This window comes from Talpa europaea (genome assembly GCF_964194135.1).
Source record: "Talpa europaea genome assembly, chromosome: 7".
Taxonomy (NCBI): domain Eukaryota; kingdom Metazoa; phylum Chordata; class Mammalia; order Eulipotyphla; family Talpidae; genus Talpa; species Talpa europaea.
The window spans coordinates 104,859,385-104,931,473 of record NC_140074.1 but is presented as its reverse complement, the minus strand read 5'-3'; the positions used below and the strand labels follow the sequence as shown (position 1 = coordinate 104,931,473).

At 46.4% G+C, this 72,089-nt stretch overlaps 1 protein-coding gene across 3 annotated transcripts; it reads right to left on the bottom strand.

Annotated features, from left to right (window-relative positions):
• Window positions 1-13,288: 13,288 nt before the first annotated feature.
• SYK (spleen associated tyrosine kinase) lies at window positions 13,289-52,160 on the bottom strand (the record flags this gene model as incomplete). Of its 3 annotated transcripts, XM_084239387.1 has the most annotated exons (14): window positions 13,289-13,361; window positions 15,829-15,941; window positions 16,578-16,718; window positions 18,890-19,079; window positions 19,971-20,180; window positions 22,234-22,411; window positions 23,769-23,847; window positions 25,604-25,618; window positions 31,392-31,460; window positions 33,062-33,111; window positions 33,471-33,552; window positions 37,025-37,163; window positions 49,209-49,369; window positions 51,759-52,160. In XM_084239387.1, the coding sequence occupies 14 exons, from the start codon at window positions 52,158-52,160 to the stop codon at window positions 13,289-13,291; spliced, it is 1,902 nt and encodes a 633-aa protein (XP_084095513.1). The 3 variants fall into 3 exon arrangements, with proteins under 3 accessions (XP_084095513.1, XP_084095514.1, XP_084095515.1); XM_084239388.1 differs by lacking the exon at window positions 25,604-25,618; XM_084239389.1 differs by lacking the exon at window positions 25,604-25,618 and having other exon boundaries at window positions 23,769-23,844.
• Between the last annotated feature and the right edge of the window lie 19,929 nt (window positions 52,161-72,089).

Below are 72,089 nucleotides of genomic sequence, written 5' to 3'. Positions count from 1 at the left end.
TATACATACAAGAGCTGGGGTACAGGTCAGAGTCGCGGAGGGAGGGGGCTCGAGAGGATTCACCAGAGACAGAGTGGGGAGCAGAACAGGCAGATCTACTGCAATACACTGCTGAGGGGAGCAGCAGGTGAGTCAGGAGAGGTCTGCTGTGCCATGAGGGTCTCCTCCCTGGCTGGGGATGGAACTCGTGCTGCAGAGGTTGCGGACAGCTTCATAGGTTGCGTCTTAACCCCTTGTGCCACCAGGGAGGCCCAAAAAGTATTTCTTTTGGAACTACAAAGGTAAAGAGGAATTTCTGAGGTTTCCAGAGAGATAAAGGATTAATGTACAAGAAATGACAGTGACCGAGCAAGTGACAGTCAAATGGGGCAAGGATTCTGTCTTGACCTGAGGTCAGGAGCCCACGCCACTGTGGGCTTGGTCATGAGGACAACCCCTCCAGATCCCCCTCAGGGAACAGCTGGCAGCTCTCAGACCCGCATCCTTGTCTGGTCTAGAAAGCAAAGGAAGGTGGAGATGCCAGCCGCCCGGGGCAGCAGGGGGCTGGTTGTGAAATACTCGGCGTCTCCTCAAGAACGGGCAGGGCGGGCTCTGGAGCCAGGCCAGGTTCTTGGGACGTGTAGGGACGCAGCTCGGCTGGGCTGTCGTAGGCAGTGGGCTGAGCACCAGGACATGTTGGAACACAGCGTCCCCTGCTCCAGAGCCTGGACACCAAGGCCCAGGGAAAGCCCAGCAGGCGCGAGAGGCAGGGAGACTGCCACAGACACAGCAGGATCGAGGGACGCTCAGCTCGCGTGTGTGTCAGGGAGGGTTGGGGCCCACTCTGTGCCATGGGCCCACGTGAAGTAGAAAGTTCACAGATACACAGATCTATAGACAGACACACGTCCACCTAGGGACATACACAACATACACAACATACACAGACATGCGTGGACATAGACACACATATGTAGACACACAGAGACACACAGGCAAGAACACACCTTTACAGACAGACATACGTGCACAGATATAGATAAACACAGATACCCAGGCACAATCCACACATGCATAAACACACACACGACATAAATACACACAGGCGCGTAAACAGACACATAAATGTAGACACGCAGCATCATAGACACATAGGCAACATCTGCATACACAGAGACACACAGACAAACATAGTCACACAGACCCACAAACACAGACACACATTGTCACGCGCACAGACCCACATGGCAATGGAAATTTCTCCTTTGACTCTTCAAATCTAAGAATAGTATGCAAACTTGCTGTTGGCCAGGCAACCCCTGTGCCTTGTTAGGAGCTGGTGCACAACACAAGGGGTCGGGTTCTGCCTTTCTCCCTTCTCCGCTCTCCCCTGGCCCAGGCACTACTTAACGACGTCAGCCAAAGCACGGCAGGAGGAAGGACGCTGGCAGCCAGGCGCGTGGAGAAGAGTCCAATGGTCTGGGAGACATCACACGGGGCCCTGCTCGCCTGTTCAGCACGGTGCTCACTCAGCGGCCAGGACAGGAGGGGTCAGAGGCCACTGGCTCTGGAAGGGCAATGGCCTCACCACTCATAAAGCAAGTCCCTTGAATTGGATGGTCTACCATGTCCCAGGGACATGGAGACATGACGGAGTGGACATCAGCACTGAAAGGAGGCGCTTTGTGGGGGAAGCAGGGCGGGTGGACCTCCCAGATGGGATGAGCAGGGCCAGGGATGAGGTCACCAGGGCAGATGGCTCTGGGGCCAGGCAGGTGCCTTCAGACCAAGGGCCCCCAAGATAGGGGTAAACTCCGTATGAAGAGATTTGTGCTGCAGGAATTCTGTGCATCTGGAATGTGCTTTCTGGGTCTCAGGCAGGGGACAGAGGTCTCCATAACCACAGACACCTTTTCTGATGAGCAGAACACAGGCTGTGAGTGCTGATGGGAGCAGATGGCGGGGGCAGCGAGGGACTGGGGTGGTGACAGATGACAGCCGGGAGAGAGGACTAGAGGGTCGGAAGTCCAATACCCCAGGCATTTGACCCATTCTGGATGCCAATGGTGGATGCAGCTAGGAGGCCACTATTGGCTTAAACAGATGGAACCAAGGGCCGGCACAAGCCCCTGACCGTTTGCTCAGAATTCTTGGGTCAACTTGCTGCCCATTTGTGGTGAAATGTGAAGCGTAGGGCATGTGCCCTCAGCCCTCCTTGGGGTGAAAGGCAAAATGACCTCAGAAAGGGGCCAAAACAGTTCACTGACACACTGCTCCCCCACATGAAAAGGGGGAACTCCATGGTGGGCAGTGGTGGCCGTGATTTTGACTTTTAAAATGCCTTTGAATCATCCTCCAAACTCTGTGTCGAAAATCACTTCCTCCAGTAGTGCTTTAGTTATTTGTCACCTATGGGGACTCTCCTTCACCAACAAAGGGCATGAAGCTGGGGCTGACAGGGTAGTGATGGATGCAGGAAAGTGTGCTTATTGATGTGACTGGAAAGAGAATGTGCACAATAAAAATCTCTACACACAGCACCTCACCTGGCTGGGCCCTGCTGTGGGAGCCATAGCAGTGGAGGTGAGTCATCCCAGGCATGTGCTCCTGGGGGAGGAAGCCGCATGGATGAAGACCCAGGAGAAAGAGGAGACTGTCACCCAGCAAGGAAGACAGCCATGTGACAGCTGGAAAGATGCCTCCACAGGAACCACGTGTGCCCACACCCTCGTGGGTCAGGTCTTGTGGAAGTCGTCTATAACCCTTCGGTCCTGAGACATCTGTGTGGTCCTGAAGATGACATAGAGCTTCCAACAGGGAGCACCCATGCCAGGCATTCCCATGGCCCTGACAAGTAGCAAGAGTTCTCCATGGTGCTCAGGCGACATGCTGGTACATAGGAAAATGGGATGGTGATGGCCTAGCGCAGAGGGGAACCTGACCCCCCGCCCTCTGCCGACGGATCCTCTTTCGTTTCACTGAACTTGTTAAATTAGGCAGCTGCTCTGGGGCCCTGACAGGCCAAGGTCTAGAAGGGTGAATGTCCTGCTATCTCAGCAGATATGAGAGCAACATTCTGAGGTTCAGAGAGGTCAGGCAACTTGTTCAAACCATACAGTAAAAAGAAAGCAAGAGTCCTCAAATTCCAATGTTCTGGGCTCCAAAGGCATGATCCACATTCCCTTGGAGACTGAAAAGCCACCGAGAGTAAAACAGAGACGTGAACAGCAATGACCTGCTCACAGTCTGCCCTGTTCTCCTGAAACTTGTGTTCTCGTGCCCCAGGTCTCCATGAGGGCCAGCTCATGGCGAAAGTGAAAGCCAGAGGAGCAGCATTAGTGACCTGACCCGCTCCCTCTGCAGACAGATCCTCTTTCGTTTCACTGAATTTGTTGAATTATCCAGTTACTCTGGGGCCCTGACAGTCCAGATCTAGCAGGGTGAATGTCCTGCTATCTCAGCAGATATGAGAGCAAGGCTGCTGGACAGCTGTGAGTCCACCGGCTTTTGATGGGTTCGGTGTCTGCTGGGGTGGGACGCATGGGGTCTGTTTGGGAGAGAAGTGGAATTTAGGTCACTTTAAATCATTTCAGGGTCAATCTCATGCTTGGCCTTCAAATTCTGCTCTTCCTTCTTCAACACATTCCCAGCCCTGTGCACATGCTGCAAGTCTACCTCTCCCCCTCATGCTGCAGAGGTACATGAGAGGCCCAGGCACAAGTCACGGCGTGCACACTCACATCCAGGTGTGCTGAGGGCGTGGGGACATGTGGGACTCAGTGCTGGAGACAATCACTTGACATGCCCTTGTTTTCCCACCTCCCCTTAATCAAAAGCGGGACTATTTACATCCCAGTCAGGGAACCCCAGTACCTGTGATATCTGGGAGTTCTCAGGTGTGTGTGAGAGCTGACCTGTCCCCAGGGACTCCAGGTTGGACAGTGCTAGGCCAAAATGAGGGGCCTTCCAGTTCAAACACCCCACATTCCACCTTGGGTGATTGGTGGCCTCAAGATGAGCGCACGTCCACATCAAGTTGCCAGGAAGGATCCCAGGCCAGGCAGATCTTTATTTCGCAAGAGGGCATAAAGAAACCTTTCAAACCCCTTTAATGGCCAATTCCTAATGGCAAAGATTGTAAATCGCTTCCCTGAATAGAGCAACCAGCTGCCAACCACTTACTTCAAAAATAAATCATTTACTACAGCCTTTTTACACCTGTCAAAATGTGATTTCCAATAGTGCACCGGCCTGGTGTTTCCCACTTGTGAAAACGGCTTGAATAAAACCTGGGCGCCCAGACCCTCTCTTGCCAGGTGTTGGGCTGCCACCTAGTGGCCACTCAGGCCCAGACTGCTTTCGACCTCCAAAGCCCTAAGGCCTTGGAAGGGAGCAGGGCTGGAGAGCAGGGGTCTCCACTCCAGGGGCCTGGGAGCTGTCCTGGGGGTCAGGGCCCAAATGTCCTGCCTGACATTAGTTGAAAGGCTTCAACCGAACTTGTGAGTAAAAGTCTTTTCTGTATGCAAATTTACTCATGTCTTAGGTTGGCTGAATCACAGATTCTGTGAACTCGAGTACTTTTCAAAGGTCAGTGCTTCTGAGCCCAAAGGCCACTGTGGAGGGTAAAGGATACAGGAGCAGGGTGCACGGCCCATGGTGGCCACCCCAGAAGGCTACAAGGACTGTTCGGTGGGGGCCTCCTGGCACATCCCAGCACATCCTGGCCAGAACCGGTGGTTCTGATGGAGTTCTCATCCTTAAAGGCAGCTCCAAAGCCTTGCGTGAGCACCAGCCTCCATAATCTGCATTTGCTCTGACCTTTGGGGGCATATCTGGCCTCTCTGGGTATAGTGGAGAAAGTTCCCCTGTCCTGAGGATGGAGTTACTCATTTAAGACTTCCAGTATGTCCAAAATAGGCCTCTGGATTAAAAACCAAATAGTTTGTAAGGGAACAGCTTTAGGCCAAAAATACCATGACTTCTGGTCATGGCTGGGTGTCCCCTAAGAGGTGATCTGGGGGTGGAGGTGCTGGGGGTGGCATTCCAGGTTGACATCTCCCAGATTTTCCTGAGCACAGGAACCCTGTAGATTCCTCCGAGTCATCCATGCAAGGCTCCTGACTTGTTTGTAGGCCCTCAACACCCTGCCCCCTGTATGTCAGATTCTGTAGACAGAGAGGAAAGAAGGAGGAGGCCCAGTCTGCTGATTCAACACAGATGGCAGGGGGTGATATCCACCTCTCTAAACTGTAGATTCTTGTTCTCCTAAGTCACAGAAAAGTGGTGCGGCTTAAGCGCAAAACTGCCAAGTCAACTTTCCTGTCAACTGAGAGAACCCCAGATCCTCATTCATCAGGGAGCCAGACTGGGATATCGAGGGCCCTTGAGGGATCTGTACCAGACAGGCAGTAGATGACCCATCAAAGAAACATCCAGTCAGCAGCACTTGGCCTCAGAACTCAGGTCTTCTCTGACCTTCAACTTCCTGTCCCAGGCCTCTAAATTGCTCCATGTCCCCCATGTCAGAGCACTAACAGGCAGGAAGCCAATGATGGCTACACAGAGTAGTGGGGTGTGAGCCTTGCCTCCTGGTGAATTATCATTGTGTATGCACCAGTAGGCCTGCCCCAGCCCCATGAAGCCACTGTGTGGGGCTGGGCCTGGGCACCAGCATTTTAAGGCTCCAGTTGCTCTACCCTGCAGTTCAGCCTAAGAACCAGGGGTCTTGTACAAAGAGGTCTCAGCCTCTTTTTTGGTGCATTTGTCTGAGTTGTGTCCTTTTCATTTGTGAAGTGAGGAGTTAATAACAGCTCTTGCAAAATTGCTTTTAGGCTTAAAATAAAAAATATAACTGAATGAAAAGACTTTGCAAACTGAATAGTATGCAAGGTAAGATCTTTTTTTTTTTAATTTTTTTTTTTTTATATAAGAATCGGGGTACTGGTGCTACAGAGGTTGCAGGCAGCTTCGCAAGCCAGCACTCAACCGCTGCGCCACTGGGGAGGCCCTGCAAGGTAAGATCTTTTATAGACAGAGTGGAATAGCATCACAGACATCTAGTCTACCAAAGCAAGCTAAGCCTTTGCGTGCCTGAGCCGTGCTCTGGGTGTTCACACATTGTTCTGTGTTTTTCTTTGCAAGCTGAGGTGCCCAGTGAGTTATAAGAGGTGCTGCCATGGGCAGTGGGAAGGTGTCACTTGAACATTCCTTTCTCTGACCAGTGATTGCTCACTGCATTCTTTTCAAAGGCCGAGAAGGGAAAGAGAGGGAGGTTCTGACACCCACAGATTCCAGTGTCACTGGCAGCTACGTGGATGAGGGCTCTAGCTTTGTTTCCTCTCCCAGTGAAGCCTCCACGAATCACAGTGGCCTGGGGCATCGGCTGAGGCCTGGGGAGCATTCCTGCCCTGTCAGTCCCTCTGGAGTGGTCTCTGTGATAACCTGGGTATCTGGCTGCTGGGTAGGGGGATACCCAGGCCATCAAGGGCTGCTCACTCAGGGGACTACGTGAGAGATGAGGTGTGTCGTCAAGACTTCTGTACCTGCAGACTGGTTTCAGGACTGGAGGACAGGTGATTGCAGCTAAAGTCCCAGTTCCACTGAGAAGCACCTGCAGGTGTGAAAAGGATGGCCCCTGCTCTCAGGACCCTGCGCACATCTCTGGTTTCTGCACTCAGCAGCACTCCACCATCTTGACCCCTAGGAGGCACCAGAGCCATGGTCAACCTGACCTTTTGCTGGGAGTTGAAATACTCAGCCTTTACAGAGACCTGAGTAAAAGTGCGCTGGTCTGTTCTGGGCTTTGGGGGTCTGTAAGCTCACCTCTGCAGTTTGTCTTGACTGTGGCAACACAGGCACCCGTAACAGTCAGTGGATGTGGCTCAAATCGGGGAGGGCAACATGCCCTATGTCCAGACCCAAGGACGGGGCAGGGTGGTCACTGCTGTGAATGCGGGTGGGCAAGGAGGGTGAGTGACAGTGTTTTCATGCTGAGAGGAGTGAGTGTTAGAACTACAAGCTCTGAAAGAAAAGACACAAGCACCTGTGTGACAGTCTCACACTCATTCATACTCACTTACGTGGGTTCATGTTCACACATGCTTGCACCCCCAGAAACCCATAGAACATGCACCCCGGCAGCAGACTTTGAACTGTATGTTTCTGAGTGTTGCTATCAGATGCGGGGGCTCTGAGGAGAGGACTCACTGATGCTTGGGAACCCCCAAGTGATCTACGAGGGAGCCACCTGTGGGGTGGACAAACTGGTGCAACCAGTGAAATCCTGGCACCTCCTGAGGAAAACCTCAGGGGAACATTGGACAATATCGATGTTGGACAATATCGATGTTAGGAGAGAGTGTCCTAGAATGCAAAAGTGACAATGTTTTGGTTGTAGACACAAGTCAGCTCCATGGCTGCAGCGGCAACACCATGACTGAGCTGTGTTTTTCTTTTTTTTTTTTAAGATTTATTTTATTTATACAAGAGCTGGGGTACTGGCCAGATGTGCGGGAGGGTGAGAGGATTCACCAGAGACAGAGTGGGGAGTAGAACAGGCAGACTGACTGAAATACACTGCTGAGGGGAGCAGTGGGCTAGTCAAGAGAGGTCTGCTCACCATGTGGGTTGCTCCGAGGTCGGCGGGGATCGAACCAGCACTGCAGGGGCTGCAGACAGCTTCACAGCGCTGTGCTCAACCGCCTGCGCCACCAGGGAGGCCCAAGCTGTGTTTTTCTTTGAAGGACTCTCCTTGACTCCATCCTCTAGCCTAGAAGGAACCTCTTCTCTGAGGAGGAACTCATGTGTGGACCTGGGTCTCTGGTCTCTCTGTTCTGAGCTCTCCTTTCTGTGGACCTTCATGTCTCCACACATTCACAGGCATACGGAGGTGAGGTCACCTTGTTTCCTTTTGCTTCAGGGTTGAATGTTAACAGAAGCAAGAAGAAGAGAGCCAGGGAGGAAGCAGAGCAGGGCTTCCCGGGCAGCTCGTGTCCATAAGTTCTGATGGAGGCAGGCAACAACACTCTACAAGGCTTCTTGTGAACGGGCCCAGTGTCCAGAGTCATCCCCTGCCAGGTGCCTTCTGAACCAACAGAGATACTTCTCGGCGCCATCTCAGAATCTCCAGGTCACCAAGAAATTGAAAACTCGCTTCCTGAGCAGTGGGTGTGGGTGAGCCCATGAAAATCATTTTCTTCTGAATTTCCTTGCCTGCTCAGTATCCCGTAAGGTGGGCATTTCCTCTCCCACGGCCGTGCTGAGTTCCTGCAGACCATGTCCCTCACGGCGCTCGGGAATCCATGATGTCACTCGACAGAGCTGTGGAGAATAAGGCACTGTCTCTTTATTTCATGAGTAAGAAAGAGTTGTTTGTGAGCAATGTACATTTTCCATTCATTGTTCTACGGTTTAATAACAGTTGTGGAAAACTGAGTCATCAAAAAGCCTCAAAGCGGGTTGAGCACAGCACTATGGGGCTGTCCACAGCCTCTACAGCGCGGGTTTGATTCCCGACTGGCTAGGGAGATTCCCACATGGCGCAGCAGACCTCTCCTGTCTCACCCGCTGATCCCCTCAGCAGTGTCTTTGGTCTGCCTGCCTATTCTGCTCCCCGCTCTGTCTCTGGTGAATCCTCTCACCCCCCACACCTCTGGCCTGTACCCCAGCTCTTGTACAAATAAAAATAAATCTTAAAAAAAGAAAAAAGCCTCAAAGATGGTGAAGGCTGTAAGTCTTATGACTCACGACTTTGGTAAAAGAAGCTGAACCCAAACAATATTCCTGGAAATGCCCCCAGCACAGTGGCACATGGCTGGGAGGATCATTTGGTCCGACAATGTCCCTTGAGGGGGCAGTGACCAGCCGCAGGGCCATGGGACTGTGTTCAGATGAGCCAGGAAGCTGGGTGTTCTGGGGGGTGCTGACTGAATTCCAGTGGCAGAGGCTCTGGAAAAGTGTTCTTTCTTCCTCCAGGTTGATTTTGTAAAACTACAAAAATTGCTAAAATAAATGACCTTAAGAAGAGCTCTCTGTAGTGAAACATGAAGTTATGGGACCTGGGTCTGGCTGTTGGCTCAAATGCCACTGCTTGGCGCCATTGAAAAAGGGATTGATTGTACGTATTCTGGTGGGAGAGAGAGACACAGACCCAAGACAGAGAGGCAGAGGCGGAGACACAGAGACAGACATATACAGAGACAGAGAGAGACATGCACAGAAAGAGACGTACAGGGAGAGGCAGAGAAAGGAACAGTGAAAGGGAGGGTGGGGGGCGACAGAGACAGACACCCAGAGAGAGGGGCTGAGCAGCCACCACCAGCAAGCAGGGCAGACTGGGCTGGTTTCGGTTAGTAAGACCCCCCCGTAATTCTCTCTGTACTGATTTCAGGTCCAGAATCACCCCCACAGCACCCAGTTCCCACAGTGGGGCACCTCCTTCTCTAACGTGTTCCAGGGGGCTTCCCAGTGGGTGAGCAGTCCTGTCCTGCGGCCAGGCACGAGCACAGAACAGTGGCTCTGGGGGAAGAAAAGGAAACACTGAGCTAGGAGAAGGTGACAGAAGTCTTTGCTGCCCTGCTCCTCGGAGTTTGGACAGGGCACAGGGCATGCACGGCCTTATTTTCCTTATTTTGGTTGGGGAAACTGCCAGTTGCATAGCACAGCTCTGTCCTTTTGGGGCTTCCCTCTGTGGGACGTCAGGGAGGAGATAGAGCAGGAGGGGGCTTGAGGCGCTGCTCCTCTGCTCGATCATGCTGAGAAAATACCAGGTTTCAACACCTTAATCATCCTTGCTTTCCCCAGAAAAGGACAGATTCCCACCCTGAGCCCACAACCAGGTTCCCGTGGAAGCTAGTATTCCCAAGGTGCAAGGCACTGGCACTGTCTATCTCTGGCAGAGAACTTGCATGTGTGCATGTGAGTGGTGTGCATGTATGTGGCCTGCACAACCTAGGTGGCCAGTCACCCTGGGGCAGAGACTTGGCTCCTACTGACCTTGCCACCATCTAGGCCAGGCCTCTGTGCCTGCCTCTTCTGGGTAAGTGCCAGCATAGGATGGTGGCAGCCCTCATCTGCAATTGCGGTCACGGGAAACTGCGTCTCTGTGACTTACTGGTGTCAGTGCCACAGACCTAGTGTCCCGTGCCTACCTTTCCAATGTCCTGCTTTCCTGTTCCGGAGCAGCCTGAGGTCCGCTGGGCTGTTCACAGTGTGCGAGTCCCAGCTGGTCCCATGGCTGCCACTGGGGTGTGAGGCCAGCCAGTGAGATCTCCCACCATTAGCTGGGGGCAGCGGCCTCTAGCAGACTGTGTACGTATGTGCGGGTTGTGCATGCATGAGGGTGCTTTCTTGTGCACATGCACATGTGTGTACAAACCCCTTTAAAACAGAAGACGAGGCTCTGGAATCTTTCCTGCCCCTCCCCACCAGTGCGCTGCAGCTCCCTTCACTGAGAAAGGGAGCACTCACAACCTTGCATTGGCTCCTTTTGGAATTTGAGGGCTCTCTGCTCACTTCCACAAGTGTGCAGCCAGGCCCTCGCTGGGCAGACACCCCCACGGGTGGAGGAGCAAGGCCTTCTCTGGGGGGACCAGGGCCCTCCCTTTGTGTGTGGCAGGAGCTCACAGATCTGCTGAGTGACCTGGGGTATCCACCTTTGTAGGCTGTGGCTGGGACAGTATTTTAAAAAAACCCACATTGCACATGTGACAGAGCCATTTAACACCATTTTTCTGACAGGATGGCCTACCGTGCTCTAATAATGTCCATGACAATCACCAGAGGACTAATTTCAAATTTTTATTAAAAATCACAGTTCAAAAATAAGTCTAGTGACCAAAGGGAGCTTGAAATGGATGGAGAGTACTGTGCCCCACTTAACCGATGAGGTGGGCTCCCTGGGGAACCTCCCAGCAATCACCTCCACCAGCGGGGTCCATGCGGTGCTGGTGAAACTGACCTCACTGTCCAGCAAGTAACAGCCAGGCTAGGTGACAGCAGGCGTTGGTCAAGCGGAAAACAGGCGTGCAATTATTTTAACTAGTGTGTGGATCACCTTTCTGTTACGAAACCATCAGTCTCCCTGGGGACAAGGTGTTTGCGGCATCAGTCTAACTGCTACAGGTGGGGCAGTCTGGCTGCCCGTGACGCCCCTATATTCCCTGCTCAACAAGGACCACAAACACTGCATGTGGACTGAGCCTGACCCAGGTGAAAACACAACAGAAGCACTGGACCACATGAGTGAAGATCCAATCCAAACTTTCAACCCCCACAAGAAGCACTGAGACTTTCCCAACCTTCTACATTTAGTGCTTTCACATTCTAAATACTTCTTAAATTCAGTTACCTTTTCCTACGGGCCTTCCTCTGACCCTGCAAAGTGGGAGTGACTCCTAGCTGCAGGTGTTGCTGGATGGATCAGACATGCACACACAGCCTCTGGCCACTGTGGGAATTCTATTCAGGGCAGAGGGACAGCAGGGGAGAGGGTGGCTGCCTCAGGGCTGGGCTTGGGGAAGTCAGCCTTCCTCCTTCCTATCCCCTCCCAGATGCTTTTCAGCCCCAGCTCCCAGGGAGGGGCAGGAGGCTGCTAGAGTCAGGAAAACCCCAGTAGAGAGGCCTCCACACTCACTCTGTGCTCGCTCCCTCGCTCTGTGAGCCCTTACTAGACACACTCTGGGCCAGAAGGAAGACCCAGGAGCTCAGCACATGGCTTGCTTCCCCGAGGTCATTGCCACTCTACAAAAGGCAGCCCCGCCAGCCCTTCCTTTTATGATTTTAAATCTGTATTTGGCCTGACCAATAGACAGGTTACCATTAATCCCTTTCATGGCAAGGACTCCCAACATTATCATCACTGTATTTTACATCAGACCAACACACAAGGGATCCTCTTTTGAACAAAATGATTGAACTACCAGACAGCACAATTTCAAAAAGTATCCATGGCTTCTAACAATTTTTAAACACAAGTTATCCCAGTGACTCCTATCTTCTGGCCAAGCAAAGGTGCCAATTTTCTTTCTTTCTGCCTGGCTGTCCTCTTTTGGGAGTGGAACCTTCCTACCTCTGTAAGCTGGACACTTACTTTCAAATGTATTCTGTGCAACTGAGGAAGAGATGGTGAGCTATGGATTTTGAATGACCTAAGAAAGAAGGCTAAATAACGCTTTAATTATCAAGGGTCACAACAAAATTGACATTAGTGGGCAGATGACTTTATAGTTAAACATCAGTCAAGGATTAACTAAAACTGGGGTACTAGAAAAGAATTCTCAGGTCTTGGTCTTCAACTCAATAAGGCCTACTCATGGCAAGGGCCAGAGTGTATGGCTTTATTACCAATCCACACTTTCTTTAGAAACTCATTTTAGATGCCCGGCCATCAGGTTGTCCTTACCAGGGCATTTTGGCAGCAGCCTCTGTGCAAGGGGAGGGAGTGCAGGGCACAGGCTGTGGATCACAGCCCAATGCTGTCTGTGCTTGGTCAGACTTGAGATAACAGCCTCCTGCTCCCCTGCGTGGTCCCCGTGAAAAGACTGATTTATTCATCTCCATTCAAGTACAGTCTCCTGAGAGTGTGCGGGAGAGGCCTCAGGGGAAATAAACCAAACCAATTCATTCTAACAGGTCCCATTTTTCACACAGACATGAATCTTTTGTCTCAGAACATTCAGAGCAACAGGAGTATCCATCCATCTTGACTTTACCCACTGAACTGGCAACTTACTTAGGAACTATGCTGGTCCAATTTGCTTTATTTTTTTAAGCCTCAAAGCACTTTTATCATCAGGAAAGCTTTTCGGTGGCATCACTCAGCGTCTTGGCCAGTCAGAGCCAGGTTCTGGAGGCAGCCAGGCCCCGTTTTCTCCCCTTTCCTTTCGTCCACAAGCCCCACTGCTAACTGCATCCTTTCAGCACTTAAAATGCAGGGTGGCACACAAGTCCTGGCAATGCCTCCATGCTTGCCCTGTGGTCCAATGCAGCCCAGAACAAGAGCTGATGAGACAAAAGAGGAATCTGGAAAGATTCTGAAAATAACCAGCTGTCACAACCACAAAGACAGAAAACAAGTGAATCTGTGGACCCTTGGATCCAGTTGTCTGTTTTTCCTCCCACAGCTCTTCTGGGACACATTTGCTATGTGGAGGGTGAGTTCCAGGGCAGGCTTTGGGGTTCAGTCATGGGCCTGTCCCATGAGGCTTGCTGTCTTGAAGCGAGGGAGATGGAGACACTCAAAATCCATGCACTGGAATACATTTTCCTGTGATTCTTTGCTGGAATGCAGCCACAGCCAGGCACGGAGTAGTTAGTTAACCACATCGTAGTAGTAATTTCGTAACCGAAGTTCCACTGCTACAAATCCAGGCCTGTTCTCCACACTGAAAAGAGAGGAGACGTGACTGTTAACAGGCTCCTGAAAACCCGTGATCGCTGCTGGGGCCTTTGAGGCCCCAGTTTGAATGCTGCGCCCTCTGGTGGCTTCTTCCAGGGCCTGCAATTCCCTGGCACCAGGTGAACCAGGTATCTGTGAAATACAGTATCAGGCCACTCCAGGTATCCAGAACCCTAATTTGCAACCAACAGGCCCCCAGGTAACCCATGTTCACCTTAAAAATAAATAATTTCTGCACTTGAAGTCAGGGTCTTTAAACCCCAGGTCATAGTCTCTCTCTTTGTAACCTAGCAAAACTGAATGTGTCTGAAAATATTTATTGTTAAAAAATTTCTCTTCCATACACCTTAAATTTCCCTCCCATACACCAATGAAATTGTGCTGGATTTTCTGAAAGTCTCTTATTAAAACTCAAAGCTTGTTCACGGTTGAAACAAAGACCCAGGTGTTGACAATTATAAATTTTAACATAGCAAGACCTTATTTTTTGTCACTGTTGGCAGGTGAGGTGCTAATGGTTAAAAATTTTTAACAATTTTCAAACTAACCTTTTCAGACATCTCTGCTTTCTCTCACATGGGAGTGAACAGGGTCAGTTTCAGTAGGAAGCAATTGCTTCTCGACTGAGAATCGATTCTGAGTTGGAAGCTATTTTTCTTATTTTGTAAGATTTTTGGCTATATTTCAAGGGAATAAAGGTGCATACCAATAGGAACTTGAGGTTAAGTCATGTGAACTGTCCACATGCATCCTTTTTGACGTACAGCTGAATTTCCTATGGCTCAGTCTAGGAACCAGGGAACAGCAGGGAGCGTGGATGAGGACCAAGAATCACTTAGCATTATAGGGCAGAGTGGTTTCTACAGAACCAAAATGAATTGTTTTGCCAAATGGCATCAAAATAAACGGTTTCACCTGCAGCTCTCAGAGCAAGAAAAAAACATAATAAAACGGTTTGAATTATCAGTCATCTGTGATCATGGTTGGGGAAACAGGCCTCCTCAGTGTCCCTCACTTAGCGGCCATATCTGTGGTCACAAGTCAGGCCAAATAATGGCCAAGCCCAGGACACAGAGGCATGTGTGAAAACTGTCTGCCCAAAGGGACTGCCTCCACACTGCTCCCAAAGGTCTACAGTTCAACTTCTGATCATCTTTGCAAAAAGGCATTCTGCTCCAATGTGCAGATCCAAATGCACAGAGCTCCACGGAATCTTGCCCACGTGGGTTTCAGACACTCAGCAGCCAAACACCAAGCAAACCTACATAAAGAAGAAGGGACACTGCCTCAGGAGTATCATTTGGGTGGGTTTCCTGGGAATTTCTTCTTTCTACCTTGGGAAAGCCTATCTCAAGTAAGCCCAGACAAGGCTGAGCTCCAGCAGAGGAGGGTGGCCAAGTGTCCTCTGCATGGCTGGCTTCTGCCCACCTCTCACCTGCCCTTACCTGTTTCCCTAATATGGGGGTGCTTTTTCCACTCTGCTGCTAGTGGCCAGAGGCCCCTTCCTTGCTTTCCCTGCCCTCAGGTTCCCATGCTACAGTTCTCAGGTGGGACGCCTGGTGTTAAAGAGACCAATATGGACCACCTAAAAGAGGAATAACCTCCATAATTTCCCTCATTCAAAGTTCCCATGCTTGGCTCTTTATCACCATCACAATATGCAATCATGAAATAAATAAGTAAATCTTTAACAATATGTAATCATGAGTTTATGCGAGGTTAATTTGTTTCATGTTCACCTAGCAACACCCAGCCCCTCAGCCTAGCCCAGCCCAGCCCAGCCCAGAATTATAACCTCCAGGAGGAAAGTGTTAATTAGTGCTAATTCACAGTGCTTAATACTTAAGAGTATGTCCATGATAAATCTAAAAGTGTATATGTATATTTCTGTCTAAATATGCATGCATGCATCCATCCATTCATCCAACATCTACTACCCACCCATCATGTATTGACTGATCGATCTATCAGTCACCATCTAACCAGCTATCTATCATTATCTATCTATCTATCTATCTATCTATCTATCTATCTATCTATCTATCCTCTATTTACAAACCTGTCACTGGTGAAGGTGGCTGACTTTATAATGGAGAAAACAATGAAAACAGAAAAACTTCAAGTCTTTGAGAATATAGAGGGATCATTTGCATCCCCTTCATTGACTTCTCCAGATTCTGGATACTTCCATGCCTCACAAAACTGTTTCCTTTCCTTCTATGGAGAAACTATCTCACACAGGGCTTCCAAATCACCCAGAGGCAACACACTGCTGGGCCGTGGGCCCTCCACAGTTTTGCACTCCCATGGGGCTCACAGAGAACACACTTGCTTTTTGTTTTTCCCCAGCACCCATATCTGATTCACAAAAGGAGACTTTATGCTTCTGTTCAGTGCCCAGTCAGCCCACCCAGCCTAGGCGTCTGGACAGATGGCGGGACATCACTACTTACTCATATGTCCAGCACAGGTTCATCAGCTCGTACATCTCCCTTGGACAGCCTGCGGGGCAGCCCATCCTCTCTCCTTTCTCCAGCATGGTGGAAACTTCACTTCCTTTCATTCCCTGAAACATGCAAAATATACCTGAGTTTTCAAAATTCAGTGTTAAGTAAGCAAAACAATAAATAAGCCCATGCCCGGAACGGCATGGAGCACATGCCGGGAGCACATGCTTGTATGACTGTAGTATGCAAAGAGCACCTGGTCTGTGGCACAGAAGGCAGGAGAGGGGTGCCCTTGTGCCAGGCTGGGGGCCTGAGGTCTGTTCTGTTTCTTCTCCTGGGGGCTGGTTTCAGGGTATGTCCCATTTGTGAGAATGCCTCAAGCTGTACCCTAGCATTATGTACTTTCTAGTGTGTATAGCTTGATTTAAAAAAATCTAAAAATAGTAATACTTGCACCTTTGACACTGGAAATAGCCATTATTTCTAGTTCAACTCTAATTGATGTTGATATACATACCATTTTTAAGCATATCTATATGTGTGATACACTGAAAAAAACCCCATACTGTTCATTTAGCATCAAATTTCTAATTCAACTTAGAATCAACTGATGCTATATTAACTGCCCATTGTCAAAAGGTGGCGAAAGACTCAGAAAGCATGCCCTCGTTTTAAGATTCTCAGGGTCCTATAAAGAGTCTGCATTTGTCTCTTCTGATGACTCATAATTAGGAAATGAAGCAGCAATGGCTCACTCGGTAAGGCTTCTGCCCGTAGGAAAACGCTTCCCACATGAGCACTCCAAAGCTCCAGACGTCGCTCTTGCTGGAGAACTTGTAGTAGTTGATGCACTCTGGCGCGTACCACTTAACTGGCCACTTCCCGTGGGTCTGTGCCTGGGGGCCAAGAAACAGAGATGGTCCATGAAGAATGGAATAATGTGCACACATATTCCCAGCAGCGCTATTCCCAGCAGCCCAAATGTGGAAGCCACTCAAATGTCCATGGACAGGGGACAAACCAAATGGAGTGTGTCCATGACAGGATATTGTTCAGCCTTTAAGAGGAAGGGAATTCTGACACCTGTTGCAGCAGGGACAGACGACGAGATTGCTTTTCATGCAGCTGGAGACCAGTGTTCACAATGTGACTGTACCAACCAATGCTCCATCTTGATACGGTTAATATGGCAAAATTTATCTTACATGTATTTTATAGTTTTAAAAGAATGAAATTTTGACCCACAGTATGCACAGCGTGTGTGTGCATGTCCACATTACAAAATATTAAATCTTAAAATCTGAAATTTTAAGATTTAAGCACACATTTTTGGATTCAGATCAATTTCTTATACCTTTTGGTCTTTTTCTCTCATCTCTTCTCTTGGTCATTCACAGCTTCTTGAAGCCAGTCCTGGCAAGCCTGGGAGCTGTGTGTCTCCAAATGGCCCAATCACACCCCCCTCTCTACCATATTATGCATTAATTTTAGATTTTGATTTCAACATGTGAACAATATAATTATGTCGGCTATTTTAAGGTTATTTTGAATTCGGAACTGATACAAACATAAACCCTTGGCAAATCCTAAATATGATAAAGACTGAGTCTCCACCATCAACTCAAAATCCTCATCCACAGAGAGAATCACGTATGAGATTTTTTCTTGAATTCTTCCAGAAAAATCTATGAAAGGATTAAATGGGTAATATATACCTTTGGGGGTGGGGGGAGTAAGGCTGGGGGGCATACACTCTCTGCATTTTACTTTTGAATTTTTCTACTTAATCATGTTTCCTACATATACTTCTATGTCAGCAGATGCAAATGAAGTCCCTTTTAGAAGAGTTAATTGCATGCTTCATATAAATCTACCGCAACTGATTTAACCAGCCTCCTGCTGAGAGGCCATTAAGCAGCTCCCTGATATTTGCTATTGCTTGCCACGCTAGAATGAGCATTGCTGACAGCGTGTGCTGGGCATGTGTGGGTCCTCGGGAGGTGCTACTGGATCTAAGGGCGCCTGTGCTGATAGTGTGTCACAAACCCCACACCGCCACGCACAGTCCTCTGGGGTTCTACATCATCTGCGTCTATCCCTGTCATTTCTCTTTGCTCTTGTTTAATTCTATTCATTTCCATTAAAATTTGCTTTGTTTTCGGGATAAAACTCATGCCCACAGCTTTTCAGTAGTATTCAGTCTCTTTTAGGTGGCTTCTAACCTGTTATTCCCTGTGCACACTATGATGATCGATATATACATACATAGATACTGTGACAAGGGACTGATGGGAATCTTGCTCCTTTTTCTTGTCTCTCACACTGACCCTTAGCTCAGGTCTGGCACCCCTACTTCCTGCCATGCCCTGGGCCTCCTGTCAGAGGCAGGGTGAGTGCCTGGGGCTGGCCCATTAGGTAGGCACGCTCCTCCAGTCTCTCCATAGTGTGGAAATCGGGGTGAGCCCCATCCAGCCACTCACTAGGTAGACCTTCAGGATGCACCATCTATTTCTGAGGGTGCTGGACATTCTCAGAGACCTGAGCACTTGGAAATCTATCCTTGGCATCCCTTCTACTGAGTCCCGGTTTAAGTGTTTTCCAGTTGGTAAGCACAGATTCTATGTACACTGTGGCTCATTTTGTAAGAGAATGACACTTTATCTTTTTTTTCCCTTCTTTTAGTGCCTTTTTATTTATTTGAGGGTTCAGAGAAAGGTTCTAAGAAATTCCACAAAAATCAACCTGTTCAAACCATATTTTCCAAAGTATTAAATGAAGAAATTCCATTCATGCGTTTCTTCTTTTAAAAATCATCATTTAGTGCCTTGATTCCCCACTGTTCCAAGGAACATGGTTTGGAAGATACTTTTTGGAGTAAATCTGAGGGCATGATAAGTTGGAGTATTTCTATTTTATAAACAATAGAATCAAAGCATTAATAAGAACATTTTTACATAGCTATTTTTAAATAGTTAAATTGCTTATTGAAACCCATCCATAATAAACATACATTGTTTTTTAAGTTTTTATGACCTGCTGCTGTGAATATTGGCTAAATAACTCCTACCTTGTAGTAGTTTTCATCAGCACGAAGTGCTTTGGAAAGTCCAAAATCACTGATCTTGGCATAATGTTGAGTAACTAGCAAAACATTCCTTGCAGCCAGATCTCTGTGCACAAAATTGCACTCCTCCAAGTATTTCATTCCCATAGAAACCTGATGAACCAGCTCTATGATGTTCTTATCCTTGACATGCCTGAAAGTCACAATGTGTCATTAGTTATTGGACAGAAGTCCATTCCAGAACAATCAACCAACTTCTCTTGCAGACAGAAAATGCATCATCTACTCCTTTCCTGTTCTTAAATGGTATTCATGACTGGTGGCAAGTAACCTTGTTAACCTGTAGCTGCTCAAGACTGAACACCATTCTTCTAGTGTTCAAATGGTGTGATTATCAAGGCAAGTAGAGCAGCAGATGGGGATGTCAGAGCCTGGCTTTAGTTCAAACGCTTCTTTCAATACTGTCAGTTTTGCACCTGTAAAGGTACATGTGTGTGGGGGAGAGGTGACAACACCTCCTTCTGCAGAGACTGATGACCCAGTCTAAGTCAAGTACAAACAGTGTGGCAAATGGGATGCTTTACACAGTGATGATTGTCTTGACTTTTCCCAGTGTGATTTTACCCTCTTGACAAGGGGTGAGGGTGAGCACAGTGTGACTACACCATCAGTGGTTGTGATCAATGAGCAGCAGTGGGTATTTCTAAAGTAATTATGGGAACATAGAGCTCTGACAGTCATATAAGACACCACTGCTGCCCCTTATAAAGTGTTTCTTTAATTATTAAAAAGAGCGTGAGGAGAGATTGCTTGTTAAGATATTCTTGACTGCTATCGCCTAATCAATACAGAGTGAGCAAAAGGAAAGAATGCGAACCAAATTGTTGGATTAGAGCATTCAGAGATAGAAGAGCTTTTGGCCTAAAGTCTATGACTGTCTTCCCTTCTCCTTCCAGGTCCCAAGAGTAGATGAACACTGGGAAGATGTGGGAGGTGAAAAGGCTTGCTGGAGAAGTCAGGCTACTGTGGGGGTCAGGCGGGGATCCCGCCACTAAGCATAAGCTTCTGAGCTACCTAGAGGTACCTGTTCTGCTGTAAGTATTTATTGAGGGGACCGAGTTCTGCCATCTCCATCACCAGCATCCAGGACTCGGCTTCGCAAATCCCAATCATGCGCACAATGTACGGGTTGTCCAGCTGCTGCATGACATTGGCTTCTGCTAGTAACTCGTCTTTAAGAGCAGGGTCATTGGCCTCATTTTTCAGAATTTTCACAGCCACTGTTTTTACGACTCTGTAAAAGAAATCAGAATATGTAAGAAACTTTCAAACTGGCTCACTTCCAGATAATTATCTCCCACGAAAAATAATTCCTTTGCACAAAATGGTGTTTTGGAAATACCTGTAACAGAATGGAAATGCATCTTAAGAGGCCATATCACAAACTTTCTAACATGTTCTCTCATTATATAGACAAAGATCAACACCTCCTTAGGTAAAATTAATAGGAGTTGTGTTGAATAATGCCCCAATCAATGGAAAAGCCTAAATTGCAGAATATTTAAATAGCCTTTAAGCAAAACTTACATACATAGATTTCTGCAACTTCTTGCAATTTACCACCTCAGATTAGGTGCAATGTATGTGAATATCAGTGTTCTTTAATGTATGTGAGAAATAAATCATGATTAAAAACAATTTTCTCAGAGACGTGAAAATAGAGGGAAACTTCCTTAACCTGAGAAAGAGCAACTAGAAACCTATAGCTAACATCATACTTAATGGTGAAAATTTAAAGTTTTCCCCCAGAAATAAGGAACAAGAAATGAGGCTACCATCACTTTTATTCAATATTTAACTGCAGTTACTGGCTCATACGATAAGACAAGGGAAAAGATGGAAAAGTGTGAGAATTAGATATGATGCAATAAAACTGTCCTTATTTATAGAGGACTTATTTCTGGGTCAAAAATATATAAACTTGTAGAAACAATAAGAGAAAAATAATAGGAGAATTCAGCAAGGTTATTGGGTATAGATCAATAGACAAAATTAGCTGTATTGCCATGCTTAGCAATGTCAGAGAATAGAAAATAAAATTTTAAAAAGATAACATACACATTGAAAATATTAAGTATCTACAAATGAATCCAACAAAAGAACTTGTATAAACCTCTACACACAAAAATAAACAACTCTGCTGAGAGAAACTCATGGTAAAAATAACCCAAGCAGAAGACTTGATACTGTAAAGACATCATTCTGCCCCAAATTAACCTGTAGGGCCTCTCATCTCTCCAAATCCTCTAGTTGAAATTATATATCTAAAATCAAATTCATGTTAATTTACATAACTAATTAAATGAGGAATTTAAGTATAATAAGCTAGTTGAAAAAAAATTTGCATTTAGACAGGAAAATTTATGTTCATTTAAAAGTGATTGTGATATACTTACATATAATTTTAAAATAAGCATACCTGTCAATTTAGTGTATGTACATATATGTATACACATATATAGATGAGGCAGGATCAAAAGCAGGAGTTTTTGTGCTTAACTTTGGTCTATATTCTTAACCCACAAATTATGTAAATTAGCTACTGTGGAAAAAAATTCTTATAAATGTTGCTCATATTAAAATTGCATGAAACAACTAAACCTCGAATATTCATATTAGTAACATGGTAAATAATGCATATTTAGAAAGTTTGTTTCAATGACCTTTAGAAACCAATATTTTTACTGAACATTCTATGTAAAGACCAAATGAAGTACTAAGAAATTTTAATAATTTAGCAATTCCTATATTTGTATAATATGTATTATTATTTGAAATTATAGGGTAAAGCAAATAAATATTTACACTGATGTATTTGGAATCAGAATTTCCTGGGTTAGAGAAATGAGACAATAAAAAAGTCAAAGAAAAGTGCAAACTCTGTTGTTATCAGTGGATGATTGTATTTTAATTAACTATACAGATGTGTGTGTGCATATAAACATGTCAAAATACATACACTAATATTAGGTAATAGAGTAGTATTTGAGTGGTACAGCTATGATGTTTTCAATTTCTTACCTTTTGCTTGTTTCTATTTTTTAATTCTCTATAAGGTGCATGTACTACAGCTAACCTAAAATAGATAATTTTATATATATATATATTTAATAGCCATAATGGATGATTTCATTATAATTGTTCCAGAAATGAACAGAAATTATAGTGTTAATAAAAAAGAATTTTCCATGCTAGGCAACATTTGGTATCTGGGACTAAATATACATAATACATGTATATATAGCAGTCACATCTGAGCAAGCATAGTGTGATACAAAGCAACTTACTTCTTCATCTGGTAGTAGCCCTTCTTCACAGTCCCAAAATTACCAGAGCCCAGCTCCTTATCCTCCAGGGTCAGCAGCTTCCGGTCCAGGTAGACCTCCTTGGGCCTGATCTCCTCGGGGTCCGCATAGGGGCTTTCGTACACCTCAGTGTCCATGGGCAAGGCTTCTCTCTGGACCTCTGTAACGCAGTCAAGAAACAGCGTGGGGCTGCATCCTCCTGGAAGTCTCTTCATTTCCTGCTCCTGCCTCCTGTGGTCACACCTTGCCTTCCTAAAACCTAGGTCACCTTGAGCAGTGATGGTGCCCTGAGTACTCAACGCAAGATCTCTCCCAACTGGGGGGGGGGGCAGTAAAACCCCTCATCCCTGTGGTGCCTGACCCCCATTCTTATGCATTGAAAATGCGTCCTTTATGCCAGAGGCAGATGTATCCTAAGGCCATAGTAACTTTAAGCTCTACCTGAAAATTCTCGGACATTCCTCCCCACGAGAGGTAGTGTTTAGGCCACCTCCCACAGTGAGTTTTGAAATGATGTTAACCAACAGAGTAGCTCATAAGTGATGCCCTGATATACTCTGGCGAGCCTGGAAAAGCTCTGGACCTGTTGTTTTGTTTACTGGGAACCTGGCTTTTGCAGCAAGGCTGTGCTGACATGGATGTCCGTCCACGAAAACAGCATTTAGAGAGACCCTAGACTTAGGGGACACAGAGGGCACTGGCTGCCTCCAATGCCTACTCCAGCTGCACTGTGGCCTCGGCTGCAGCCCGCCCAGGCCCACGTGACTATGAGAGACCCTTACCCACCACCACCCACCCAGCTGAGCCCTGGCCAAATTCCAGACCTGCACAAGATGATTAAACAGAGGTAGATAACTGTTTATTATTGTTTTAAGTTGCTAAATTTTAGAATGATTTTTTGCAGCAATAAACAGATCAAGTTTGGCAATAAAAAAATAACCTGGGGCCATCGAAAGAATCTTGAAGGTCACCCCGAGGTCACATCTCTGAGAGCAAGTCTAGAAATGGTTACTGGGTTCACTGAGGACATAGCTTCCTTGGCCTCTCAGGGTATAAGTCAAGTCCTCACACACATCTAGAATTCTAGCAACTCAGACATCCCTTTAACCTCCCCAGCCAATCTAGCACTGCACCCTATGCTGGGACTTAGTACTGGACACAAAGATGCTTCCAGGAACACAACCTTTAGGGAGATAATTGCTTTGAGTCATAACAGTACTATAAGAAAGTAGTGCTGGGACACCGGCCTCCTCCACTGCCCGGAGGCAGCTGCGGGGAAGAGCATTTTAAGTGTGGCCCATTTATTGTGAGGGAGGCCTGCAGGGCATCCCACCCAACAACGCCACCATCCACAGGCCACGATGCCTGCTACCTACCACCACACAGCAGCGGTATCACTGCCAACCGCACTATGCTCTAATTGCTGGCAGTGGGGAGAAGAGGCGAGCAAGCTGCAATTTCCAAGTGCCCCTGGGAACCATCCCTGCACCAGGTGTCCAGTGACTGAAAACTCTCACCTCGTTCCGCGGCCCAGGGCCCTCGGTCTGGCTCGTAGGGGTTGAAAGTGCTCTCCGGTCGGTTCCCGGGGGATGGGGGCTGAGGCACACAAGCAGACACAGGTCACTCCATTATTAATACAATGTTGAGCTTATCTGCATAATTATTTTAATTTTGAAGTAATTACAGTGTGATTTTATGCAGGAAAACAAGGGAAAGAATTCGGAGGGCAGGAAAAATAGCAACACGGCTTATCTCATTCTTCGGGCAACTGCTTGGGCCTTGTGAGGGCTGCAGAAAGGTCAGGCTCCCCCAGCTCAAGGGACCTCAAGCATCTCGGAGGAGGGTGTGTAAGAGAATGAACCCACTGTTTAGGTGGAATTCCTCCCTCGGTATCATTCCCTTCTACCAAAGGATGCTGAGAGTTTCCATTATTCCCTTGGACCCATATTCCTCCATTAACTTTTTCTCTCCAATTTTATACTATATGGGAGTTATATTGGGTTGTTGGAAAAGTCATAACACATTTTTGCTTGAAAAACACAGAAAAAAATACGTCATGACTTTTCCGATAGCCCAATAGAAAAAGAAGATATAGATCCACCAGTGTTTCCATCCACTCCCAAATTCCATGCATTTCTATGTGCTGCCTGTATCTTTAATAGAGGGGGAGACTTAACAACATGTGGGTGGATGCCCAGGGCATACTGGCCGGGCAGCTCAAGTCCCCTATTGGAAGGCAGCTGATACCAGGCCAGGGTGCAGTGTCACTGCTCAATATCATTATCACCACCATCACCATGGTCATCATCACAGCTCCCGTATGGTGGGGAAGCCTGACATTGCCAGTCCAAAGGAAGGTAATTAATTCTTCCTAATATCTGGAGCAGGAAACTAAAGCACATTAAAACAAAGCTTTGCTGGTCATTATTTATGGCCACTTTCCCAATTATTATTTGATTAACATCAACTTGCATCATGTAATAATGGGGAAAGTGCCTACTCCCTACAGTCCTATAACTTTCCCTTTTTAAGTCTCTTTCTCAAGTCTTCCTGATCTACAACCCTCATCCCCAACTGAAAACAAGCTTATTGCTCCTAAAAAGTTAGTTCATGGGAAAAAAGTGTAATTCAAACAATTTTTTCGTTTTTTTTTTTTTTGGTGAGAGCTGAAGAGAAACTCGCTATTTCCATTTACTTCTCAAAGCCCAAACACTGGCCACAAAAAAATGAGATACTGCCAGAGCAGGGAGAAACGGAAAGAAACAGAGACAATAAGTTCACGATTATGTGGTCACTTCATTTCCAGCACACAAAGAGCCCTCGTCTGCCCTCCTGGTAGACACCACAGCCTGGGAAGCAGAGCACCATGAAGAAGGCCCAGGTGCCGCTCGGTCACTCGTCTCCAAAACCTTGGCTTCCTAACAACATCTACTGAGGACCACAGAGCCCGGCTCACAGGGCAAAGACCCTCTGACAAGGGGCACTGATGGGATGTCCTTGGGTTCGTTTCCTCACAGACTACCTCAACATCGCAATGACGTATAAAGAATGAAAACAGAAAAGCCCACGGCACTGTCATCTATCCACTACTAGAGCTTTGCAGCGCCCGCTGTTGGTGAGCAATAAAAGTGAGTCAAGCAAAATGATGCATGAAAGAAGGAATGAAACTCATAAACTGGAAGAATGAAGGATAAACTAATGTAACTGGACAGTGTATTCTCTTTCGTGTCTTATGCTATTGGGGGAACAGGTGTGGATAATCCCAAAAGACTTCTCTGAGACCTTCACATATGATTACAGATCACAAAATGGGGATGGGCTGCGAGTTCTCTTCTCACTCTTATATAATTACGCTGTCTAGAGAGGGCTGTCCTAGGAGAAACCAGGTCATTGCCAAGGTTTTTCATCCCAAGTTCTGCTCACTTTTCTTCTGCAATCGAACTCCAGGAGGAAAAACAATTTTCAAATTAAAAATCAACTCTCAGATTTACTATCATTTCAAGTTCTCCAATTCTCCCCACACCAGCAAATTTCTAAGATTCAGACAAAACTTCCAGATGCCAGGACCAGACTTCATGAACAAGCAGAGTGCATGAACCTTCTCTTGACCTTCAGCCCTTGGCACACTTAGGACCTTGGTCTGGGGCTGCCACCTCTCCACTCCCATAGAGAGGTCCCAAAGCAGGAGACCTGCCATTACCTGGCACATGAGGAAGAATTTTCAGAGGTGGGGGTATAAAAATAACTAGAAGGGATACAAGAGCGTCCAGAATAAGAACTAGCAGCAATAGACACGCAAATGTAAGTGTGGACAGTGATGCTTACTGAGCAGCAGGGTGGGCTTACCCCGTCTGTCCTGGCTATGGACCAGGGGACAGATCAGAGGTCTCCTTTGGAAGGTCAGGCCCCATAAATTCAGCTGTGCTGTCACAGGGCTTCATTTCCACACAGCCCTCACAGAACCTGTGATTGTGAGCCTCCGAGCTCTGCCCCCACCCATACCCCACAACAACCATATCCATGCTCTGCCCCTTCTGCCCTCAGGAAGATAACAGGTGGCATTACACTGTCACTCAGAAGAAAGTTCTAGAAAAAATGGGAAGCCTGCCATTGTGTCAGTTAAAAGGACAGTGATTATTCTATGATGAAGGTGAAGATACAAACCACAAACTTCATCTTTCTCAAAATGCTCAATGATTATGCCATTTAGAGGAACAAATTGTAAAAAATGAGCTCTAAGAGAATGATAAATTACCACAGGTTTGATTATTGCTTAAATTTAGTACAATTTTACTTTAATGTGCTGGTCCACATTATCCTTTGCCATTACTCTTTATACTTTGTATTTATGATTTGCTCTGCCTTCATGGGTATGATCTTTTCTACACTAAGAACAAGGTATACATAAAATGTTGACGGTTCCTTTTTTCCCATGTTTGCTAATGTTCAGAACAGAGGTTAAAACTGCAGACACCACTAGATGGCACTAGCTACCCTAACTTTCTATTTTCTAAACGTGATAAATTCAGGTAAAAACAGAGCACAATGGACTATGCTAGTGAACTGTTTGTGTTTTCATGGTGGGTGTGGTGTTGTAACGACAACTGAGGGGGGAGAATCCTCTAAAATACAGGCAACACTGCAAACCAATGTTACTCAATAAAAATAAAGTTAATTTACTTCTGGGAAGAGAAGTGATGCAAATCAAATAAAAGAAAATTAAAACCAATATCTCCATGATAATGAAAAGAAAATCATGTCCCTGATCTCTTATTGGCCAGGGTTAACTGCAAATAGAAAATGTATTTGACAAATATTCTAAAGAGTGCATGCCTGTATTTAAGAACTGGGGGACTCAGAAATAATCAAAAGAGAAAGAAATTACTGCTTTTAAGGAGCTGACAGGCTAATTCAGAGTTTTCTGATTAGGCAGAGCTGCTGCATCTCCTAATATCCATTTCCTAAACCTTAATTTTTACTCCCAGACTTCCTGAAAGACATTTTCTAATTAGGCAGCAACACACTGTCACAGTGGCCATGACAGAAGAGTCAGCAGGCTTCAGAAACGTTGTGTGTCACTAGCCCTGCACGGTTCCGGTCTGTGAGCCCGAAGGGCAGTAGTCTGGGCCAAGGCAGACAGCCTTGGTCAGGGCACAGGATAATATGAGCTCTGCTTCAGTTGCTCACCTAGGAACAAAGATCTAAGACCTGGTGCTTTAAAATGAGGTGGAAGGCCATTTTCTCACGGGTCTGGCCCAGCCCTACAAAAGTTACTAAGAGGCATAACCTACAATTTTTCTTCGCTCTCTTCTCCAAGCTAACCCTGGTAAACTGTGTATTTAAATATGTCTTTATGTATTCCAATTAACGGCATATGTGTTGGAATAAAACATGAAAATGGGTTTCATTTGGAATTCTTGAACACATTTCCACAACTAAGATAAATAAGTCTTAGAGAAGTTGGCTTTGAAATATGAAACTTTCACTCGTCAAGGATGCTGTTCAAACTCTGCCAATTTTCTTTAATAGAAGGATAGAGTTATGTACTTGAGAAACATTCCATTACTGATAAAAGTAGGGTTTCATTAATTTGAGGATTACCAGTCGTTAAAGCAAGTGTGTGGGGTGGAGGGGGAAGGAAGTATCTCACTTGCTATTTTTAGTTAAATTCACTTATATTCTTAAGTATTAAAATGTTACAAATTTCTATAAAAAGGCTTAAAATACACCTACCCTTGAATTTTATTATGAAATTTCAAAGTACCTGATTAGCAATCTTCCAATCAAAACATACTTTTCACTAAGTATCTATACGCTACAGTTAATTCAACTTCTAACACGACTTTTTTATGCTTGAATTTTTAAAAGCAACTACTTACGCTAATCAAGTTAACAAATTCAAGAAAGTTATTTATACTCTAGTTAAATAGATGGAATATTTCATGTAATTCCCCTAAGCCTTTTCTTATGTTTGGTTAAATAAAAGAAAATTAGTTCTCCATATATTTGTGAAAACATAAATATTAGTCCTCCTAAGATACTTCTGATGAGCAATTAAAACATTTTTAATCCATAGCTCAAATCACCCCTATCCTGCTTTCCTATTAAATTTTGGCATTTGTGACAATTCAGTGCATATTTCAATTATTATAAATTTAAACAGAATACAGCCAAACAGTATTGTCACAGTGTTACTTGGATTCTTTCTAGTATTTAATTCTTTAAAAAAATGATTAATTTTAATATGTGCAAATTTAAAAAGATATAACAGGACTTACAATGAAAAGTTGGTGTTCTTGACACCTGTTTTCTACTTCCAAGGCAACCAATATGTCCTATATTCTTCCAGAATATCTTATATTATATTAGCACATTTGCATACATATGTCTTTATCTTTGGTGATTAAAACTAAATTCTGGAAGCAATTATAAATTGCAACTGCTTCCCATTGTATTCATCTTTCTGTAATTGATTTTATTTCCCATTGACAGATTTTTAAATTATTTCCAAGCTTTGTGAGTTATACAATGTTGTAGTAAATATCTTCATATAGACCCGATTACACATAAAAGAACTATATGATAAATACCTAGGAATAAAAATTTCAGAGTTGTTATATGTGCCTTGAGTTTTGAGGGATGTTATGAAATTGCCTTTCTTAGATATTATATCATTTCATACTTTTCATTGAATTGTGAAAGTGCTTATTCATGATACCCTTGCTGTCTACCAAGTTGCCAAGCATTTTTATTTGATTCAGTTTCACTGCTAGACATTATAGGCCACCAGAGTTTTAACTTGCATTTCCGTTATTATGTTTTTCCTATCATTTAGTGCTATTTATACCCACTTTACTGTAAACCTCTGCCCTGCCAGACAACTGAAATTTTTCTTACTGATTTATAAAATCTCTTTAATCTTATAGATGTGTGTATATATATATATATATATAAAATCATTACCAATACTTAATCCAAGTTTTTTCTTTTTCTTTTGATGTTATAGTTCTTATTCATGCAAATGCTTATTTTTTTGGTTGTTTTATTTACTGATATTTTCTTCAATATTCCTTACATTTGTTCTTTGTTAGTCTAAAGATCTTCTAAAATTTATCTTCTAGACATTCATTTGGTCACTGTGGATGACCTGAGTTTGTTTAAACCTGCTGGGGACAATGATGAGGCAGTGTCTGTCTCCTCACAATGCTGTTATTATTTCTTGGAGAGATGTTTTTGGGTAGCCTGAACCCAAATAATAATCTCAGTCATTGAATCAGGCTGTGATCTCAAGTACTACTGTACTTTCCTGATGGCCTGCCCTACAGACACTGCTAGCCAGCCCAGACACTTGCCTGTGTGTGTATATACATGAATATAGATGAAGGTATGTATCAATGTTTATGTACATGCATGGACACATGTGTCTCTTTTGTACATAAATCTTTGACTGGTCAAGCTCCCCTGCGTGACTCCTGGATCGGGTACGTGGAAATCACAGAATTAAGATCAATGTGCTGTGTCTGCTTTGTAACAGTGAAAACGCTCATCTCTAGGAATGTGCCTGGACTAGGGGCTGTGACCTGGCACTCAGGCCTTGGGGATTATAATGAGAAAGATGAATGAAAAATCGCGGGAAAGAGGGCGCAGCCCACGGAGCTTCTCATGGCTACTAGGCATCCGCTGTCTGTGGAGGGTCTGAAGAAGGGGGTGAGTAGGGGCCCTGCCTGCTGAGGAGGCCCCTGTGGGCATGGCTGCTGCCTGGATTGTGCTGTGAAGCTTTGTTAGTGCACTTTGCACTCAGCGCTCCAGTTCTGCCAGCTGAACTGCCAAGCCGCAGCAGTGACCAAGGACGCGAGTTGGATATGTAATAAGAAACCTCAAAAGATAGTCCATGGTAGAAAAACACCCTGAATCAGAATGCAGCTTGAATCCCTCAGCTGCTGGGGAACCCTTTGGACTATTTTCCACTGGACTGCAGTCCTGCAAAATGCATCCTGGCCACTGAGTGAGCAGAAAGGGCAGTGCTGACTTTCATCCAGGACCAGAACATCTGTGAACATGGCCTTGCCTCAGCTTATGGGGAATGCAGACCCGTTCAAGGCTAACACTCATTTACCTGTTACTGACATTAAGAATACATTGCCTTGACAACCTGGCACGGGGAGCCCTCACTGTCACCCCCCAAGGGTGACAACACCATATAGATGATGTTTCCCCCAAGCTGATCCTTGCTGACCAGGAATATGACATGAAAATCGACATAATTATTCCATTGGGATTAGCACACAACGTTTCCCCACAAGCCCCACATTCAGCTCACTTCTCCCTTTTGTGGTCAACAAGGCTGAGACATCTTGAGTATGACCACCTACTTGGAAAATCATTACTAAATAACATCGCAGATTTCTCCTGCTTTTTATTTCCCTTGTTTCTAATAACTGATGTCCAATTCATCTGCTTTATTCAGTCTTCTTTTGCCACTGATGCCCGATTATATGATGGAAGGATCTAAGTCATTAAAATAGGACTTCTTTTCATTTCCCTCAACCTTATAGCAAAACAGAAAAATGCACCATCTGTGAAGCTTATTGTCTCGAAAAGAAAAACAGTATTACTAACCCTTAAATTCCTTCTCATCTTTACACACGTTCAGTTTACAGTCCGCGTGGGAAATCTACCGCCATACAGAAGTGACCGGGCACCTGATGTCTGTCTACAAAGTACACGACCTTTGGCACTCAATGGGCAGAGCGCAGGAAGCCTCAGTACCTGCCATCAGCACTATATCATCGTCACCACAGCTCCGCAACATGTGGTTCTGACAATTCAACAGCAACTTGGCTCTCTTGGAAAAGACTCTACACGAAAGAATTGCTCCCACCCAGGACACGGCCACAACGACCCTCGCTTCAGCTGAGAGCATGCTCATGGCCATGGACTATGCAGCAGAGTGACCGGGGCTCACACGGAAAACACAGGGAACAATTGGCAGTGGGGAGACACAGTGCAGAGAGGGACTGGGCAGTACATAGTGCAAAAGAGGGGCCGGCCAGTGCACACGGAGACCGGGCAGTCGCGGGCTGAGTATGGGTCTGTCCTACCGCATAGTCAGGGACAGCAAGCAGGGGACGCTTTAGCACCTTTCTTTGGCCAGGCTTGGGGAAGGAGTATGATTTGATTCTTGAGATTATTCCACCCGCTGTCCAGGCCTAGAAACCATAATGGCAAAAAGGAAGAGTAAGTGTTTCAGAAACAAACACAGTTACCTTACGTGGCTTGATTATAATCACATAACTCCCCCCCCCCCCAGCCCGAATCTGCCAATGGGATTTACTGTGGGCTTCACAGGGGTGTTATGAATGCTGCAAAAATATTTGGATGACACTTTCTACAGGGGGTTACAAAGTTAGAGCTGTTACATTAAATAACTTGTGTTACATGTAGAATTATGTCACAAACTCCAGACAAATCATCCTAAAGGAAAGAAATCTGACTGCCCAATTTTGTTATTTCTTAGGGTGCTGGTTCCATGCTGTTTGTGAAATATACTGAGAAGTTCACTTAGGACACCGGCATTATTTTCTTGAATGAATTTCACCAGTCAATGAAACATGTTTCCAAAATGTCTAACTTCTTTAAGTCCCTGCGTGGCTAAACATAAAGTTTAATACCCTTTTAAGTGTTCTCAACCACAAACCCTCACCTGTTTCAGAGGAGAATTGATCTGTCTCTGGAGCCTACAGCTTTAATGCAGATTGGCCAAGAGAAATATAAGTGATGTCTCTGTGACAGCGCTGCATTTTTGAAGTGGACTGCAGGTCCACTGGGGTTTTAGCAAATTCAAGTCCCCAAGAGTCTGGTGCCAAGGGCTGGCCCAGGGCCCGATTCAATGTGGCATAGCAGTTGGGGGTTGCTCAGGAGGCAAAAGGCACACTCCACTTTCTTTCTGCAGATTTTGTGTTTAAAGGCTCAACAGGCCAAAAGGGAGGTGCAGATGGCACAGCTGGTGATGGGGGAGCATTACACCTCACAGACAGCATGAATGGGCATCAGAGGCCAGATTGAAGTCCCTCCAAAAGGAGCAGGAAGCCAGTCTCACTTTGAGTATGTCCGCACCCAACTCCTAATAGTCTGGAGGGGGAGGAGAGAGGTGATTTATATCTCTTTAGGGGCATCAGGAAAGCACCCCTTTGGAGACATGTGGCCAAACCACATTCCCATGTCCTATTGACATGGAAGGGGTAGGGGGTGTCTGGTCACACCCCTAACTTCATCCTTTTTCAGGGGCTTCTCTCATGTGATGCCGAGAACCCCCATCCCTAGTCTTCCTCTGCTATGCTTTCACCAAAACAGCTCTCCCAGAAATGCCTGGGTCTTCTGATAGCAATGCCTGGGTTACTTTGGCCAAAAGTGTTGGGCTAACATAAGACGGCATCTTACAGACCAGACACGTGACACCAGCCACACAAGGGATGATGTGGCTCGTGCACATGGATCCACATAACCATTCACATGGAGACTGAACAGTAGGGTACCATGCTCCAGATTCACCAGGGGGAATATTTCTGATTTAACATTGGGTTTTAAAATATTTTGCATGCTTTCAGAAAATGGGGAGACTTTAACTTAGCCAAGAAGTTAACAAAACTTGGCTAGCGTAGAACTGAAAATAGTCTTATTTTAGCTGACATCATAATCTCACCTTATCAAGTGTAATTAAAAACAGCCATGACAACTACTCCTATTGGCTAACCCATGTATATGCTACATACAATTGCTTTACCTTCAGTGGTATTCTAATAACACTTACCGCAGGATGGGAGCTTGGAAGTTGGGGACGAGTTCCAAAATTAATATGTCCTGGTTAGAAAGAGAATGGACAATTAGTGCATTACCGCTATGTTGACGTTCACCCACCCCCACTGCAGTTCATCCCATGTGATTGTAAAATATCAGTGTTTCACACGTAGGTACTTTTTTTGCACATATCTTCTTGCATTCAAATTCTCATGTATGCAATTAAAACTCACACTTTTTTCAAGTTATGAGTTTACTTTTTGATTCACGATATATGTGAACTATGAAAGATTTGACATCATTTTAAATCAGGCAGTAAAAATAAGATCGTTCTCACCTGAGTTTGTAACAAACCAAATATCAAACAAGGCTGATGATTATCAATGGCTAAAGACTGCAGTTCCCATTTCTTAGTGACTCACCTGCTTGCGCACCAATTTTTTGACATGGGACGGTGAGAACTCTCAACAAACCATCTGGTTTATAAGAATAATGCTCAACTAGCTGAAAGAGAAGAAAGCCAAAAGGTGTGATAAGTAACAAAGCAAGAAATAGCCTGGCCTAGAGCAGGTGATTATAAAAGTGATTCAAGGACAAATCTGTGCAACAGGACATGCTTCTTTGAGTGTTCTATCTGACCGCTTTCAGGCCTCTCCTCCCACCTTCAGACTTCACACCAAGATACATACACATCCTCTTCCCTTCAGGACTGTATTTCCCTTTTGGCTCATCTCTTCCCTCCTTTGTCTTTTTTCTCTTGGGGGTAGCAAGTTGCATTTATTTGTTTATATTCTCCTACATCCACAGGATGTTGTACAAGTGAATTCAGCATGCTAACATTCATTCAACAAACATTCTGCTGTGTGTCAGGTCCTGAGATAGGACAAAAGGTAAATTAAGGTGACTGAGAACACTTCTCATCCTTGATAGAGAAGTGGATCACAACAAACAGAGCTTAATACTACAATAGTGCTGCCAGTCAAGGATTTGAAAGGCCCAAAGAATTCAGGCCAGAAGTTTTGGAGAGGAGATGCCACACACTGGTGACTAGGAGCTGGGACATGGGGGAAGCTGACCTTTTGGAAAATAGCCTTCTGGTGACAGTACACGGACATCCTTGGCTATCTGGCTCCCAGAAAACTGTGAATTACAATGTTCAGTTTCTCCATTAACTAGCAACAAGCACATTTATTTATGTGTAATCAAAATTACACAATAAGAAGATGGTGTTTGTATTCTATTTTTTTTCTCAGATATTTCCTCTTTAAACAAGCTAAAATCTTCATATCTTTTACCTTTTCCTTCTATATTTACTGGTACCTCTTAACCAGTTAAAAACTACTTGCTCCTTATTCTTCTTTTCACTCAAAACTTGCCTACTTGGCTGAATGTTTGTTGAATGAATATGTTTTGTCCTTCCAGATAACATCCTATTTTTTAGGATTTTATTTTTTTGTGATAAGAACACTTAACATGAGATCTGTGCTCATATACATGCTTCAATCTGAACAGCCTAACATGCTAGTGGAAGGGAAGCAAAGATCTCCCTATTCTGGTAAATGTGGTGGTGTGTTCTTGGGTGAAGGCTACTAAGGTTCCTACAACAGGTGAGACCCCCCCTATCCATCTCTTCAATTATCATTCAACCATCTCCTTCTATGTTTCAGTTTTAAACAATCTGCAAGGGTGGCTGGGAAAGTGGATTTTCTTCTTAAGCAAGAGTCTTGCAAACATTTTCTAGAAAATGTCAGACAGTAATAGAATAAGCTTTTTCAGGTCACATGCCATCTCTGTCACTTAGTCCTTTATTTATGTTTAAATAATCCATTAAATTTAAAAGCCATTTTACTCAAGATCTACATAAAAACAGTCAGGGGGTCAGTTTTGCCTGTGAGTTTGCTGAATCTACAGCAAGGGCACTAGAATAGAGTAACAATTACCAGCTCTCAGAAAAACAGCACTGACTCCTGGGCAGGCAGAGTACACAGGTTCTATGCCTTATTTCCAGGAAAAAACAATGGAATCATGTGTCAAAATGAGCGATATTGCTGGCATTTCTGATGCTCTTTAAAAAAAAAAAACCCACAGGGCCTCCCCGGTGGCGCAGCGGTTGAGCGCTGGGTTGCGAAACTGCGCGCGGCCTCTGCAGCGCCGGTTCGATCCGCGGCTGCTCCCCGGCCACCAGAGGAGGGTCCCACATGGCGTGCAGACCTCTCCTGCCGCCCGCTGCTCCCCTCAGCAGTGTACTTCGGTCCTTCTGCCTGCTCTGCTCCCCGCTCTGGCTCTGGTGAATTCTCTCACCCTCCCGCGCTTCTGACTGTACCCAGTGCATGTATAAACAAAACAAACAAACAAACCAGCAAACAAATAAATAAAGCATGCCTCTATAAAAAAAAAAAAAACAAAAAAAAAAAAAAACAAAAAAAACCCACAGATGAAAAAGATTTAATTAGGGCTGAAAACTGTGATAAGCCAGAGCAATAAATAACTTTGGGAAAGTCTTGGGAAGGAACTTCACAACAACTAGAGAGGGCTAGTAGGATGGTGGGTGCACAGACTTTGAAACTGTAAATGGCCATTCAGGAGAAGCCAAAATGGCTGTGCACTTGAAGTTCATGGTTTCTAGAGCTGCCCTGGCTGATGGATGCTGAGAACCTTTAAACACATGCCTGCAAGGATTCTTGTAGGAGATTTTGATGGGAAATTAATGCCTGAAGGCAATATTCTTATTCATTGCTGTGATTTGCACTGGGCAATAGTACTGATAGGCTATCAATACCTCTAAAATAAAGCAAAATGGTCAATAATGCTGATGAGCCAAAAGATGAAAAACAAAGCCAGTGTTATGACTAATATGAATAAAGACCCATCATTCAGAAAAGGAGTATTGTTTTTCAAATGCGGCATTAAGAATCTAAATACAACAGGTGGACATTACTTTTCATGCTTTGGTAGTAAGGATTGCTGGTCTCAACTTTTTAAACAGGGCTTTTGAGTTGGGTTCTTGCAGGTTGACAACCATGGTTGTCACTCTTGGTGGTGGAGCCCTAGCGGTCACAGTCATTTCCTTCAGGGTCAGCTCACGTGGCTGTCATTTAAAGACAAACTGTTCATGTCCAGAGCAGGCCAATAGAAAGCAGGGATGGGCATCAGATTAGGACTCATCAGTGCCTAAGGAACTCCCAAATTGGAAACTGTTTCTGGTTCACTAGCAGTTGGGTCAAGAGTAAGTCCTTGGGGCCTCCCCGGTGGTGCAGAGGGTTGAGCGCAGCGCTTTGAAGCTGTCCACGGCTTCTGAAACAGCGGTTCAATTCCCAGCTGGTCAGGGAGATGCCCACATGGTGCGACTGACCTCTGCTGCCTCGCCCACTGCTACCCTCAGCAGTGTCTTCGGTCCGTCTGCTCCCTGCTCTGTCTCTGGTGAATTCTCTCACCCTCCCACGCCTCTGACCTATACCCCAGTGCTTGTATAAATAAATAAATCTTAAAAAAAAAAAAAAAGAATAAGCCCTTGGTAGAGCAGGGTTGAAGTGCCTGCACAAGTGTGTCTGGGCAATGCTGACTCACATTATAAGTTGGCTTAATTTTCAGGGAGACTCATTCTGCAGTGAGAATGGAACCTGAATTGTAGATTAAGTTCTGCCTCAACTCACAGGAGTGGCTAACTGTCTCCCGGTCACCTTCCCAGCCCTCCACACCTTAATTTTGTGTGCAGTTGTCTGAAAAGCAGCTCAGGGGCCCAGTTAGAGGTCTTAGAGAGATACTTTCTAGAACCCATTGCAGGGTCTCCTGTTAAAGGCTGATCACATTCTTGAACTGCACTGCCTTGGGGAGCCCATGCTGAGTGATCCTGGGCAGGAATCTTCCAGAGCCTCACTCACTGGACCATCCTTTCTCACATTTGGTGTGAGGCACCTGGAGGTTGAGGGGGCTGGGCATGTTCTAACAAGCTCCAGGCTTGGAGGACCCTGCTTACCTGCCAGAGCGTGTCAAACTTCTTTCCATCGGGGATGGAGAGCTTCCCCGTTTTGTCCTTATCGATGCGGTAGTGCAGCACCTTCCCTTCATGCAGTAGGCACAGAGCGTAGGACCCGTTGTTGTCCCTGGCCCTGATCCTGGAAGAGAGATGGCAGCCTTGTGAGTCCCGCTCCTGCAGGGCGCATGCCCTGGGTGGGCAGCCTGGGCTGTGTCCACTGTGCCCAGCTCACAGCTCAGCAGGGATGGAGAGTCAGAGACAAGAACATGCGGTGGCTGGGGATGGGTGGCCTAGCTGGGGGAGAAGGGGGATGGCGCACATATCTGCTCTCTCCTCCTGGTGGCAAGTGGCCATGTCTGTGAAGGCTTCAGAGCTGTGGTCACACTTTCCTCGGCCTTGTAGTTCATCTCAGAAACAAAGACTGGCGAGCTATGTTGTGTGGGGTAGAACTTTGCTTCAAAAATAAATGTCTTTAAGTTGTGCTTGGCCATGCATGATGATCCAGTCTCTTCCATAGTCTACTGCTCATGGCAGCTGGGGTGGGAGAAGACGCCCAGGCCCTTGGCAGTCTTGGAAGTGCCTCCACTGCCCCCTCCTAACCCAACCCAACCAGGTCACCAGCACCCCAAGCCTGAGTTCCCTTTTCATAGTCACATGGCCAATTAAGGCCAGTTAGCAGCTGTCAAACTAGGAAAAAGAGAAGATAACACACACACAAAAGCTAAAATGTTTTTTTATCTGGGGAGAAATGAGTCCATTGTATAGGGAAGCTGTTTTATAATGTGGGGCTATTTATGAATCCTTTGTTTATGAGATTGGTAGTGAACAAATAGGGCTGTTCTTAACACCAGGCACTAAGAATTTATGCATAAGGAAAAGGAGCAGGTGGGCATATGATGTCCATGAGGCCGTGCCAACCTGTCATTCTCCTTGAGTTAGCCTCCTTCACATCTTCAACCTCAGGTTGTAGAGACAATAAAGAGGATCTGAACAAGGTTTTCTGGATTCGTGTCCAACACCCACACACATCTGGCCTTGTGCCTTAATTGACTTTCTTGTCAAACCTGGCATGGAGGATTGAAGGTTATCAAGGGGAGTGGTGCAATCAGCTCATTAGGAATCTGGGACATGCAAATTAGAATGGAAATACTATTTCACACCCTACAGATTGGCAAAAATTAAATAGACTGATGATAATGGCAAATGTTGCTGGAATGTGCAACTGATTCTCAAAAACTGCATGCATGCCGGCACTTCAGGAATGACCTGGGCTTTCTACTAAAACTAAACCTGCACATCCTTTGAGTGCCAAAAAGCTGCTTCTAGGTTTACAAAATCCATGCATTCTGAGCCTAGAAGGTTCACTGGGGCGTTTATAGCAACCTTTTCTGTGATTACTGAAAAATGTAAACAGCCTAAATGCTCACGGGCCACAGAGTGAGGAAATCCTCTGTCGGGTAATTGTTAACATGATGGAATGTCCAGAACCATACAGTGAACCAGTGGCAGTGAACACACAGCACTCCAGGAGCATAAAACACACGCCACCATTCCACACACACAAATGCCACAAACAGGCCAAAGCAGGTAGTTTCACTTAGAGATGGACACCCAGGTCCTCGGTGGTAGAACTGAAAAGAAAAGACAGAAACAGAGCGAGGCTAAGCTGGACACAGGCTCCAGGGAGTGGCATCCTCAAGCGCAGATGGGTGAGTGGGGAGGACATGTGCTTTCCTGACACCGGCGCTGTGTGCTTTGTGATTACTCATCCAACTGCACATGAAGAGCAGTGGGTCCTTTCCTGTGCTTTACATGTCACACACAAAAAGCATAAAAAAACAGCTGGTGGAAAGCAGAACTAGAGAGTTCCTGCTTCTGAATACACGTCTTCAGAATGCACACAGGTCCTTGAGGAGAAACTCTACTCCGGGGCTCCAGCCAGGTGTCAGGGCCTGGGACAGTGGCAGCAACAGCTACCAATGAACATGCTCTAAAGACCCACAGGCGCAGGGATGAGGTCTTGGACATGCTGCCTGTGCCGCCCTGAGGCAGCTGGCAGGAAACGAGGGCAGAGAAGGGAAACCCACAGGCCCTACATCTGTAGGTGGCGAAGACCAGAGGCTTGGTGACACTAACGGCCGGCAACTGTGGGGTATCCTCTGGCTGCAGGCAGATCCTGGGCTCGGCTATTTTTAATTGAACACATGGGAAGCCCTCCTCTTGTTCCCACCTGTTACCAAAAAGCCTCAGATTGGCAAATTGTTCAGACGCTCAGTGAGGGAAGGGCAAAGACTACTCTTGTGGCCCCTGTTGGTTTGCTGCCTTCCGCACTTGGGTTAATTGGTCACAGGAGTGTTTACAGAAGCCCTAGAATATTTTTCCCAGTGAGCTTCTTGAAAGAAGCAAGCTCCCAACACATTGGTGTTTGGCTATCACAGAGTGAGATCTCAGTGACTTGAATGGAGCTAGGCTGAGAAGTTGGTCTAACTGGTTCTGGTTCTTTATGCCCAGTGGCAAGGTGACTGGCAGAGGCCAAAGGGTAGGAGGGCCACCTCCCCTCCTGGGGTAGACAACCGGAGGAGGTTTTGCATCTCACAAATGCCAAAGTTCTTTTTGCACAGGTGAGTTGGGTGGGGAGAGTATTAGTTCTACCAGGCACAGCCTCAGGTTGGCGAGCTTGCCCTTCTCCACCCTCCTTCTCCACCCTCCTTTCCCTTCTGGATCAGAGATAGTGTGCTGTGGTCATATGGAAGCTGAGGGGAAGTGAGGGCCCCGGAGGTGCTGGGAACCTCACGGCAGCCCTTCCCCTGTGATACCACATTGCATCTGCTGCAAGAAAGAAAGAGCACCTCTCCTGCCAGGCCTCCTCTTCTGTGCATGTTTTTCCATGGCAAAGCAGAACATGGATGGCTTGGGGGGCAGGACGAAGTCACTGTGATTAGTGAGGCCTGCAAATAGACAGGGAAGGGCTCCCATGGCCGGCCTGCAGCATCCTGGCAGTACCAGTGGTCACACACTGACACCTGGACCCTGCTAGTCCTCGCTCAGAAGCAGCTTCAAAGTGGTTAAGTGGCTTCTGAGCAGGGGCACCATAGGGGATCCAGGAAGGAGAGGAGAGAGGGAGATTACCTGTAGAGTGGAAAGCCCCCATTCAGAAGAGATCACAATCCCAGAGATCCATGAAAGTGCTTCTGCCTTGTACCATAAATGCAGGCACATGTGTCTTCCATGCAAGGAAAATTAACTAGTACAGATCACAGGCCAAATCCATGGCCAGACCATGTCATTCCTTCTCGCCATTTCTAAAATATTCCCACAAATTCCCCCTCTCTCTTCCTCTGCCCCAACTTGTGAAAGTGGAACTAGGTCATGCTTTGCTTCTTCCAGCTTTATGGACAGCTTGATCAGACAGCAAGTTGATACTGATATTACCGCTCCCTTTGAACTTTTCACTTCTGACAGGTCGTGACTCTGTGCTGACCTTTGGCCAAGAACCACATATATCAAATAAAATGGCACACTTTGATCAATGATGGCAGCATTGAGGCTCCAACAAAACCTCATTTTTCATGTGGTGTGGGAGCTCCTACAGCAGTCACATTCATTAATGAACTAAGACAAACCCGTAATTTACTTTTGAGATCTAAGAATATAACAAAAAGTAAATTGAAACTTGGACAGGGAAAAGTGAGTGGCAAATAAGAGCAAAAAAAGCATGAGTTTGACCTAAGGACAAGCGCCAAAAGCAGTGGATGGGGGCACCATCCCAGGCCAGTGCAAGGTGAGCTCCTGAGCCAAGACTCCCACCCTAACGCAAAGGCTTGTGAAGATGTAAACCTCTTCAAGCCCGAGGATAGCATTCCTGATGCAGGACACTCGGGATTCCCACAGAGAAGATCAGTCAACTCTGAGATCAACAGTGTTGCTCAAAACACAAGGAAATATAAGCTTGAGATAGAGGTCAGGAAGGGAAGGAGCCAAGAGGGCCAGAGATATCTACCCCAAGCACCTTCAAAATAAAGCACACAGACTATGAAATGTTCAAGGGAGCAAAAGGTGGAATCATAAAAACTAGGAAGCAATGAGATAGTCTCAGAAATTGTCAGAAAAAATGAGAACTGCTAGAAATTTTTTTAAATGTAATCAGTGAAAACAAAAAGCAATGGATGAATTTAACAGCAGGTAAGAAACAGCTGAACTGAAAATGACAGAGATAGAAGACAAGTCCTAAAACATAATTTACCAGAGAGTAACACAGAGAAAGGAAATAAAAAATAAGGAAAATGTAAAGGATGAATTAAAAAGGTCCAACAAATGTTTAATAGGAGCCTTTGAAGGAAAAAGAGCAGCAATATTTGAAGAAAAAGAAATTGGCTGAGTACTTTTTCAGGACTGATGAAAGAGTTGCAGGAGGTACAGATGTGTGATCACCACTAGCATACTTTTCTATAAATTGCCTTGTTTTCTTCTCTAACAGCTCAGGTAAGACATGAGTTTCCTTGTTTTATCATCAAGTAAACCGAGGTGCAGACAGATAAAGTTGCCCAATCAACTTGGCTGGGCTTGTCTGGTTCCCTCCTTTCAACTTCTTCACTTAAGTTTCTATAAGGAGAACTCATTTTAAGGTTAATTCTATTTCAACCAGTGAATTACTACACTACTTGTAGTGCATTCCCAGGATGGTTACAGATCCTCTGGGGAACTATGAAAATCTCAAATTGTCACGGCTCTTCATCCAGCGTAGGTAGGCAGCAGGTGCAAGGATGGTTTCCAGACCTGCAGCATCAGCATCCCCTGGTAACTGGTTAGAAATGCACATTCGTGGGTCATAATCCAGATATAGTGATTTAAAAGTGTGGGGTGGGGGACCCAGAAATCTGTGCTTTAACCACTACTGGGTGGTTTGCACACACCTGAACCAATCCTTATATCAGTTTCTCTGGACTTGGTATAATCCTGGCAAACCAATTGAAAGTGCTGCTTTCACTGTATATCCTTTGTCCTTGCCTACCTTTGTTTTTTTTTTTTTTTTAAGATTTATTTATTTATGCATACAAGAGCTGGGGTACAGGCCAGAGATGTGGGGAATGAGAGGATTCACCAGAGACAGAGTGGGGAACAGAACAGGCAGACTGACTGAAATACACTGCTGAGGGGAGCAGTGAGTGAGACAGGAGAGGTCTGCTTCACCATGTAGGTTGCTTCCTGAACAGCTGGGGATCAAACTCATGCTGCAGAGGCTGTGGATAGCTTCATAGTGCTCTGCTTAACCCCTTGCGCCACCAGGGAGGCCTCCTAGTCTACCTTTGTTCCTTGCTCATAAGGAATATAAGTGAGCATTCTTACAAGCTGTCTCAAAGTCTCTGAAAAATGTATCCCATGTGAATACATATATCAACCTTGTACCCAGTAGCACTTGCATTCCAAAGGATCATGAACATCTAGTTCCATAAGGAAGCATCCACCTGTGATTTGGCCCACCTGGTGCGGCCCAGGAAGGGGCAGGCTCTCAGCATTGGTGGAAAGGACTATTCTAGTACTCAAGGGAAACAGCTCTACCATCTAGTATACCCCAGTGAGGCCCACTGTGGACAAGGGCATATTGACTCTAGTTTTCACACCTCCGATTCTGGGTGGACACAATCTTTTTCCTTAGAAAGCAGAGCCACTGAATGGCACAGAGAACAGTACCCACTAGACCATTGATTACACTGTGTGTTACTTTACCTGAAGGGCCTCCCCCAGGCCCTGCTCAATGAATGAGTGAATGAGTAGGTGTGTGTTTGTATGTGGCAAAAAAAAAAAAAAAAAAAAAAGAGGATGATGCAGGCTGTAAGGACAAGCTAGGAAAGGACATGGTAGAGAATGGAAGGGGACGGAAGGGAAGCGAAGACCAGGGGAGCAGAGGAAAGAAAGGAAGGGAGGGAGAAAACAGTGAAAGCACCACACTCATATTTTCAAGTGGCTAATGAAGAAGGAAGGACTCAGATTGAAGTGTTAATTTCCCTTTGAAAGGGATGGGGAAGGAAGGTCAGAACAGCAACTGACTTATTGTCTTTCAGGTGCAGCTTACACAGAGCACACTACAAAGGGGGTGGCTTGTGGGGGCGGGGAAGGTGGCCACCCAGTGCGGCCAGCTCGGTCCGGCTCAAGCTTCTGCACTGTCTGTGTCTCAGCCTGCAAGGGACAGCTTACCTGGGGATGATTCTAATTAACGTGTTAAAAAGCCATTGTGGGAAAGGAGTGTCTTGCTGCCCCACCCTCATGTGCGGCAACCACAGGCCACCAGAGTGGACGCCTGGCCCATCCCCACTGCAGGATATGGGACAGTCTTGCAGCCTCGGGGCTGGTGAACCCCACAGGCCACAGCCCCTCCCTTTCTCGTGCACTCTCTCGCACATGTGTCCCTTAGACCATCAAACTCAGACTTTCTGGGCTTCCTCTCTGCCTGGGTTTCTCACCTTCCCTCTCAGCCATTGCATGGCGAACACTCTTCATGTCTGCAAACTGTTGTGCCTGATCTCAGATCTGTTGCTTGGCCTGCCTCTCCCTCCCCTGCAGAGCCCTCAGAGCGGCTGCCCTTCCCCCATGCTCTACACCCCCAGAGGCCAGCCAAGAGGTCAGGGTCTTCCTTAGGACTGAGTGTCTCCTGGATGCCAATGACCCCGGGACTCGGCACAGAAGCTCAGCAAAGAGCACCTCCACCTCTACGCTGCTGTGCAGTTCAGTTCTGGAAAGTTCCCTCTCCAGTGGTCCTCTCCTTACTCCATTCACATCCTATCCCCATGGCAACACTTGGCCGGGCAGTCACCAGGCACTTCCAAAATAACATGTGCACTCAGTGCCAGGGGCACCAGCGTTGGCCTTCCACCCTCTCAAGAGGGTCATGTGGGAAACCCAACAGAGGACACATAGCACAGTGGCCTGGTTTGCCTCAGACAATATCACTGGTGCTTTCACTCTCAAAGTGCCCCTGAGTGGACCGTTCATTGCAGGGCCCACCCAAGAAGGCGCTTCCTGTCTGGTCTGCTGCCCGCACCACACACTGCTTGTTACTCCGCCCGAGAATCTGACCACCACGGTGTTGGCCCCTAGGTGCTAAACAGACTTCCTGCTGCCCAGGACAGGATACCCTTATTTTCCTGTGGTGCTACCTCTTTTGTCCTCACTGCTCAAAGCCTACTCCGAATGGCGGGAGCCAGGCTGCACTCACAGCCGTCAGAGCTCGAAGGACTGTGAACAAGCGAACATAAATAGGAAAAAAGGTAATACTGACAGTCCTGGGGTGGCATAGTTACACAGGATGACATGAGGGGTGGAACCTGAGGTGTTATCTGACACCCTCCTCAGGGCAGTTAGCCTGGCGCAGACAGGGCCGACCCCATCCTGGCACAGTCTCCTCTGCCCCCATCACCAAACTGCATATTAGGTAGAATGCAAAAATGTTTTATTGAATGAAAGACTATTTTTGTAGTTTTTTTTTTTTAAACAGCAAAATTCTAGTCAGGAAGGACAAATGACAATGAAATGGCCCTAGTGACATCGGTTTGATGACTCCCAAGTTCTGAAATACCACCTTTTCTTTGTAACAAGAGTTCAGTTCTGGGGCCTCCCTGGTGGTGCTAGGGGTTAGGCACTGCCCTATGAGGCAATCCGCGGCCTCTGTAGCGCAAGTTCGATCCCTGGCTGGCCAGGGAGCAACCCACATGGCGAGGCAGACCTCTCCTGACTCGCCCGCTGCTCCCCTCAGCAGTGTATTTCAGTCAGTCTGCCTGTTCTGTTCCCCACTCTGTCTCTGGTGAATCCTCTTACCCCCCACATCTCTGGCCTGTACCCCAGCTCTTGTATGCATAAATAAATAAATCTGAAAAAAAAAATAGTTCAGTTCTTTGGAGAGTCACCACCTGCATTTGGTCGTTTCTTACTTGCTTTTGGGTCTATAAAGTTTGCAAGGACTTTAGCCAAAAATAAGGAACTATTTATTGGACACTACAGAAAGTGACAATTCCATTTTGTTTTCTTTTACAGGATTGGGGTTTTTAGTGTTTCTGACCTAAGTTGCTTTACATGATGAAAGGAGGGGGTCACAGCACAGCCCTGCTCAACAGCGGGGACGACCACTTGGGGCGACTTGTGCACAGCCTTAGCAGCCCGAGTGAACCGCATGGTGAGAAATTTCAGCACGGGGGGCCCCGAGGCCTGTCGACACAGACTCCTCCAGCCCAATGTGACCACACGGAGGTGTGTGTATGATTTACAAAAGATATTTAATCACAACCAGAGGCAGCCACCCTTTCTTCCAACTTCCATTCTCGAAATTGACACTGGCCCTAATTGTGAACACACATCAGAGGAGGGTTGGAGTTTTCTATTTTCTATACACACCAAAAACACTCAATATTGTCAAATAAGAGGTGAACACTACAGTCTCAAGGTGCAAAATATCAAAGGTGCTATAGAGATGTGTCAGGCAAAAGAATTATATTTCTTTTCCTAAATTTTGAGTATTTTGATGAATTAGCTTAAAATTTATAATTTACTGATTTTTCCTCACTCTAATCTACATTTTATTTTGTACCTAATTGTGTGGATTTTTTCTTTTTTTCAAAAAGAGGGTGTCCAATTGTACAGGCTTTTCACCCTCCCCACCCCACCAGAATTCTGGATCCTTCCTTTCAGGGAATGGATATAAAGTTTTTAGAAAAAATATGCTTTGTTTCCCTTTTCTAACAAGTTCATGTGTTAGTCATGACAGAGCTGTGACTAATTTCTCAAAATGGCAAACAGTGCTGTAGTCTCACGACCCAGAGACAAACCCCAGTACGCCCGGCTCCTGCCGCCAGCCCTGTCATCACTAACAGTTGAACAAAGAATTGCTAGACCCACCGTGGCAGTTCCTGATTCCAGGACACAGCACCTAGGCTGGAGGTGCTGTCTGCTGCTCACATTTGGCCACCAGACCCTGCTTCTCACAGAACACCCCAGATGGGCTTAAACGGCAGACTTATTTCTCACAGTTCTGGAGACCAGAAATCTGAAGTCCAGATGCTAGTAGATCTGGGCCTGGTGAGATCTTCCTGGCTTGTAGATGGCCACCCTCTTACCATGTCCTCATATGGACATGGTGCCTTGCATGGGCACGCAGAGAGCACGCCAGTCTCCACCCTTTCATACAGGGACACTAATTACCCAGGGGCCCACCTTCAAGACCTTATCTAAATGTAAATACCTCCCAAAGCCTCACCCCCAAATACCATCACCCGGGGGACCAAGGATTCAACATATGAATGGGGGGCAGCGCAAACATTTAGTTCATGACAGCAGGAGATGAATCACTATTCCAGAAGTGCCACAGAAGACTGCCACAGAATCACTATTCCAGAAGTGCCACAGACACCTGCTGACCTACATTGTACATCTCCTCCGCAAAGTCTCCAGGCCTGCATTTGTTTCTGCAAGTGCAGTGCCTGACAGCTTTCTTCCCAAAGTAAGTCCACACTGGTCCTCCCCTGGTGGCGTAGGCAGTTGAGCACTGCGCTGTGAAGCTGTCCTCAGCCTCTAGAGCATGGGTTAGATCCTAGCCGACCGGCGAGGGTCCCACATAGCACTGTAGACCTCTCCCGTCACGCCCGCTGCTCCCCTCAGCAGTGTATTTAGTCAGTCTCCCTGTTCTGCTCCCCGCTCTGTCTCTGGTGAATCCTCTCACCCTCCTGCGCATCTGGCCTGTACCCATGTTCTTGTATAAATAAATAAATCTTAAAAAAAACAAACAAACAAAGTAAGTCCACACTTCACAAGTCCCTGAATTTGGACAAGCAGAGCGTCACACCATGCATGGGGAATAGAGCAGTGGGGTGGGGGCCAGTGGCAGTGGAGTCCCTGGATGTGTATTTTGTGGGGTCTCCTCTTGGCCTATGTCTGGCCCTTGTCTCCAATGTGCCTGACAACCATGGATAAGCTCCTCTGTGCTTAGGTCTTGTCTGAGAGTCAAGGAATTGGCCCCACTAGCAATGAAGTCCCTCTGGTTCAGGTATTTTGCTGCTGCAAACAGTGTCACCCTATTCATGAAGAGAGAGAACTGGAATCCCAGTGGGTCAGGTTGCCGAGCCATGGTCCATATGGGTAGTTCAGTTTGGGTTTCTGGAATGTATCTTCTGCATTTTAAATTAGGTTTCACACTTTTTGAAATATGCTGTCTTTGCATCCACGGTTTCTCTGTCTGTTAGATCAAAGGTATTTCTGGGTGGCCACAGCGTGTTCTAGCAATTTTTTGTTCAAACTGTTAGTCGATTTGTATAACCGTTGCTTCCAATGTGGTGTTGTCAAACTGAGACAGTGGAGGTTATCAGAATGGTGAAGACAGCTGCTTTGTATTACTGATACATGCATTCAGAATAATTTCTGGCATTTTGTTTGCCTGCATTAGGCAACCAAACTGGTAGAATCCTATCACTCAGTTTGTGGCTTACAATGCAAAAGTGACCTTTCAGCTCTGTGAAGTTTCTGTTTACGGCATGATGTGAAGAATCAAGTATGAAAATACGAGAATTTATTCTGGAACGCCTGGTTACATTGAGGTTCAATGTAACAAGACCACTGCTTGGGAAACATGCACTCCGGTGCCATGTTGGGAGTGGTCCCCTTGGTTGGTCCAGGGCAGGAGCTACTGGGCAGCACCCCCTCATTTAAGTGGGGAGCAGGTAGCCCACCCTGACCACAGCTGTTCCCTGATGAGTGAAGGAGCAGGAGTCCGCACCAGGGAGAAGGCTTGTATTATGCAATTTGAGGCCAACATGCTCTGAATGCAGTCTGGTGACATTTGTGTCAGATATACTTTCAGGACTTCCCTGGTAGTGCAAGGGGTTAAGCACAGCACTGTGAAGCTATCCGCAGCCTCTGCAGCATGAGTTCAATCCCTAGCCGGCCAGGGGGTACCCACATGGTGCAGCATATCTCTTCTGACTCGCCTGCTGCTCCCCTTAGCAGTGTATTTGTCATTCTGCCTGTTACGCTCCCCACTCTGTCTCTGATGACTCCTCTCACCCCCCACACCTCTGGCCTGTACCCCAGTATGCAAAATAAATATTTTTAAAAAACAAAAATACTTTCTTAGAATATGGTAAAAGTCCAAACCTCGAGGGAAATGAGCTGAGAGGTGCCACATTAAGGGAGAAGTGTCTCCCCAAGAGGATTTCTGTTGGTGGCCATAGTGCATCCAACATCACTGTAATCATCCCAACCACTGCTGTGTGCCCATGGGAATGTTCTCTTCTTGTTGCTAGGGTCATTTTTGATAAAAGAATATTGAGTTTAAACTCTTTTTTCAAATAAGAGGCATTATGGTAAACCGGGAGGAGCATTCTTTAAATAGATGTCTATTCAAAAAACACTTCTATTTCAAGGAAAAGTTCAGCTTCATCTGAATGTGACTCCACATGCCTGGCAGTGATGCTGCACTGCTGTTTGTAAGTGCCCAAGGCAAAGTGACAGATTATCTGAGGCTCTAGTTAACACCTGCAGGTCACACTCAGTGAATGACAAATACAAGGACCCTTCGAGGTGTCACCACGAGGAAGCAGGCTGCCCCCCACCAAGACGACACCTCACTGCTCCTACTCACAGCTCCTGCCCCAAGAAGACCTGGCCCCAAGACCTCTAATGCCGAGGCTCACACTGACCGCCCAGGGGACAATGGGCAGCGCGCTGATGCACCCCTCCTTCCTGAGGACCCTGAGGCTGGAGGGCTGCTCACTCTGCTGCAATCAAATAGCTGCACTAGCTGAACTACCCTCGGAAAACTCCCTTTACTTTCTGCCTTGTGGGCACTTAGTCCCAAGTAAAAGCAGAAGTAAAGTCAGAGATCTCAGGGACATGGGAGCGAGCAAACTGGAATTCTGCCTTTGGGTGGATAACCACAAATAACGTTGCACGTCCTGCCATTAAATGCAGAATATGCGGTCCAGTAACATTTTCTTTAAACAACATGTCCCTCAGTGGCCAAATAGGGCAAAACAAACGCTGAGTTAAAAGTGACAGCTTTGATTCCAACACGAGTTTTGTCAGATGACAGCATGTGACCCCTTCCCTGGGGTCACATGGAGTCCAGTAATAGGGCAACTCAGTTTCCCCTAACTGTCTGAGCAAGCCCGGTACAGGAGGATAAGGGAAATGACATAATACTTACAAGAATTTTCCATTTATCTTTGATCCTATTAGGACAATTTGCTCAGATTCATCCCGAGAGATTTTTCCATGGAACCAGGGCATTTTTTCATGGGCTGTGGTGGCAATGAGCTTCTCCAACTGAGGTTTCTGGCTGATGATGGCCTGTTCCAGAGCTTGACCCTACCAAGGAAAGCAGAGAGATACTAATAAACATGAAAAAAAAAAAACCACACAAAAAACCAGAAATCCTTCCCAACTTGTCCTAATTCATGAAAAGGTAAAATATGATCAAATTATTTATTCATTTGTTCATTCAATCAATAGATAAAACCAACAAGATCTTTTTTTTCATTTTTTTTCTTTTTTCTTTTTTTTTTTTTTGTGGGACCCTCGCTAGCGGCCAAGGAACGAACTGCTGCGCCACCAGGGGAGGCCCACCAACAAGATCTTTATATATTATTTAAGCACCTGTAAGCATATCAATAACAAAATAGATTTTAAGTCTATGGAGATTGGACTTTGAAAAGTCAGATGTGGCAGAGGCCATCTGGTATACCACATGAGACCTAGAGATGGGGCCTCCCGTCAGCTGCTCACTGCCTTCTAGAGCTGACGGTTCAGTGTCTCAACCCTTATGACCACAGAGAAGACTTAAGATGAGTGCAACCAGGAGACACGTGCTTTCCTGCAGCCTCCAGGAGTTCTGAGAGCTAACCCTGTCTGTGGCCAGTGAGTGCAGGAGATGGTCACCGACATGGAGAAGATAAAGCTCAGCAGAGCAGATGTGGTAGCAAAGAGGACAAAACCAAGAAGAGGCGGGCAGAAGCTCTCGGGGGCAGGGGGGAGAGAGATCCTCCATGAGCACAAGAAGAACCCAAGTCTGATTATTTAAAGTCATAAAAGAACCAGAAGTAAAAACAAAGCAATGACTGAGCCCCACTAGGAGATGGGAGATAGGGAAGAGAGCAGGAGGTGGTATGGTGATTTGCTCATGTTTCACAGCCATAGTTTACATACAGAAAGGTATTTGAAATATGGGAGTAGAGGTCAGAGTGAGGATGTGCAACACTTGTCTGCCAAAACAGAGCAAACCACTGACATGTAGCAATGGCCATTTTCAAGCACACTACTCTGAAAGAAGATAGTCGGCGAAAGGTTCCATGCTATGCAGGTCACACTGGAAGGGGCAAAGCTATCGGGGTAGAAATTAGATGAGAGGCAGCAGGGGCTGGGGTCAAGGTGAGCATAAGGGTGTTTTGGTGCCTGTTGGCTGATAGAACTGTTACCTTTGTTGATGGGGGTTCACCTGAGGCTATGTGTATGCTGAAAATCAAAACTGTACACCTAAAATCAAAACTGTGCAGCTGGTTAAGCATGGTGCTGTGAAGCTATCCACAGCCTCTGCAGCGCAGGTTTGATTCCCGGTGGGCCAGAGAGATACCCACATGGCATGGTAGACCTCTCCTGCCTCGTCCGCTGCTCCCCTCAGCAGTGTATTTCAGTAGATCTGCCTGTTCCACTCCCCACTCTGTCTCTGGTGAATCCTCTCACCCTTCCGTGCGTCTGGCCTGTACCCCAGTTCTTGTATTAAATAAATAAATCTTTAAAAAAAAAAAAAAAAACCTCATATTTAAAAAAAAAAAAAGGATGACGCTTATTGTGTGTAAGCTACACCTCAATAAATCTAATTCACCTGACTTTAAAGAATAAAAAAATGGTTTAAGACACATCTAATAAACACTAATGAAAAATACTGAGCACACAGTATACTACTGTCTGCAAGGTTGAATTTAGTGCTGAGCATATTAGAGGAGTCCACAGAAGCTATTGTATATAATCCTTAGGAAGCCTATACTATAGACCTACAAGTATTAGATAACACAGCAAAAACCATGATGTGTCCATTGAGGAAATGCAGAGAGATGGTTGAACATGAAAGTCCAGGCAGGTGGCTGCCAATCAACCTGTGGCTTCTGATGTTAAGGGCTATGGAGAGTATGGAAGAAATGCAAACACTCACCCTCGGGGACCTTTCTGGATGACACCTTGTCAATACATACAAATCGAGCACAGCCCACTTAGGATTAATTCTACAGATAGTGTGCAAAAACATAGAAGCGTGGGTAGAGTAGGATGTGACTAGCACCGTTATTTGTGAACAAGAAGTGTCCATCAATAGGCACTAGCTAGATAAATCATGGTGCAGGGTGGGAATATCAGGCAGCTCCCCGCAGGTGGACATAGCTCTGCGGGCGCTGACACAAAGAGCGCTGCAAGCTGTTCTGCTGTTATAAAATCCACTGCTGACAGGCACATGGATGTCTGCCAAGGCCTTTCTGACAGGGCCCAGCATGACCTGGGTGGCAGTGTTTTCCTGCAGTGAAGGCATCCCCGGCACCAAGAGAGGAAAGGATGTCTTCTTGGAGCAAGTTCTTTCTTGACCCAGATTGATGACCAAGGAGTTGGTGCTTATCTGCAACACTGTGGCACAGGTCTGCAGAGAACAGGGTACCTGCATGGAGTTACAAAGCAGGAGAGTGTGCCCAAGGGCCCCCCACATGTGGCCCACCTGCAGGTTCCAGGTCTGCTTCACATATTCCCTGATGAGGTTTTCCTTGAGGTCTTCAAAGGGTCCAGTCTTGGGTTGCACCCCAGATGGCCGGTTGAAGGGCTTCTTGAGGAGGCAGACGAGGCCATCTGACTCCTGGGAGTGATAGAGGCAGAGTTCGGCAGGGCTGCCATGGTTCCTGCCCCCGGCAATGGCGTAGGTCCCGTTCAGCTCCCGCTCGATGGTATAGTGGTGTGCCTTCCTCCCGTGTGCCACAGACAGGGCGAAGCCACCCAGGTAATTGCGGCTCTGGCGTAGTAGATAGAGCCCATCGCTCATGCCACCCTGCACCAGGTAGTCCTCTGCCTCTTCCCGGGTAATGTTGCCGAAGAAATAGGGCAGGTGGTTGGCGACGTCAGCCATGCCTGCGTTGTCCCGTCAGGGACCAAGGGTGCATACAGGGTCTTCCTGGACAACACAGAGATGGGACATTGGTCAGGACATTTGTTGAGACCTTTGGTCCTCCAAAACTGGAGGAGTGCCCTACCCTCTTGGGCTTTGGATGTACAGCTCTAACTAAGCATCCTTTTGGCCCATGTCATCATTAGATTTCCCAGTCCACCCTCTCAATAGGGAACCTGAAAAACTGAACATTGGAAAAATGTGGCCAATTAAATGCTTTTCTTTGGGTGGGGACAGTGAATTCTAAGAGACACATGAAAAAGAGCAAAACAGGCTCATGAACCTGCCTGCTGGTCAGCAGGTGCCCGTGGGTGGGACCCGGATGGCCCTCCAGGCATGGAGATGACCGTGCTGGCCAAGCTACGTGACTAGTGGAAACATTTCTGAATACCCTTCCCCTGAACATCCAGGGTCTACAGTGTATAGTCATGCACTGCAGAAGTGCAGGCTGCATGTACACACCATGTGAAACCATAACCTGTGGCCACCACCTCCACCTGGGAGCTAGGACTGACAAGCTGCTAGCTTGCAGCATGAAAAGTGACCCCCACCCTAGCACCTGGACTCTAACAGCACACTGTCCCCTCCCTGAACCTCTCCTGACCACTTCTGGGCACCAGCTAGGTACTAAAGACACAGCGAGGATTCACATTAGATAAGGGAAGAAATTTCTTGTATTAAACAGATCCAGACTTCAAAAGAGAAGAAAGAAGGTAGCGGCCACATTGAACAAGGAGTGTTTGCTCTCAGCTGTGGTTGTAGATAAGAAGGATATGCATTTCTAGGACACCCAAAGGAGTAGATATTTTACAGAAGGGTCTTGTCACCAGTAGAAAATTATCTAGCTGACTTCATCCGTGCATTTGGGGAGAAAAGTACATGGTCCTTCATGTTGCACACACACATCTCACATGCGCACACACAGACGATCATGTGAACCAGTCTCCTCTCAATATGGATGATCCTGTAGATGGCTGTGGGCATAAGAAAATCTGCCTGATTAAGGTAGTAAAATTTTCTCTAGGCAACACTACTAAATCAGTGCTCCTGAGTTCACTCCTAATAAGACATGCTTCATTATAATTTGATTGTGCAAACAAATTTGTTACTACTTATAACATTTTGACTACCAATGATTAACTTCTCTTCACCCAAGCTTCTAAAAATTCAGTGAAATTTTCCTGTGTTTAGTAGAGTCCACCTTTGCTCTCAAGTCTAAGAAAGCTATTCACAAAAAGACTTGCATGCAGAGACAGCGAGTTGAGGACGACTGCTTTTGGAAGAAGCTCTCTGCCGGCAGCTTCACACAGGGAACCCCCTAAGTGCTCCTTTCCCATGCCCTGTTCCTGCAACAAGCTCCCAGCACCGCTCCTGTGTCTCCAGGAGGTCTCCCTCCAGCCAGCACTTCTCCACGAGCATGCTCATCCCTGGGATCTCTGCCAGCAATCTCCGGCGCTGACTCTAGGTCCCTGGCATATCTGAGCAAGCTCTCCACGAGCTGTCAGCCTGCCCTGGCCCTGACACTGTCCCAGCCAGGAATCTGGGGGGCCTCCCAGAGTCTTGGCTTCTGCTTGGTTCCTTTTTGGAATGGCTTTGGTGCATGCTCCTTTCTCTCGTCTCATCACCACCGCCTGGCTACCCACATTGTCAGTTACACGGCTGTGAGCACCCTGGCCTGCTGGCTGGTGTCCCCTCCCTCCTGTTGCCCCTCCACCAGCAGCCAACCATTATGCAGCTCCATGGTCCTCCCCATGTGCCCCTACCCTCCCCTGCCTGAGTCCTAGGTGGCTTGGTGCACAGACCAACCCCCCATCCTGTACCCTGGCTCTCTCTCCCTGCTGGGGACCGCCATCCTACAGACCTACATAGGGTGTCCAGGGGTGTCCAGCCCCTAGCATGGCTGCCGTCCAGCACTTGCCTCAACTGAAAATACGACTTCATGAACAATAGGCTAAATATTAGCAGACACCTTTTAATTTAAACATAGCTTAACAATGCCACCAGCATGTTTCAAATTCACTGGTTTGCTGCTAACATTTAGGTGAGCACTGGCACTCTGGCGTTCCTCTCACACTGACACGGAGGAGAAGGCCATGGCAAGTCACTCTCAGGAAGCCTGCTGGGGCCCAGACTTCAGGCACATGCAGGAGGTACTCCTGTGTGGCCTGGAGGGTTCATCTCAGCCACCCCAAGGTGGCTCCTTTTGGCTTCCCTGGGGGGTGGGGTGGGGAGAGGTGGGGAAGGCCCAGCTGCTATGCTGTGGGAGGCTCCAGGGCCAAGCAGCCGCCTGCTCACTGTGATTTCCTGTGCTGAGGAGCCGCGGGCTACCGCTGAAAGAAGACGCATTTGGCCGTTGGTGGTTTTGGCAGCAGAGATGGCTCACTGCGAGCTCGGCCCCCGTAGGCTCCTGAACCCACTCCCAGTGTTTCTGTGTGGAGGCTTCCCCACACCGACAAGCAATGCTGGGACATGCACAGGTGTCTGGGAGTTCAGCTCAGTCCTACCTGGACATAGCTTCTGGCTCCAGAGATGCTCGGGCCACAGGAGGCCCCACTCCCCACAGCAAACACCGGTTCCCAGCCCAGGCTGTCACCTGCGTGTCTGATGGATGGCTGTGCATCAGAGGGTCACCACCCCCTCTTTGGGTTCGACTAATTTGCTAGAGTTGCTCACAGAACTCAGAGAAACCTTTTACTAACTAGATGATCAGGTTATTACAAAGGCTCTAACTCAGAAGCAGCCTGATGGGAGAGATAGAGAGCAAGGTATGAGGAAGGGACACAGCTCCTCTCCAGGTGCACAAAGGTCCATGTTTTCACTAAACTGCGAAACTCTGAGCCCCTTTCTTTTGGATTTTTAAGGATCCTTCATTATATAGCCATGATGGTCTAAGCCATTGGCTGTTGGTGACTGATTCAACCTCTACCTCCTCTCCCCTCCCTGGAGGTCGGTCAGCTGGCCCCCATCTTTGGGTGTTTTCCTAAATGTCATCCCATTAACAAAACAAAGACACCTTTATAGTTTTCCTCACTTAGGAAATTACAAGGGTTTTAGGAACGGTGTTCCAGAAAAGGGGACAAAGACCAAATAAATATTTCTTATTATAAATCACAGTATCATAGCAGCTTAGGCACACTCTTGGGTTAGCTAACTGGGGCGGGGGGGGGGGGGGGGCGTGAACAATGTCCACAGAGACCTGAGCGCTTTCTCAGGACTGGTTCCCGCAGGCACCTGCCCAGGCCTTCTGATCTCCAACCTCCTCCCCACAACAACCTCCTCCTGCCTCCTCCCATGTAAGACAGTCCCCTCTGATCCAGCCAACCCCACAAGAGCTCAGCACCAGACAGTTATTCTCATCTCTGTTTTTCGTTTTTTTTTTTTTGTTGTTGTTTTTTTTTTTTGTTGTTGTTATTTTTTTTTTCAGATATTAGCTCTCACCTGCTATGGCAAATTCAAGAGTTTTGCTTTTGCACCATGCCTCGGACCCTAGCCTCCTCTTGAGGAAGAAGCAAAGACTCTAACAGTTGCTGGGATGAGATCTTAGAGCCTTTCAGGCTTTCTCCCTCACTCATCTATATGACAAACCTACTGGGTCAGAAAAAGAGTGTGTTTCCCACCAGAAAAGTCCCTCTGTTGCTGGGACAGGTCCCTTTAGGAGAGAAATGATGTCCTTGCAGTGAGCGTGCACCATTGGGGACTGGTGGTCTAGGAAGAGGTTGCACCAACTGGTTGCCTGGGACACCTCAGTTGCTTCTAAAATAGATCTCAAAGCCCTGGCTTCTTACCCTCCCCTCCGCCGGCGGCCCCCTCCCGCTCATGTCCATGGAAACCCAACTGCTGTCCCTTCCACCATCCTCCTCATGGCCCATTCCCTACAGACTAGTATAGGGACATTCCCAACGGGCATGTCCCCACCCCTGTGATGTCCCAAGTTCTCTTCCTCTTGCCTACATGACCCTGCCTGGTCTGGCTCAAACCCCCTCGACTGTCTGGCCACTTATGCCCATGCTTACCATGTCCAGTCACCCCAATCCTCCTGTCCCAATGCATTGTCCCCAATACCGCATTGTCCTCTGCTTCATTTCCTCCTCCTCAGGCCTGTGGCCTCAGCTCATGTCGCCTTCTCAGAGGAGTGCAGGCTGATGACCGCTCTAAGGAGGCTCCATGCTCCTCACTCATCTTTACATCACAAAACTTAAGGGTTTTATTTCCTTCATTACATTGCACACAGCCCTTAAAGATAAGGGGCTTCCCAGATGGCCACAAACATCTGTAATGGAAGCACGCTGACGTGGCCTCTGAGAGTCTCTGTGGTGCATGCTCATGGCTTTTAGATTAACTCCCAATATGCAGCTGTGGTTTTGGCAGGTGGACAGCACAGAGCAGAGTCACAGCGTATTGGAGAACATTCGCTCCTCCTCCTTACAGATTGTCCAGTCCCCAAGGAAGCCTAGTGCATGCATGGAGCTCACCACCTACTTAGGAGACACGTCTCCCACCTGATCCCTGTCTGTCCTACCCCAGCTTCAATACTCTGCTACCCGCAGGATGCCCAGAATATTCTCAGTCTGCTTTCCTAAATAATCTTTACTTACTCTTAACTCCACACTCCACTCAAAGTTAGCTTAGCCACCATCACATGACATTATCTCAGAGTATTCACCAACCCAATCGCTTTGCTGTATACAATTGCATTTTGCCCTAGGCTCTCTTAAAAGTGTGGCCAGCTTTCCTGCTACTACTGAGCAGGCAGGGACCAGGAATAGCCCTAAACACCCAGGCACATGGCCCCTGCATGTCTGGGCTTGGTGGTCCACGCTTTGTGATCTGTGCCTGGTGCTGAAAGATACAGGCCTGCAAGGCCTCAGCTCCCCAGCACCCACACTGCACTTCTGGCTAATGAAACACTACCCTTTTCTCGGGTTATTAGAGCATACCCAACCCTCAATTTGCATTACTCCTCCACCCTTGTTGTATTCACTCCTTTCCTTCTGTCACCTTTCATTATATTAGCTCTCATTTCTCAACCTGCACAGTAGATCATTCTCCATTGGCTAAAGCAGCTCTGGCATCTTCCCAATAAATAAGATGCACAAATACCCCCTTATAGAATCTATCAACATTATAACCTGTGGGCAAAAGCCAGGACAGAAGAATGGAATCCCCGGGGCAGGGAGGTGTAGCCCGGCCCTGAGCAGCAGGGCAGGGTGCACAGTAGAAGGGCTGCATCCCATCCCAGCTCCGCCTGCTGTGGAGTGTCCACACTACAGTCCCTCACCTGCAAACACGGTGGTGGTAGAACCAAGGTCACCATAACCAACCACAGTCATAGCGGAGAGTGTGGAAGTGCCCACAGCAACTGGGACCCCTTGAATAAGGGCTTTAAATAGAAAATAGGAGCAAGTCACAGTGCAATGGGAGTGGGCAGCCCCAAACTGCCAAGATGCCACAGACATCACCCCCCCAACCCCCTTGAATGAGGGAGAGTAAAACAGAACTAGATACGGTGTTTTCTTGTCTCACCATCCCACCTAGTGCTGGTCAGGGTTCATTTGCATTTGATAATCGGGGGTGGCGGGGAGTTGTCTAGAAAAGAACCTATTTTTTCTCTGGGCTTTGGTTCTGCCTACCTAACTTCAACCCTTCAAGGAGCTACAGAAACAACACAGTGACCACAGTTACAATCTCCCCTTGCAACTGGAATTTCTGGCCCATGTCCCCAGTACCAGGACTAATGATGCCTGGGCAACCTTTGTTCTTTAAAATGCACAGAGTTTGGAAAACATAACTTGAGTAGTCTCATCTTAACAAACAGCAATTTAATAATTTAAAAGTAAGAGTCCAGGCCTCTCCTGGTGGTGCAGGCGGTTGAGCGCTGCACTGTGAAGCTGTCCGCAGCCTCTACAGTGCAGGTTCGATCCCAGGTGGACGGCGAGGGTCCCACATGGGGCGGCAGATCTTTCCCGTCTTACCCACTGCTCCTCTCAGCAGTGTATTTCAGTCAGTCTGCCTGTTCTGTTCCCCACTCTGTCCCTGGTGAATCCTTTCACCCTCCCGCGCATCTGGCCTGTACCCCAGTTCTTGTATAAATACATAAATCTTTAAAAAAAAAAAAAAAGTAATAGTCCATGCTTGCCCAGCATAAACACAGTATTTCCAGTAACAAATAAATAAAGTCGTGTTCCCTGAGGGCAGCCTGAGAGGCACTTGTATGCAGGGAGAGCTGGGTCAAAGAGGCAGACCCGGCCTGTTGAACAGACCTCAGCTTGGAAAGTACTTGTGGGCAACTCAAAGTTCTCACCATTCTGGATATCCATGAGTACACTGACTACTGACCTGGGCTGGCAAAGACATTTTAGGGAGAAGGTGAATTCATAATTCATAAAAATACACAAGCAGTGAATAATGAGGATGAATTGAAAATAATTTTTTCCCAGCCTCCCCCACCTCCTTCAAAGACCTCACCTGACTGACAGAGGCACCCAAGGTTCCCTCGGTATAAGATTATTCTTAATGTATCATTCTGTTCCCTAAAACTGTGTGTACTTCAGTGTTTTTATACCTGGAATATTACCAGAAGGGTTAGCCTATGGCTTTGTACTTCTTCCTTTTAATATCTTTTTTATTTTTTCATTTATTTCTGCATAGAAGAAATGGGGTGTAGGCCAGAGATGCAGGCAGCAAGAGGATTCACCAGAGACAGAGTGGGGAGAAGAACAGGTGGATTCTGAAATCGAACTCAGGCCTTAGTGGTGATAGTGCTGAGAATTAACCCCTAGGCCACGAGGGAGGCCTGTACTTTTTTTAAAACCTTACTTGTCCCAGTTATCAGAGGGAGGCCTGGGCCTTGGATTGAATGCTTCTGCTTTTCTTAATACCTGGTAAAGCATTGTTGCTGCAGGCGTTGCCCCTACACAGTTGGTTCAGCTTTTTTTTTTTTTTTTAAGATTTTTTTTATTTATTTATACAAGAACCGGGGTACAGGTCAGAGGTGCAGGAGGGTGAGAGAATTCACCAGAGACAGAGTGGGGAGCAGAACAGGCAGATGGACCAAAGACACTGCTGAGGGGAGCAGCAGGCCAGGCAGGAGAGGTCTGCTGTGCCATGTGGGTTTCTCCCTGGCCAGCCGGGAATTGAACCCGCACCACAGAGGCTGCAGACAGCTTCACAGCGCGGCACTCAACCCGTTGCACCTCCGGGGAGGACCCATTCAGCTTCCTGGAACAAACATTTGAGATAATGCGTAGGGGGTCAAGATGGTTTCACACCTCTGGGCCACAGAGCCACCTCATATCATCTGGACTAAGAGATGGGGCAGAAGTAAAGGTACTCTGGGAAAACAACATCTGGGGACATCTTGCACCATCAGCAGACCATTTAGGCAAGAAAATCAGGAAGATGCAAAAAGACAGCTCAGCTGATTATGCTGAATGCCCCACAGACTCATCCATGCAAAGCAGCCCCAATAAAATTTGCCTGGGAATTTCCTTTGTGGGTTGAAGCTGAAAAATAAATTTTTACTTAAGTCATATTAAGTAAAAGAAAAACTTCTGTGGGCTTAATTTTCATGAGTGAGAGAGCCCAGCCTGAAGGGAGAGGGGCTGGGATTTCTTAGGTCAGAGACACATATTTTAGAGATAAAATGTGACAAAAGATTAATTTTGTAAACAAAAAGTAAATCCAAGGCTACAGAACATCACTTTACTAGATGATCTGATACTGGAAAACATTATTCAAATCTTTAAACCTGAGTTCTTTTCTGTGCTTTTAGAACTTGAAAGTGCTGAAATCATATCAAGCAAAAACAGATGTTTCTCAGTCAACAGCTGGATATTTCAGGTTCCCCCACACATGCCCAAGAAACTTCTTCTGAGCCTACCTACTATGTCTATCTTGAGGTAATGAGCACAAATCACAGACATTATAACTTGATACCAACATGAATGTCAACTCTCAACATAGTTGGTCACATCTGAGCAGCCAGCCTGTTGTAAGCAGATTTAACTTTAAAATCTACATCCTACCTTCATCCAGTTCTTTGCTGACTGTCTGTTACGTATGGTCCTTTGGCGGTGCAGCATGTGGGAATAACAAGTGACCATCCTGCCTCAGGCCACAGCAGGTGTGAGTGGCTCACATGTGAGGGATCTGGTCCAGACCCCAGTTCTAGCCCAGAATAGTTAGAATACAGGGGTCCACTATCTACACCTCTCCTTGTCTCTCGCGTGACAAACCAGCCCACAAGGAACCTCTTGGTGCGAGCTCTCTCCTGCCTAGTCCTGCACTGTCCCAGCATGGTCCTCAGGGCCGCTCCCTAGACTCAATCCTAAATGTGGTCTTTCTGACCCCACACCCAGTCCTGGACATGGTGGAGGTGGGAGGTGTGGGTCAAAACCCAGAAGAAGTCCTGGACATGAGGGCCCCATACCTGTCAGACTCAGCCCTGGAAATGCAGCCCCACCCAGACAGCCCTGGACATGGCGGAGTGGGGGGGGGGGAGTTGTCTCACCCCAGCTCCGGCCCAGGAGACAGCATGGAAATGGAACTCTGGATCTTAAACAGCCCACCCCCGGAGATTTCAAGCACTCAGGTGTTTAAGAATTCTGTTGTTATCCAACGTTTCATTTCCCAAGTGACAGCACAGGGGCTGTCGGCCTCTAGGGCTTAGGGAGAGAATGGGCCAGGCAGGCCAAAAATGGCCAGGAGGGAGGAAGCCCACTCTGAGCTTTCCCACCAGGCCCCACATCACACAGTGTGCTCACCATGCGGCAGAGGGGTGCACAGGGGGCCTTTTATTCAGATGAGAGTGGGGCTTAGTGAACATCAATAATCAGTGATCATTTCCAGAGGTGTCACTGCAATGCCCTCTCTGGTGCTCTCTTGAGCAGAAGAGGAAAGGGCTGAGCCTGTGTGGGACCTGGGACATCTCTCCAGTGAATTTCAGTCTTTTGCTGTGTTCCAAAAGCCACCCCATCTCTCACTGTCCTCTGGAGAAAGTTCACATGGGACAAAATAGTAGACACAAGAACTCACATTAGAAGTGGCTGATGGTGTTCAGCTTCCAGGCACTATTTGCGTTCCCATCCCTCCCCCTCACCACACAATCGTCACAGGGACCCTGCAGCTGCTGGAGAAGCCGAACTACCCCATTTGAACAAAAAGGACTGAAATCTACAGATAGTTATACGGAACAAATATAAAAATCTACCACCATTTTTTCCCCTAGTCAATTAAAGAACAATTGCTGGCAATGCACAATTGGCGTGACACTATCCTTAGATTTCACAAACTTGTGACATAATACGCATGCTCGAGCTCAAGGTAAGAGGGGCATAAGAAGAGAGAAAGCAGGCCCAGCCACAGGTTGACCAGGCAAGAACTAGCACGGCCACCGGCTGACCCCCAGCTTTTATGGGGGAAAGGGCTGGCTGCAGACCGGGGAAGAAACACACACAAGCCCAGATGTGAACTCGCTGTACTGTGAGCACAAGGTCCTTCCTATGGACGCCCACAGAGGGAAGGGTCCCAAGTCAAAGCTCTGAATTCACTAGATTTCTACACATTGGACCTACCTTCCGTTCCTGGATTCAAGCCTGCAGTCAGAAGCCCAGGACAGCACGGAGTGTGGGAAAGGAGAGAACCCACAGAAATGGAGAGAGAGCAGAGACAAGCCCGGGAGCACTTCCGCTGTTGTGGGTGTCTATAATTAGGGAAGTGCGCCTTCTCCCCAGCTTCAGCATGCAAACCACCCAGAAAGCAGAAGTAGAGATCCCCGGGCCCCTAAACAGGCCTCTTTTAATTGCACATTCAAATGAAGCAACACCATTTTTTTGTCTCGAAGTCAAGGATCCCACCAGAACCACAGTTGAATCTTGGGGTGTGCTGATGGACAGGGCTGAGCCCGTCAGTTGCTGAGACAGGTGGGAAAGGTGTCCCCTGAAAAGTTCTTACTAAGCAAACTTGGTTTTGAATTGTTAGATAGCATGTACCAAAATTTTCTTGGGTATGTTACTATTTTTTTTTTAAAGATTTATTTATCTATTTATACAAGCACTGGGTAGTTAGAAGCACGGGAGGGCAGGAGAATTCACCAGAGCCAGAGAGGAGAGCAGAACAGGCAGAGTGATGAAGTACACTGCTGAGGGGAGCAGTGGGCGGCATGAGAGGTCTGCTGCGCCATGTGGGTTGCTCCCTGGCTGACCGGGGTTTGAACCGGCGCTGCAGAGGCTGCAGGCAGCTTCGCAGCCCAGAGCTTAACCGGTGAGCCACCAGGGGAGGCCCTGTTATTTATTTTTTTTTTTTAAAAGCCTTAGAACATTATAAATACCAAATTCCACCAGAAGCCTTGACCAAATAGGAGGAAAGTCCTAGAAAAGGCCTAACCAGGGTTCTCAGGATCTAATTCACAGTCCAACACTGGCAAGGGTGAGCAGACCAGACCTTTACAACAGGAAGACGGATGGGCCAGTTCAGCAGAGTTGTGACAGCTCTCTCTGACCCTGCTCCTGGGTCTCCTTTTAGACAGTCCGTCCTGGCACCAGCAGGTGATACAACTTCACGCGGGGCCTCTGTCAGCTTGAGACAGGAGGTGATTTCTCAAACATCTACTAAATCACATACTCTGAGCAGTAAGCAGGCTTTCCCATGTCTCACTCCAGCTGTGTCACCTCCCCGACTTGGACAAAGAGCTGGAAGTGGCCAAGCCAGGCTTCGCCCCACAGCAGACAGGGAAGCAGCATGGAGTGTTAGCGTTAGCATGAAATGCCTTTGTCCACCCCTTTACTTTTAATCTATATGTGGCTTTATGTTTAAAGTGAGCCTCTCACAGACAACTTCAAGTTGCAGCTTGTTTTTTGAGTCCCTCTGACAAATGCTATGTTTCAATTGCTATAATTAGACAATTTACATTTAAAGTAATTATTGCTTTAGTTGGATTAGTATTTACCATGTTTGTAACTGTTTTTGATTCATTACATTTGTTCTTTGTTTCATTTTTCCTTTCTTTTCTATGGATCCCTAAACATAAAAATCTCTTCCTTTGTGACAGTAATTTCCAGGTCTTCCTGTCTCATCACACCTGAGGAAAACATGACTCAGGCACTCTAAAAACAAGGTTTCTTTAGGTACAGTACACGACAGTGGAGGTCCTCTTGAGATTGAGATCCAGTGGATTTTCTTTCCCTCAAGTCCATACACAGCCTTCAGCAAGTCACCAAAATATTTAAGACTTCCTACCAATCTATGGTTCTGGCAGTTTCTGCTCCTGAGAAGCAGGTTTTAGTGTCTTTGGCTGTGCCAGTGTCTCCAGTTTTCCAGATGGCAACCTGCCCTGAGATTCTGTTTTCTCAGAGTGAAAAAAAAAAAGCATTGTCGGGCCTCCTTGGTGGCGCAGCGGTTGAGTGCTGGGCTGTGAAGCTGCCCGCAGCCTCTGCAATGCCGGTTCGATCCCGGGCTGCCGGGCAAGGGTCCTACAAGCGCACAGACCTCTTCTGCCACCACTGCTCCCCTCAGCAGTGTATTCGTCAGTCTGCCTGTTCTGTTCTCCGCTCTGGCTCTGGTGAATTCTCTCACCCTCCCGTGCTTCTGACTACCCAGTGCTTGTATAAATAATTAAATAAATAAATAAACAAACAAACAAATAAATAAATAAATCTTAAAAAAAAAAAAGCCTTGCCTTTCAATACTTACATATTTCTTTTTTAAAAAGATTTATTTATTTACGCATACAAGAACTGGGGTGTAGGCCAGTGGTGCAGGGGGTGAGAGGATTCACCAGACACAGAGCAGGGAGCAGAACAGGCAGATTGACTGAAATGCACTGCTGAGGGGAGCAGCGGGCGAGTCAGGAGAGGTCTGCTGTGCCATGTGGGTTGCTCCCTGATCGGGGATGGAACTCGTGCTGCAGTGGCTGTGGATAGCTTCAGAGGTTGTGTTTTAGCCCCTTGCACCACCAGGGAGGCCCTACCTCCATATTTCTTTTAATGTAAGACTCTCACAGTAGGAGCTGAATCCTTTGTTCCCCTTTACTTGGTGCCTATCCTACAACAGGTGGCTGGTTAAAACTTGTCAGGTAAATGATGAATGAATGTGCAATTGAGATGTGATTATTCTATAAGAGATAGTCCAGAAGCTTTTATCATATGAAAGAATGAATGAATGACCCGGATGTGATTATCCTTTGATGGTTGACAAACTATGGCAAATGTATGTCTGTATATATGAATGAATAAATGAATGAATAATCCAATGTGCTTATCTGGACCATAAACATCTGCTAATACATGAATGAAGTGAATGGCTGAGATGTAATTACAGTCATATCTGAGCAGAAGCCCCTATTGCTTATCTCAAATCAAAGACCGATTATAGGTGGTTCAGGTCCCAGGTCCAGGCTACCCCATTTCAGTCCATATTACTAGAGGTCCAGCATCTTCCAAGACACAGTGCATTTCCTGTCCACATTTCTGCCATGAGCCCTGACCTATTTCTGCCTCAAATTATTAGGTGTATGCAGGTCTAGAATACAGAAGGAAAGAATATTTGTTTTTCATAACTCCCAATACACTGCAGTCAGCAAACTCTGATATGGCCCATTTAGATACTAGTGTTTTCTACCAGGCTTACGACTGAACCATCAGCTTGTTCCAAATTATGGATATGCTACAGGACTCAGCACCTGAATTTCCTTTTTTCCCCCTTACATATAACCTTAACAAAACTTTGTGTCTAAATAAAAAAAACCTAACAAAACACATTATCTACAAAATCAGGGTCCTTGTGTTCTGAAGACAATGTTCAATTCACACAGCTTAGTAATGAAGTCACCATGCCACCCATGAGGTCGGTTTCACCATCTCCTCATGTTACAGTGGAGGAAACTGAGGCTCAGCTATCTGGCTCAGAAGAGTAAAGCTAGTTTTGGGACCCAGGGGTCTGGATAGGACTGGGACACATGACCCCTAATGGATGCATTACATCTGGACTAGAGGTTTATAAGTACCTGATAAAACCCAAAGCCTTGGGCCTATTTCCAGTGAGGAACTGGAAACTCTGCCCCAAGAGTTGTTCAAAGGAATACGTGGCTTCCTGGGCATGTTCCAGATGTGGCCCCATCTCCTTAGCCCTGAGCTGGATGCTGCAGAAAAACATTGCTGTCACCAGACAGCCTTTAGAATGAGCCTTTGCCAATGTGGCCTGGGCTAGGCTAGGTGAGTGAGCAAATACTCACCCAGTGAGCCTGGGGGCCCTTTTGTGGTGCGTTGTACATATTACATCCCCACTTATCTCTATCTGTGCAGGTGGAAGGGAACCTGCCAGAAGAGCGGTCTCCGGTTATGAGAGGTGATGAGGGAGAAATATCAGTTATGAAAAATAAGTTATTCTTTTCTAAGATAAAATTATTCTTTCATAAGGTAAGATGAACAGTTGTGTGAGAATTAGAACACTCTTATTTTGGACTTGCTACCAAATTTAAACAGAAATATCAAGTTGATGACCTGACTTTTAACCCTGATGATGGGGCTCTGCCCTAAGAATTGCTTGCTGGTGTCCCTCTGGCAGCAGAACAGTGACAGGTGCACAGTAGGCACTCAGGAGACTGTCACTGTATTGAAAGAGTACATTTGTTTCAGAAAGATGGCTCTTTATAAAAGTCTAATTTAATTTGCTTTAAAAATTAGCTTGCCTGCTTTGTAGAAGAAAAAAGCAAATTACAGTCAATTCTAGTTATTTGTGGCAATTATGTAATACAAAGTAGCTATAAACACAGAACTGGTGAACCCCAAGCCATTGTTCCTGGGGAGATGCAGGGTCAGGCTTCTGTTTAAAGATGTCTTGTTTTGCATAGAAAGTTGATCCATTCACACTGACTTCACCTCCAACAGCCCACAACTCATGTCTGAACAAAATATTTCCCACACATGCATTTTCTCTGCATTTGGACTCACTAGACAGCCCTCTATATTATGCTTGTGGGTCATTTTAAGCAGCATCACCACCAACAAAAAGCACAAAAGGGCCTCCCTGGTTGCGCAGCGGTTGAGTGCTGGGTTGCGAAGGTGCCCGCGGCCTCTGCGACGCCGGTTCGATCCCTGGCTGCTCCCCGGCCACCGGAGGAGAGTCCCACACGGCGCGCAGACCTCTCCTGCCACCCGCTGCTCCCCTCAGCAGTGTACTTCGGTCCTTCTGCCTGCTCTGCTCCCCACTCTGGCTCTGGTAAATTCTCTCACCCTCCCGCACTTCTGACTGTACCCAGTGCATGTGTAAACAAAAAACAAACAAACAGTAAATAAATAAAACATGCCTCTGTTAAAAAAAAAAAGCACAAAAATTCAGGAAATGTGTCACTCAACTGACTGCACACAGGAGAGGTGGGGGATCGCCCATTCACCTCCGCAAGGAGTATGTGCATTGTGTGACTCAAATGTCCCTCAAGGGCCATGAAAACACCATGGATTCGGGGTTACAAATACATTTTGGTGAGCAGGCATGCTCACAACTATAGAAACCTCAACTATTGCAGAGCAACTGTACATTATCTCCTATAATACTGAATGTAAGCCTTAGATTAATGCTTTATCCATTTTGATATTCTAGGATCACAAGGGACTTTGGTGGTTGCAAACAAACTAGATGGGGAAGGACAGGTTATGTCTAGATTCATGAAAGGATGACCAGCTGCTAATACTTTGAAAAGTTGTATTTCTATTGGTCTCAGCTCCTGATAGTTCCATCCCCCTGTTTGTTTAGCTTGCTGACAAGGTGCTTTCTGGCCCCCTCAAGATGAAGGCTTCACTTAAATCACCAAATGTCAGTCCATGGCGCATGATACATTGGTCTGGCTTGTACGTTGATAATTGCTGCAGATGAGCCATACAGTTCCGGAGGCATAATCAATGCGCTGTCCATGTAGCAATAAGGCAAACGCTCAAGTTGTTGGGTGAGATAATTAACAGACTATCAGACAGCCTGGCTTGATAGGATAAAGATGTCGTGATCCTCTTCTCTCTGAAGTCACTCCATAACAAGAACAAGGTAGAGAACTGCCGTGGAACAAGGAGATACCTCTCACCATGAACAAGCTACAGGCTAAGAGTCAAATCAGCAAAGGCTGGTCCAGGAGTATGAAGACCCTGCAGGAGGACAACCAAGGAAGTGGGAAGCTATAGAACTCAGTCGGTGGGGCTGTGGGCTCTGCACACAGTGGGGAGCACTTCCTGACTGTGGAGAGGAGATTCTGAATGGTTAGCCTCCCAGAGAAGAAACAGCAAAGTAATATTCTCTCTCTTCCTCCTTTTTCTCCCTTCCCTCCTCTTCCCTGTCCTCTCTCTCTCTCTTTCTCTCTCTCTCTCTCTCTCTCTCTCTCTCTCTCTCTCTCTCACACACACACACACACACATACACACACACACATACAGAGGCATTATTGAGACCAAGGAAAATACCTGTTAGACTGGAGCATGTCTTGGGCCACTCCCTAGCATAATTCGTTTTTATGATGAGGAACCTATCCCGGGTCTAAACACCACTACACTAAAAGCCTAAAAGGAAAAGTCATAGAAGAAATAAATGACACATTGAGAAACACTTTCCAGACAACTCTCCCTGGGGAGATGGAACCACCCCCACATGCTGAGCCCTGGAATTAGACTCAAGTCAGGGGTACACAAGCTGGGGTGGGGGGGGGGGGGTAAGGAAGCATGTCATCAGGGACAAGCTAGCTGAGGTCAAGGGAAAGCAGAAAAGAAATGGTGACTTATTTCAAACAGCAATGAGAGCAGACATTAAATTGTCAAGAGCACAAAAGATAGGAAGGAGTAGCTTGAGAAAATGAAATGGAAATTAACAGAGAGTGAGAGACTACCACAAAACACTGGCAGGACAGGTGATTTAAAATATGCAAGATCAATGTCCCTGAGGTAGATAATTGAAAAAAAAATGATTAGAACAAGTGTTGAGCATTATAATGAAAGAAAATTTCTGCAATAAATGAAGTACTTGTCTCCAGGGACAAAAAGAAATCTTATCCAGGAGCTTATAAAAAACTGAGCCTTAGAATTCTCAGTCAATTCCAAGTCAGAAGACAGGAGCACGGAGTCCTGAGGGGCACATGTCCACCCAGAGACGAGGGTCCAGCATGTAGCCTGGTGGGGAGCCTGTCCACTCCCCTTGGCCTCCGGCTTAAGATGCCCATGGAGGGGGTCAGAGCTGATGCCCCACCAGAGGCCACAGCAGAACTATTCCAGCTTCCAGGTCCTGCATCAAAATCCCTCCACACTTCTTTTCTTTCTTTCTTTCTTTCTTTCTTTCTTTCTTTCTTTCTTTCTTTCTTTCTTTCTTTCTTTCTTTCTTTCTTTCTTTCTTTCTTTCTTTCTTTCTTTCTTTCTTTCTTTCTTTCTTTCTTTCTTTCTTTCTTTCTTTCTTTCTTTCTTTCTTTCTTCATTGTTCATTTTTAAACAGTATTTGAAAAATGTGGGTTTTTTTGAAGAAATATTGTTTTGAAGCATTTTTGTAGGTTTCATGTATACAGCATTATATTTTGACATCTGTCTATGCAGCATGATGATCATCACCCAAAATCAAGTTTCCGTCCACCATCAAACAATCGACCCCCTGACCTACCCTGCCTTCCCCTTTCCCAGTGGGTAACCACCATTTTATTCTCATGATCTAAGAATTTGGGTTTTTTGTGTTTATTTATTTGTTTTGTTTCTTCATCTTTCACATGTGCCCTTATGCTCACCACACTCAAGGAAACAACCTTGTCTAGAAAAATACCCACTGGTAGATGACTGGATGCAGAAAATGTAGTTTGCATACACACTGGAATTCAGCTCAGCTGTTAAAAAACATGAACTCCTGCCATTTGGAACACAGATGGGCCCAGAGGGTGTTATGCTAAGTGCAATAAGTCTGACAGAGAAAGACAAACTCCTATTGGTCCAGATGCAGATACCAACTCTCATGACCTACCCAATCCGGGCTCAAGGGCATGGCTGGCTGCCTGGCGCACAGCGACAGCAAAGCAAAGGGAAGAACCGGGATCTCCACCTGGCTGTGTGTTAGACTCTCCTGACCATCTTTTTTTAAGTAATGGCGACAGGGTCCTGACCCAAACTTATCCAGAACCTCTGGGGTGGGCTGGACATCAGGAACTTAAAGATGCAGCTGGCTTGGAGATCCCTACTCTGGAGTCATGCTTCTGTATGGAAGGTTCTGGGCTCAGGAATGATCCAAATAGAACCTACCACCTGCCAAGTGGGAAAAAGCACCAGTTACTGAACTGAGGGAAATGTAGACAGGAAGGAAAGAATTAGAAGCTTTTCAGCATTCCAAAAAATAAGAAAGGTATCATGCAGGAAAGCATTCCTTAGTTGAAAAACTCTCCCTCCAAACACAACCTTCTGGGCATGCTAATTTTGTGCCACAGCTGTCCTCCCCATTGAGGAGCAGGCTGGCTGGGGCCTGCAGGAGGCTCAGGAACAGCATGTGTTGCTGCATTTCCTGAGGTCAGGCTGAATCATGAAAGGAAGGGCTAGAATTTGCAAGCCTTCCAAACAGCTTCTCTTGGGGTATTTTATCTGTCCTCAAATTAAGCAGCACAGGAATTCCAGTGACAGGAAAACTGTGTCTCTCCAACCCCACAATGGGGATGAGGCTGAGGCTGAGCCCCAACCAAGGGATAGTGCTGGTGCCCAGGGGAGGGGTATGGGGCTGCTTGTCACCTCCACCTTCTAGGTGTGGCACCTATAGGGTGCACCGCCTCTCAGCGCAGGGGGCACATCCTCAGAAATAAGTTGCCTTCTCTTGTATGTGAAGGAATAGAACCTGTTCATGTGGTCAGTTTTACATTTTCCCCATTTGCCTTAATGAGGAACACATTCCTGCTTCAGCTCTTCTCTTTGAAATGAACAGAATCTTGTATTGCAAATTTTTTTGAGAAAATGGTGTTGGATTTTTTTTTTTTACAGCAAAAAATTAACAAACTTTAAGGGTTTCTCCTATTATCTCAAAATCCTCTTATTTAACAAGGCTTCTTTCAGAAGCTATGCTGAACCAAGCATGCTTAAGCTAGGACACAATAATTATGTAATGTTCTCCAATACTGGGATCTCTTCAGACAGTTCCCAAGCAACAGTTAGGAGCCACTTTAGTCTCTATGCAACTCATCAGTGATGTGTCACTAAGCCAGCTTGCAATGGGCTGTGTGATGTGTGTGCGTGTGGGTATGTTATGTGCTCGTGTGTGCATATATGTGGTGTGTTCTGTACATGAGTGGTATGTGCAAGTACATGCAGGCATGTGCATGCCTGCTTGAGTGTGATGTGTGTGCCCTGTGTGACTGTGTGCCATAGGAATGCACATGTGTAGGGAGGGATATGCACGTGTGTGTGTATGTGTTGGGGAGGCTGTTTTGTGTAGTAGGACACCATCACTGGATGAAAGGTCCAGATCCTGTGGACAGCACTTGGGGGCTCATTCATTGGAAGGATGAGGGACTGACTCCTGGTGCCCTTGTCACTTCCCATGATCACATTTCTTTAAAAAAAAACAAACAAACAGGAGGTACCAGGTCCACAGGTGGAAAAGTAGTGAGTGTTAGATGCACTCATTCTCTGTGGCATTGAGAGGCAGGACTGGTAGAAGGTAGCTTGCTCCCCAGGAAAGGCTGTGTGCGCCCTGTATAACAAGGCTTCCAGATGTGTCCCATAGAAGTGCTGTGATAATGGAAACACTTATTGGGCTCTGCCACACACAGAGCCACCATCCACATGTAGCTACTGCTCTTAAACTGTGGCCAATGGGACTGAGAATTGAATTTTACATTTTGTTTAATGTTTAATGCTTGAAATGAATGCTGTCTTATGTGGCCAGTGGCTGCACAATGAACAGCACTGTTACAGGCCCTTGGCAGGGAAACTGAGAAAAGGCTTCTGTCTACCCCTGGCTGAGGTGGGGTTGGATGCATGTAATACCCTCCTGGAACAAGAAGATGGGGCTGCCAGTGGGTGAAAAGAACCTTATAAATTCACCTAAGGGACAAACTGTGGGATCCAGACACCTCTCCCTCCCAGATGTTTCTCTACTTGTACCAAACTATTGAGTCAACACTTGTGAATTTTCAAGACACTGCCCAACAGCTCTGCCTATGGGTTTCTTTTCCTCATACCTGGTTACATAGCAAACCCTTTAAAACTGACCATGGAGAGGGGAAGCATATGCAAGTACTTTGTGTTCATGTACATTTTAAACTGCTTGAAGACTTAGAGATTTTCTATCAGACTGTTTATTTTTCTCATTGATTTGAAGGAATTCTTTGCATATTAAGGCTATGGGTCCTTTACCACAGGCACTGAAAATAAAGGTATCTTACAGGTATTTCCCCCCTTATATATATTTTCCATTTGTATAGGAACTTGGTGACATCCAGGGAACGCTATAGAAAGGAGACAATGAGGAGGCCAGATGCCACCTATCCACCTGTGTCCTCCAAATTCATGTTGAATTCACCTACAGAAGCCAGAATGACACTGTATTTGGAAACAGTGTCTTAATAGAGGCAATCAGTTAAAATGAGGTCATCATGGTGGGCCCTAAGCAAACATGACCGGCGTCTTTTTAAGAATAGAAGATCAGGATATAGACATACACAGAGGGACAACTATGTGAGGACATGGGCAGGAGAAAGCAGTCTACATGCCAAGGACAGTGGCTCAGGGAAACCAGCCTCACTGACACCTTGATCTGGGTCTTCTCCAGAACTGTGAGACAATCAATGTCTGTGGTCTTTGCTCCAGCGACCCCAGCAAATACTACAGCAGTCATCTATTAATGGATACTGACACCATTTCCAGAGTTTTCTTAGAAGAGGTAATCCAGAAGTAATATCAA